This window comes from Rattus rattus, chromosome 7, assembly GCF_011064425.1.
Source record: "Rattus rattus isolate New Zealand chromosome 7, Rrattus_CSIRO_v1, whole genome shotgun sequence".
Lineage (NCBI taxonomy): Eukaryota > Metazoa > Chordata > Mammalia > Rodentia > Muridae > Rattus > Rattus rattus.
In genome coordinates, this window is record NC_046160.1 from 38,239,661 (window position 1) to 38,310,386 (window position 70,726).

At 49.1% G+C, this 70,726-nt stretch overlaps 2 protein-coding genes across 2 annotated transcripts; one reads left to right on the forward strand and one right to left on the reverse strand.

Annotated features, from left to right (window-relative positions):
- Positions 1–23,761: 23,761 nt before the first annotated feature.
- Klf11 (Kruppel like factor 11) lies at positions 23,762–35,497 on the forward strand. Its single transcript, XM_032907523.1, has 4 exons — positions 23,762–23,959; positions 25,465–25,716; positions 26,761–27,691; positions 32,998–35,497. Exons 1-4 carry the CDS (start codon positions 23,918–23,920, stop codon positions 33,276–33,278), a joined length of 1,506 nt encoding a protein of 501 aa, XP_032763414.1. The 5' UTR covers positions 23,762–23,917; the 3' UTR covers positions 33,279–35,497.
- A 4,963-nt stretch (positions 35,498–40,460) lies between these two features.
- Positions 40,461–54,422, reverse strand: Cys1 (cystin 1). Its single transcript, XM_032907524.1, has 3 exons — positions 54,019–54,422; positions 42,993–43,045; positions 40,461–40,912 (listed from the first exon to the last, which is right to left on the reverse strand). The coding sequence occupies exons 1-3, from the start codon at positions 54,295–54,297 to the stop codon at positions 40,807–40,809; spliced, it is 438 nt and encodes a 145-aa protein (XP_032763415.1). The 5' UTR covers positions 54,298–54,422; the 3' UTR covers positions 40,461–40,806.
- Positions 54,423–70,726: the final 16,304 nt, after the last annotated feature.

Here is a 70,726-nt window from a genome sequence, read left to right on the forward strand (position 1 = left end):
TGTCAATTCTTTTCTTTTAAGAAGATCACGGGTAGAAAGCAGTCCATGCATGGCTGGGGGATGACTCTGTTGGTGATGCATTTGCTTCACAAGCAGGAGGGCCTTGACTGGGATCCCCAGCACACAGAGAAAAGATGGCTGCAGGGGTGCACACCTGTGATCCCAGGACTAGAAGGCTGGAGACAGGAGGGTCCCTAGTGCACACTGACCAGACGGTCTAGCTAGATTGCTGAGCTCCAGGTGCAGCGAGAGACCCTATCTTAAAACAACAAGAAGACAGGAGAGATGGCCCAGCGGGTAAAGGCCCTAACTGCACAAGCCTGGATACCCGAGCTCAACCACAGAACTATAAAGAGGAGAGAACAAACTTAAGATATTCCTCAGACCTCCACATGTGCACCATGCACGCGCGCGCGCACACACACACACACACACACACACACACACACACACACACACTGAGAGTCAATAAACTAAAAATAATTTTAAAAATAATAAAATTTTTTAAAATGAATTGGAGAAGAATTAAAGAAGATGCCTAACTTTCAACCTCTAGTCTCCACACGTGTACACATGAATGGACAGACATACAGACTGGAAAGAGATGGAGAGGGAGAGGGAGGAAGGGAGGGAGAGAGAGAGAGAGAGAGAGAGAGAGACAGACAGACACTGACTCTCCACCCCAATTGGAGCCTGCAGAGCATCTGTGTGATAGCCTGGTGGTACCATGGAGATGTCATAACAGGATAATGGCATAGTGGTGGCACAATGATACGGTGGGGACACGCTGGTGACAGGGTAAGAGAACCTGAGTCAGACCCAGTCACCACCTCCTCATCACCCCCCGTGCTTCAGTTGAGGCAGATCTCAAGCAACCCAGGAAGTGCTGTCTCAGGGGCTCCCCACAGGCCTTCCTGACCTCCAGCTCCTGGGCACCTGGGCTTCCTTCAGTGTCACCTGCAGCTGTCCCCCTTGAGATGTCCTCCTGCCATCCAGCCTAAGAAGGAGGGTCCGGGCACCAGCTCGAGGAGCTACCTTAGAAGACTTCTAATCTAAGACTTTGTTCCACCCAAGGAGGAGGCTTCAAAGCTCAAGGGCTCAGAGCAATGCAAAGGGGGTGCATTGTTAGAGGTACCCCATACATCCAAAGACACATGGGGCCAGGCTGCCTGAAATCTGTCCCTTCCTGCTGGCCATGTGGCTGGTGAGTTGCCACCATACTTGTGAGCTACAGTTTCTACAGTTTGACAGTGACACAGAGATCCAACCTCAAGGGTGTGTATGAAGATAGAGTTGGTACCTGTAACCCCAGTACCTGGAAGGTGGACACAGGAAAGAGCAATAAATTAGTTCAGGGTTGACTTTACTAGGTAGTGAGATCAAGGCTATATGAGACCCTATGTCAAAAGTCAACCATTAGGGCTCAGTTGGTAGGGTGATTGTCTAGCATGCATGAGGTCCTGAGTTCCCCAGAACTGCATAAACGGGGCATGATAGCACATGGCCAAAGTGTCAGCACTTGGGAGGTAGAGGCAAAATGAATTAGATGTTCAAAGTCAGTGTGAGTTACATAGCCAGTCTAAGGCCAACCTGGATATATGAGACTCTGGCTCAAAAAACCAAAAACAGCAACAAAATGCTAAACCAATCTAATTTTCAACAACTAAATTATTCTAATATATAAGTCATAGAATAAATAGAACATGAAATTAAATTAGATTTGTGATGAGAAATTTATGCAATTTCAAAGTGCCTGCCCACTAAATACTTACAATTTCATTTACATTATAGAAAAACATCACTTTGCAGTAGAGATGCCTAGCAGAAGTGCTTGATGCCAGGGACCAAAATGAACATTGAGGCAAAAGAAAAACTAACCTAAGACCATCTGTGATACAGCCAGACTGAATTTACCAGTCACCAAAGCAATACACTTTGTTAAAGGCAAAGAACTGACATACAAGGGAGCTGAGCCTGCAGATGAGAGACCCCTGCTGTCACAGCCCCTGCTGTAATTCACATCCGGGGCTGTTGATAGGGTAAGGAAGCAGGGTGGTCTGAGGCTTAGAGAAAGGTGATGAGCAGGGATGTTACCAGTGGTCTGTGCATAGGGATGCTGGCTAGTCTTATGTCAACTTGACACAACCTAGAGTCACTGGGGAGGAGGGGGCCTCAATGGAGAAAATGTCACCATAAGGTCAGATTGCATGCAAGCCTGTGGGGCACTTTCTTAAGTAGTCATTAATGTGGAAGGACCCAGTCCATTGTGGTGACGCCATCCCTCTGCTAGTCGTCCTGGGTCCTATAAGAGAGCAGACTGAGCAAGCCATGAGGAGCAAGCCAGTAAGCCGCTCCTACCTCTAGGTTCCTGCCCTGTGTCGGTTCCTAACCTGACTTCCTTCAGTGATGTGGAAGTGTAAGGCAAGTAAACACTTTACTCCCCAACTTGCTTTTGGTCTTGGTGTTTCTCATAACAATAGTGAGACAACAGTCTAATGTGATGGGGACGGTACGCCAGCAGGAGCATGAGGTGGCTGGTCACACTTCCCCTCAGCCAGGAAAGAGGGGGAGACGAATGCTGGTGCTCAGCCTGCCTTTTATCCAGTCTGGGCCCAGCCCGTGGGACGAGGCATTGGAGTTTAGGTGGCATTCACCTTCACCTAGCTCTGTGTTAGTGGCTCAACACGGCGTCTTTTCTCCACAGTCACATCCCCTATTGTGTGAATAGGTAAGCCAGAATATGAATTTCAGACTCATGTGGGACCCACACTTGCAGAGACCCCATCGTAGACTGATCGATGTCTGGCTCAAACTAACCTCACTCTGAGGATGAGAGACCCAGACTAGGCTATGGAAAGGAAGGCTGGAAGAAAACCATATCGAGGGCTTATCATCCATAGAGACCCCCAAGAGTGTGGTCACCCCCTTCAGAGAACCAATGACCCTCAAACCAGCTGCGAGATACATAAACAAGGATGTCGACCTCCCTCAACCTCCCAGGACACCACCATGTTGGGAATTGGTTCTAATAATTTCTCTTAATTCAGCTCTCAAAACTGCACTTCCAGACCTGAGGGTCCCTGCCCCCAGCTGGCTTCGATAGATAATAAAGAATATTGCTGTACAGCCAATGGCTGGGCAGAAAGATGGGGGTGGGGCTTTAGATTGGGTGGGCGAGACACAGAGAGAGAGAGAGAATGGGGAAGCAGGAAGATGAAACTTAAAAGCCTGCTGGCATGCGAGAATCTGGGAGAGTGGCCCTAGGTCTGGGGTAGCAGAGATGAAATATAGATTTTAAAAGATGTTAACTCGGGGGCTGGAGAGATGGCTCAGTGGTTAAGAGCACTGACTGCTCTTCCAGAGGTCCTGAGTTCAAATCCCAGCAACCACATGGTGGCTCACAACCATCTATAATAAAGTCTTTAAAAAAAAAAAAAAAAAAAAAAAGATGTTAACTCGGGAGAACCAGAGGGGAGTGTTTGCTAGCCGTGGGGGAATTTAGAAGTGCCCAACCAAAGTTGCTTTATGAGGCAGCCTTCCTACTCGTGTGGTCTTTGTGATCCCACCATGGGGTGCCGGGGCCAGGGTCAGACGGGTGTAGAAGGTGACGGTGCAGACCATCAGCCTTATCTTCAGACACTTGCAAAACAGATCTCGAATTCAGGTGTGGCCATATGAACAAGTGAATATGCCGATAGAGGGTTGTATTATTGCCTTTAATGAGTACATGAACCTCCTATTAGATGGTGCGGAAGAAATTCATTCTAAAACAAAGCCAGAAAACAACTGGGCCAGATCATGCTACAAGGAGATAGTACTCTGCTCCAAAATGTTTCCACCGAGCAAGGGTCAAGCATGGGAGAGGCTGAGAAGGCAGCTCGGTGTTTAAAGGTGTCGTCTGCTGGGAGTACATTTACTCATCTTGCTGTACTTGCACATCACTAGGTGACAATAAACGTTGTGAGAGTGTTTTTGTTACAAAAAAAAAGATGTGCCCAACCACTGAGCTAGCCAAAGCATATCAGAATTGCTGGTGTGTGTGTGTGTTTGTGTGTGTGTGTGCGTGTGTGTATTTGTGTCTCTTTCTCGTGTGTGTGTGTTTGTGTGTTTGTCTCTCATGTATGTGTGTTTGTCTCTCTCTCATGTGTGTGTGTGTGTTTGTCTGTTTGTGTGTGTTTGTCTCTCTCGTGTGTGTGTATTTGTGTGTTTTTGTGTGTTTGTTGTCTCTCTGTGTGTGTGTGTGTGTATTTGTGTGTTTGTGTGTGTTTGTCTCTCTCTCGTGTGTGTGTGTTTCTCTCTCTCTCTATGTTTGTTTGTGTGTTTGTCTCTTTCGTGTGTTTGTGTTTGTGTGTGTTTGTCTCTCTCTCTCGTGTGTGTGTGTTTGTCTCTTTGTGTGTGTCTCTCTCTTGTGTGTGTGTGTTTGTGTGTGTGTGTGTTTGTGTGTGTGTGTGTGTTTGTGTGTGTGTGTGTGTGTGTGTGTGTGTGTGTGTGTGTGTGTGTTTGTGTGTGTGTGTGTGTGTGTGTGTGTGTGTGTGTTTGTGTGTGTGTGTCTCTGTGTGTGTGTGTTTGTGTGTTCTGTCTCTCTCTCTGTCTGTTTTTGTCTCGGCTGCTCTGCTGCTCTTTCTCTCGTGTGTGTGTGTGTGTGTGTGTGTGTGTGTGTGTGTGTGTGTGTGTGTGTGTGTCTTTCATTCGAGAATGCAGAGAGCTCTCTGCCAGGAGCCAAAGCAGTATAACTAATTCACCACTACACCACCAGGTGGCCATGCCACTTGAGTTTAAACAAGTGTCCCCATGGGACAGGAACAATGCCTTGGCTATGACCCAAGTCAGCAGTTTCCTTGTAAGGCCACTGTGAGCACCCAGTCAGATGATGGAGAGTTCAGGAAGAATCTTTATTATAGGACACACCCAGAGATGGGCACACACAACTCTGCAGGCCACTCTGAGAGACCTGCTTCTGCAGGCTCTAACACCCTGCAACACGGAGATCTGCTTTCTCCTTCCTCCCACAGTGAGCTCTACACAGATTGGCCCTCATGACCATACCTGTTACTCATGATCATCTACACACACACCCAGGCTGAATTTGAATGGAGTTCTTGTGTATTTACTTAAGTGCTGGGAATTGAGCTCAGGGCTGGTATGGGATAGGTAGGTGGTCTACCCCAGACCTACTCTCTCTTTACTTCTTAGTTTTACACATGAACATAACAAGTTGAGCAAGCTGGCCTCAAACTTGGGATCATCTGCTTCCGCCCTGCTCCCACTAACATGTTCAGCATCTCTGCCCGCTCAGCACGAATTCACTCAGACTTTAGGGACCTTGATTATGGTGTTTGTGGATTATTGGGGTTTTTTTTTAAATCTTTTAATTTTTTAAAATATTATTGTACATGTATGGGTGTTTTGCCTGCATGTCTGTGTACCACGTGTGTGCCTAATGCATGCAGAGGCCAGAAGAGGGCATCAGATTGCCTGGAACTGGACCAGACAGTGGCGAGCCACCGTGTGGGTCCTGGGAATAAAACCTGGGTCCTGGGGAAGAGTAGCCAGTGCCCTTAAGCACTGAGCCCCCTCTCCAGCCCTGGCTTGGTGGCTTTGACACTGAAAAGAATCTCGGGACTAGCTGGTTTATGATAGAGCGGGGTTGGTAATTTCACTGGAAGATATTTTGAGGGTTAAGAGGAAGAGACACTAACAAAGAAAGGCACACGGGTGGGGTTTTATGCTTCCTAGAGAGTAGGGGCAAGTACCACATGGGAATGGGCTCCTTCCAGACAGAGTGGGGAAGGCTAAGACACATCCGAGTGTGGGTACGGAAGAGAGTTAGCTGCCGAAGTACTAGCCATATTACCCTTTTGGTGGCTCTCAGGGTACATGCCAAAGGTTGTTGAGATAGCCTTTCCCCTTCTCTTCCTATCGGAGAGATATGTGAGGTGACTCTGCAGATGGCGTGGATGGAGTTATAATCTGATAACATAAAGCCAGGAGCCACTAGGGTTGCACAAGGGTAGAGGTCCTTTCTCTGAAAACAGCTTCCTGGCAAGATTCCTAGAAAATGTCAGGTTTGCGGCTGGGAAGGGAGACGGGCACGAAGCAGCTGAGTCGTGCAGGAATTCTACTACTGACAAGGACTTCAACCGGATTCCAGAGCGAGGGGCTTCTCTCACCCTGTCAGTGTCTCCAGGCTCCTCCCTACCCTGATGTCCTGCCGTAGGATTGCAAGAGAAGTGTCCTTGCCTGCCTCTTTACTCTGGGGGTTTTGTTGGCTTGTTTCTTTCCTTTCATGGCTCTGATCTGAGACTGCGATTGGCCCCTGTAGGTGAAGGAAAGACCTTGTATTCAGAACAGGACAAGCCTGGGTTAGGGCCTCTCGAAGCCACTTGTTTCCTTGGTGACATCCTCGAAGGTTGTTAGGATGAAGGGGACGATACAGTGGCACTCTATAAATGCCACACGCAGGCTCTTGTGAGCAGCCGAACAGAACTGAGATGAATGTGGTGTCCCAGTTCTCCTTGGAGACCTCACTGTTTGGAAGGGTGTGTGTGTGTGTGTGTGTGTGTGTGTGTGTGTGTGTGTACATGACAACACATGTCAACCTTCTTAGCATAAGTGGAATCCTGTGACATTAGATACTAAAATCTTGTTTCAAACATCCCTGTGTTTTAATAAAATATTTGTGACAAAGCCGTCCATTCACCATGTCACCGATTGATTGGCGAGGTCTAAGTCAGCACAGTCAGTCACCAGGGAAATGCAATTCATGTCCCAGTGAGAAGCATCCTCTCCAAGCCCATCAGGACAGTCAAAAGGAAGCAGAACGGTGAGAGGCAGAGCCACAGAGACGCCATTGCTACTGAGAAGCAAAATGGTAGAACCACTCTGAAGAACCAGTTTGCTGAACAAAACCCAAAACTACCCAGGAGAGCGTATAGATTGTGAGACTGCGTCCCTGAGAACTTCTGTGGTGGTGAAAGGGCTCTTCTTCCTACCCACAGTGGTCACAGGTGTGTCCCTCAGGTTGTTCATAGACCTCTTTCTCTGTCTGCTCCTTCCTACTCCCCCAAGGCTCCTCACATGCAAGCACACCTCTTTGCCCTCTTTACCTCCTATAATACTCAAGTCAGACCTGGCCAGAAAATGGAGTTCTGACCCTAGGGGTTAGTGTGTGGAGTGATCTCCTGTCTGCCTCAGGCACCTCTCCCCATGGTTCCTCTGTCCAACCCTGTGCAGGTCACTGCAGACTGTCTCCACCCTGGACAGTGCCCTCTGGGAAGACAGCCAGAGCTGTCTGTCTACAGAACCCTAGGCCCAGCTCAGGTCTTCCAGAGGGTTACTGAAGTGAATGGCCGGGGATCTTGGCCACTTTCTGCAGAATCAGGGTCATTCAACTCTTCCACACTCTCTAAATGGGACAGTACACAAATGGGAAAATCTTGGGATAAATGTTCACCAAAGCCATGCCTAGTCAGGACCACTAGGCCATCTGGAATCCCCTCAGAACTTTCTAGAAGTAGAGAGGCTGCTCGAAGCCACCTGAGCTGTTCTAGCCCCTTTTCTGCCACTCTAGAGAAGGAGCCTGAGGTAGGAGCCTGACTCTGCAGGCCACCTCTTCCAACACACTGTTGCTGAGGTAACCACCCTGGGTGTGTCCCTCCTCAGGGGAAGTGGTGGCCAGGCCCACCCAGCAGGCCTGGAGGGGTTTTCTCAGGAAGAAGCAAGGCCCTCAGAGAGATGTCCTATGTAACCAAGAGTCCCTCCTGTCTCCACCCAGGGGAAAGCACCAGCCAAGACACTCTGGTCCCTCCCTTCCTTCCCAAGACTTTGTAACCAGAGCCAGGAAGCCAGGCAGCTGGGAACTTGAATGGCCTCCAACCTGTGCTCTGACATAGCTAAGAGGGAAAGTGGGATCAAATCCAAACGGAGCTCTAGGGCCTCACTGGAGGACAGTATGCTGACACTGGAAGGTATCCTGACACCTAGCTGAGGTGGCCCACCCAACGGCCCACCCGGAGTGTGAACTGAGTGGAACCATTTCCTGTAGCAGGGTTCCTCAATGACTCTCTCCCACGACTGTCAAGGTCTCCACAGGTCCCCATGTGCCCAGATGATTGACACATCCACCCATGTGTGTGAGACATCCAGCTGGTCCATCCCATCAGAGCCTAAAACACCAAACTGCTCCCTCTAGCTCCTCACAAGCAACTTTCAGCACAAAGGTACAGCTAAGCAAAAAAATTAAAATAATAAAATAGTCCATGGATACTTTGGCAGCCTGTAAGGGCAGTGTTAATGGGGATATCATCTCAATTCTGAAAATAGCTTAGCCAGAGAAGTTTCTGGGCAAACAGGATTCACAATGTCTATAAGAGTGGGAGTCTGTAAAACCGGGGAGGCAATGAGTTTTACACGTTTGAATATATTATATGTATGATTAAGAAAATTCTGAAGAAAACCACATAAATAGATGTGTGTATATGTGTGTCTATGTTTGTGCATGCCTGTGTTTTCACAGGTAAAAACACCTGGCACCTGCAGTCTGTCCCAGTTGAACACAAGGACCTGGTGTCTGTGTCACTTGTGAGGTAAGGCCCTGCTCCCTATGCTGTGACTTCAGGAGCAGAGACTGTGGGAGTGGGGGGCTGTGAGTGCAGGGTACCCAGGGGAACTCAGGGACTCATGTCTTCCTCAGAACAGCCAGTCAGCTGCTGGAGTTCTTTTTGCCATGCAAGAAGGCTCACCCTGCAGTGCAATCGGCCTCTCCAAATCACAGCTCTCAGCCTGTCTCAGTTAGGGTTCACTGCTGTGACCAGACACCATGACCAAGGCAAGTCATATAAGGATGACATTCAGTTGGGGCTGGCCTACAGGTTCAGAGGTTCAGTCCATTATCAAGGTGGGAACATGGCAGCATCCAAGCAGGCATGATGCAGGAGGAACTGAGAGTTCTACATCTTCATCTGAAGGCTGCTAGGGGAAGACTGGCCTCCAGGAAGCTAAGTTGAGGCTTTTAAAGCCCACACCCACAGTGGCACACCTACTCCAACAGGGCCACACCTTCTAATCGTGCCACTCCCTGGGCCGAGCATATACAAACCATCACACAGCTCCATCCATGGTGGCTTTTGGCAGCACCTTGGGCTGACTGGGACTCTTGGGACAGAAAATTGAGGCTCCATTCAAGAAGTGAGAGAGTCAGCAGTTGGGATAGAGAGAGAAGAAATTTTAATGTAGTTTTGTATATTTCTGTTTTCTATTAAGAGGACAGACTATTTTTATTCTTTGTAATCATTTAAATTATTTTATACAGTGACTCAATTACATTCTCACTTGTGTCAACTATGAAAATACTTGAAGTATTTGAGGGGTTGGGGGCAGGTGGGATGGGTGGCGGGTGTTGAAACAGAGTCTCCCACTGTAGTCTTGCTGGTCTGGGACTCTATGTAGACCAGTCAGCACGTAGGCAAGTCTTGAGCATGCAGTGACCCTCCTGCCTCTGCCTCTTGAGTGCTGATCATAAGGAAATGTGGCAATATCTTTTTACCCAGGCTATCCTGGAATTTATGACAGTTCTCCTGCATTCCCCCTGCCCCAAGTGCTGGAATTGCAGATGCTAATTAAAGAGATCTACATGGGGAACTCAAGTTCCTATCCTCAAACCCGTTGACAGTACACAATGGGGTAGGCAAGGAGGGGCAGGAGGCAGAGGCCAGGACTTCCCAACCCTTTCTTTACTGGCAATGATAGGGCTCAGGCAAGTACCTTACCTCTCCTCTTCTACCCCTCTCCAACAGATGATTCTACTCTAAAGAAGGTCAGCTGGCTAGAGACACCTCTGGCCACATGGCTTCCCCATTCACCCAACTCTGAGGCTCACTGCATTGCAAGAGTAGGCCTGGCCTGGAGGAACCGAAGACCCACAGTTAAGTTTATTTCTACCTGGAAGCTTCAGGGACAGGAACAGTTTACCCTACTCCTGGCCCCACTGCCAACTGGCCCTACTCCCTTCAGCCCTGCCCATCCTCTTCATGCCCAATCCTGTTGCCCTTATCCTAGGGCTCCTCCCTGGTGCCTTTTTAGGAACATTAGAGGCATACTCTTCTAGTCTGCTGCTCCCACAGGATAACCCCGAAGGCCTGGGGTGCTGACAGCAGTGAAGACACAAGCTAATGGTCCAGTCTTGTGTGACACCAAAGCCCTTCCCATAACCACACGAGTTCATGAAGAACTCAATGTTTGGTGTTAAGTGTCTGCTCTCAGCCCATTGCTCTGATGCTATCCAAGAAGACCTGGGTCCTGTGCAGGCCCCAGGATCCCAGGACCTACAGGGCTATCTGGACCACTCATCCTCTCTGCCTTCCTTCAAACCTTCGGAGATAACGATCTCCTCAGTGTGAGGTTCAGCATCACAGTTCAGCTGTGCCAAACATATCACTCAAACCCTGTAGGTGCAGGGCACAGAGCAGACAGCTGGGATCAGAGGTTCCCCTTAGAATCAGAGCCAGCCTGACCCCAGTGCTCTCTCCTAATATGGAGCATCATGTGCAGCAGTTTGGGGGTATTTCCTGCTGAGGCCTCCAGTCTCACCAGGGTTAACTCCTGAGTGGACTCCATGCTTCCTCCCAATGCCAGAGCACACCGAGGGCCAAGCTGAGACAGTGTTCACCCTGAAGAAGAGGAATGCGGAGGAGACTCCTCTCCTGGGCCCTGGGCCAGCCTTTGAGCAGCCAACTCAGAAAGCTCACGTGCAGTGTGCACCCCCTATTCTGCTAAGCTGGTCTAAGTACTGGACTGGACAGCACACTGGCTGTTGGGACTTCTGAGGCACAGCTAGTGGCAGAATGGAGAGCCAACTTGCAGAGTAGAGAGCCTTCCCAAGCCTGCTGGACCGTGTTGCTGGTAAAATAGTTGGCTCTTTGTCATCCACAGGACATTGGCTCCAGGGCCATCAGTAAACCCAAGCCCATGGCTGCTCAAGTTTCTCACTTTAGAATGGTATAGTGTTGACATAGAACCATGCCCAGACTTCCACGTGCTTCAGATTGTCTCTAGATGGGTTATATTCCTAGTGGGTCACGAATTCCGTGCTGGCTATTTTATGTCAACTTGACAAAAGCTAGAGAGCCATCTGAAAGGAGGAAACCTCAATTGAGAAAATGCCTCCAGCTGGAGGGCATATTCTTAATTACTGATCGATGGAGGAAGGCCCAGCCTACTATGAATAGGGCCATCCCCTGGGCCGGTGGTCCTGGGTTCCATAAGAAAGCAGGCTGAGCAAGCTAGGAGGAGTAAGGCAGTAAGCAGCACCCCTCCATGGCCTCTGCTTCAGCTCCTGCCTCCAGGTCACTGCCCTGTTTGGGTCTCTATCCTGACTTCCTTCAGAGAGGGACTGTGATGTGAAAGTATAAACCAATAAACCCTTTCCTCCCCAACTTGCTGTTGGTGATGGAGTTTCATCATAGCAATAGCAACCCTACCTAGGACAAATTCTGTGTAATTGCTAACCTATTGTTTAGGGAATAAATGACAAGAGAAAAACAATCTCTCTGTATGTTCCTTAAAGACATACTTATTTTTTACTAAGTGTTCTAGATGCTAATAGATCTATTTAGCATCTAGAACCCACAGATATGGAGGTATGCCTGTAATATACCTTATTTCTCTGAAAGTAAAGCAAGCAGGCAGTTTCCCTAACTGGGAATCCACACTTCCTGTGATGGTTTGTATGTGCTTGGCCCAGGAGGGGCACCATTAGGAGGTGTGGCCTTATTGGAGTGGGTGTGGCTTTGTTGGAGTAGGCGTGTCACTGTGGGGGTGGGCTCTGAGATCCTCCTCCTAGCTTCTTGGAAGCCAGTCTTCCACTAGTGGCCTTCAGATGAAGATGTAGAACTCTCAGCTCCTCCTGTGCCATGCCTGCCTGGATGCTGCCATGTTCCCACCTTGATGATAATGGACTGAACCTCAGAACGTGTATGCCAGCCCCAATTAAATATTGTCCTTATAAGAATTGCCTTGGGGGTTGGGGGGCTAGAGAGATGGCTCAGCAGTTAAGAGTGTTGAGTGCTCTTCCCAAGGTCCTGAACACAATTCCCAGCAACCACATGGTGGCTCACAATCATCTGTAAAGGGATCTGATGCCTTCTTCTGGTGTGTCTGAGGACAGCTACAGTACACTCATATACATGAAATAAATAAATCTTTTTTAAAAAAATGTTGCCTTGACCATGGTGTCTCTTCACAGCAACGGAAGTAAGACAATTTTCCAGAATCTTTCCCAAGCAAGGCCCTGGCTGCCTGTGTAGCCTACAGTATCCCTTTAAGCACCCAAACCATGCCACACCCATGAGTTCTTCAGCTCTCCGAGCCTACTCCTGGGACCAACTTGCCATGGAGGCTCTGTTCTTGAACATTCACATGCACATTCACACATGCACATATTTACATATCACACACACACACACACACACACACACACACACACACACACACACACACACACACAGAGCTACCTGGAGAATTTGTTCTGACTCATCTCTTACAAAGCATTACTGTTTTTGATATGGTTAGTACAGGGCCTTGGCCACTCTACACTAAACTACAAATTATTTTAAAGACCAGCAAAAGCAACGACAAGGCCTTTTGACTTAGCAGCAATCGTAGATTCGGTGCAAGGCTGCAAGCGTAGGGCAGTCCCTCCCTCTTCCACGCAGCCCTGCCTCAGTGTTGACGTCTGTGAAGCCAGGCACACTCACCACAGTGCAACCAAGCCAGCCACAGGTGTCACCAGTTCTCCACTTTTGCTCTTTCCATTTCCAGAGCCAGTGCAGCACCCCGGTGTGTCTCCTAGCAGGCCACCTCCCATCTGAGAGACTTCTTCAGTCCCCTTAGGGTTTCATAGCCATTGCCCTTTGGGATGAAGCCTTCTGTACCACCCCTCCTCTCGATATTGTGAGGTAGTTCCTGTAGAGTAAGATTCTGCACATCACTTTGCCATGTTGATACAGGTTGTCACTCAGTGTAGCCCCATCACTTGAGAGAAATGACATCTGCTAGGTTTCTGCCTCCCTGTCCATGGGTCTGAAATGTACTTCCAAGATAGAGGACAGAAGGTCCTCTCCTGACGAGGCCATCACTGTGACACCTAGTGGCCTTCTTTCCCATTTCTCCATTTATGTGCACTTTCCTAATCTCCCCTTCACACCCTCACTGAATCTCCTCCCCGCAGGGGCTAAACTAACTCACTGTAGACAACTGGCTCTGCTACTCTGAGGAAATCAAAACCAAAATTTTACATCATATCCCTGATATAGAATGACAGATTTGCTCCACATCACCTGCTAGGAATCAAACCTAGGGTCTTATACACATAATAGCAACCTTTCAAACACGGAGTTGCACCCCCAGCCCTTACAATAACTTTCACATAAGCTGTGTGCACCAACTGTCAACTCAAACCAACTGTCCAGGGCTGGAGAGATGGCTCAGTGGTTAAGATCCCTGACTGCTCCTCCAGAGGTCCCGAGTTCAATTCCCAGCAACCACATGGTGGCTCATAATCATCTATAATGGGATCTGATGCTCTCTTCTGGTGTGTCTGAAGACAGCTACAGTGTGCTCCCATAAAATGGGATATATATATATATATATATATATATGGATTATAATATATATTAAACATCCAATTATATACATGGATGTTTTGACTACATGTATGTCTGTGTACCACATGTATGCACTGCCCAGAAGACAGTGTCATACTCCTTAGGACTAGAGTTACAGATGGTTGTGAGCCATCCTGTGGGTGCTGGGAACCAAACCTGGGTCCCCTGGAGGAGCAGTCAGTGCTCCTAACAGTTGAGCCATCTCCCTAATCCCAACCTCCTTTGCTGTGTGTATTTTCCACCCAAGGGTGATGATGTGTCCACAACACAGAACCCAGGGTCAGAGTAGGCTGTTGACTCTGTGTGCCATTTCCCTCCACATGTCAGGACCACAGCAGTTCTCTTCCTTGTCACGAGGACGATGCTCCTTCCCAGCAGCCTGCCAGTACATGACAGACACCTCGGCCAAATCCTTATGTAAGCTTGATTTCACTTAATCCCATGACATTCCAGTACGCAGATTCATCTCCATTTAGTAGGTGAACAAACAACCACAGGGAGGGCAAGCGAGGTCCTGGGGGAACGGAGCCATCTCTGTCTTCTCCTGCTGCTGGCCCAGTGGCTTCCAATGGGAACTAGCTGGATGAGGAGTGGATGTACGCACGGAAGCTTAACCGTCTGGCGCCATGGGAAGCAGCAGGTGGTGACTGTCGCATACATGTATGTGAGTGCCACATACATAGACATAAGTCTCTTCATAAATTTAGAGGTGACAGGGCTTGTATAGGATGGAGAAAGACAGGTGGGACGTGGTCATCAGAATAAACTAACCTCCTCATGGTGGGGAGGGACAGAATGAGCTACAACCTGTACTGTGGTAAGGAGTTTCATGGAGAAGGGGGAGAGGCTTCTAGTCACGGGGTGCAATTGTCACTGTGGTTGACTAGGAGTCACCTGGTTCCAAGGAAGCAGAGCCTACCTGCCCACAGTGAGCTCTGAATTGGGGGTACTCTGCCTTGGACTGAGAATTGACTGTAAGGGATTAAAATCATTCTATGCTGAGCCAGGAGGATGGCCAGCCTGTAGCCATCACTTCTGAAGGCTGTGTGGTACACAGGGACCACAGTGCTTCGGCAGAGACCTAGCACTTTCCAGGATGTGGGACTAGGGGCAGACATCCTAACAGATTTTCACTCAGGTCCCCACAGGAACACACAAAGGCAGCCTGTGTGATGCTTCTGTGCTGCCAATGCCTGGAGCTCCCTTCCCAGCCCGCCCTGCTGCCCTGTCTGGGCCGGTGCCAGCACTGCACTGGGTCATTAGGAAAGCCTGTTTGGCAGCACACCTAATTGCAGCCTGTTGCCTGGGCAGACAGGCCAGGCAGCCACGAGACACTTGGATGGTGGCCCTTCTGGGTCAGGAGGTGACTTATGCAGCTGCCCAAGGCTACACAGCTTTTCCAGTCTTTTATTTGTTTGGTAGACAACAGCCTTGGGGAATTATGTCTAAGAGGTGGCAGGGTGGTATGGGTGGAGAGGGATCTAGTTGTTGGGCTTGCCGTCACTAGGCAACAGGGACCAGCTCTTTCTGACTGCTAGGTCTCCCTTTCTCTCTCTGCAAACCAGCAGTCCCCGTGATGACTCCTGGCCCAGGGTCTCAACAGCTTTGGAAATGGTGAGATGCAGGGTCTCAGGCTCCGTTCCAGACCTAATAAGGTTCAGAGTGGGCCTACAGCCTAGGACCTACCATGTCTTCTCTGCACAGGGTCATCGGTCTCCTCCTAGGCTCGCACGGATGCATTGAACTGACACTGTGTGAGGACGTCTCTTGCTAAGAGATGGAGAATGCCACCGACAGGGAGGCCCTACCTGTCCCTTGACACCCAGATCAAATAGAGAATCCTCCGAGAAGCTTCCCTGGGGACTGACTGATCAGGTCCCCTCTGCTGCCCTTGATGGAGGCTGTGTCTTGTTTGTGGGTTAGTCTCTCTTGCCTAATGGTGAGTGTGAGTTTTAATTCTCATCGTTCCCAGATCCCTCTCCTTCCCTGCCATATGCATGGCTCCTCAGAGAAGTCTCCAGGAGTCTATGATACTCAGGCTCTATTCTTGGTTTTTTGTTGACAAAAGATGCAAGTTGAGATCATGTGGAGCCTCTGTCCAAGTACCTGTCACGCAGATACAACCTGCTTCTCTTTCCCTCTCCTTCTCCCTCCCCATCCCTGTGTCTCTCCCCCCAACCCCCAGAACAAAGACAAATCTCACAGGGGAGGCACCCAGCCTGGAGACACACAGAAAGAAGGCAGAGGTTGTCAGTCAGGATGTAGTCACCTACAGCCTGAACTGCACAGTAGGTCCATGGAGTGAGTCCTCTGGCTGGCAAGAGCTGTAGGACAGGTGTTAGCAGCTGGAAAGGGTGGGAAAGAAAGCTCTGATTGGGTGGGGAGGTGGTTCCCAGGACCACCACTCACCAGCCTTGGATGGTGGTGCCGGTGTTTTATTCTCCTTTGTCCCTCAGTTTCTTCACTCATAGCATGCAGCTGCAACGGAGGGGCAGCAGACCAGCATCCACACAACACTGGCCTACCTCTGCTGTTTGATGCATGTCTGCAGCCTGAACCTCCTTTGCATCATTGCGATTTCTCTCTAGAGACCACTAGACCTCAATTTCCCCATTTACAAATAAGTGAGTTGACCTGCAAAATAAATGTCTTAGCCAACTCTGTGAACCTCTATCTTTCCGTCCCCAGGACCTCCAGGGGAGGAGCCAGGAGTCTGGGGTTGTTAGCAGGAAACAGTCACCCCCTAAGCAGTCACCACTGACAAGGTGTTCAGCCAACCAGAAAGCCAGCCATGTAATATGTTCCCTCTGGGTTCTGGTCTTTCTGCTGCTTCTGGCTGGGTGAGCTCCACCCAAAAACAAATAGACTAGCAGGAAGAATGGGTGGGCCCAGGCCTGTCCCAACAGCCCCTCCCCCTCTCTGGCTCTTCTCAGTCAAGCAGGCAAGGGCAGGGAGAACAATGCTAATAACTTTGTCCCATGTTGAGTTTATGGCTGGATTCTGGCCAAAGGCTGGAATATTCAGGAGTTGTAGAGGCCTGGGCTGACTGGGCTAGGATCTGGAGAGGGGTCACTGGGTGACTCACAGGTGACCCCCTGGGGATCCTCACCTCTCAGCAGCTGCCATCTGCAGCTCCTCCAAGCCTTCAGTCGCCAAGAGACTAGCCCTGGTGCATCACATGTGGAATGGGTCTGTGAACACACGTAAGTCAAAGATTCCCAGATCGGTTTGTCTGACCGCAAGATTTCAGAACAGACTCGGGAGATGTCAGATCATTTTTTCTTCCCAGGTCTGAAGGTCATCTGTGACTTCCATCTTGCCTCAGAAGAAAAGGCACTTTAGTAGGGAAAAAATGGAAATATATACTCTCAGAATAAGTGATATTTCCTAAGATATTTCATGTTTTAGTGCACTCTGTGTCACTGACATAGTACCACAGGTGAGATGGTTTATAATGAGCCTTCGTATTTGCTGTCTTGTGGTCTTAGAGTCTGGGTGGTCTTAGATAGAGGGGTCAGTGTCTGGAAATGGCCTTCTTGCCGTGTCACCCATGGCAGAAGGGCAAAGAGAGAGCAACAAAGAGAACAAGATGGGATCAAGTCTATCATTGTATAAGGAACTCACAGCCTTAACCCACTCCTGGAGGAGCAGAGCTCTTGTTACTGAACCACTTGTAAAGGTCCCACCTCTTGATACCACCAAAGATCAAGCTTCCAACATAGAAACTTTGAGGGACCTGTTTAAACCAAGCGTAATTTGAAAAAAAAAAATGAAAATTCCATAGTGTGGGATGAAAAACTCAGTCTCTGTCCTTGCTTTTGCCTGTTCACAACAAAATCATGAACGCTAACAATTTGACCATAGTTCAAAGCTATTTAGAAACCCAGGGGAAAGGCCAGGTGTAATCGCACACACCTTTAATTCCAGCACTTGGGAGGCAGAAACCAAAAGATTTATGTGAGGAGTTCAAGGTCAGCCTAGTCTACATAGTGAGTTCCAGGACAGCCAGGACTACACAGTGAGACTCTGTCCTAACAAAATAAAACAAAACAAAAAACAAACAAAAACAAACTCAAGCCAAACAAGAAACCCAAGGCTAACCAACTCCAGTTCTCAGACCAGAACTCATCCAAAGAGGAGACCTGCCAAGGCAACCCAGTACTGGTAACACCAGGACCCAGAAGAACTGGTTTGCTATGTCAAACCCATTGTTTCCAGTTTGGCTGTTGGAACATCCTCACTGGGTTCTCAGTGGAGGGGACAGCCAACCTTGCTACCTTTCCCTCTCTGTGGTTGGTTTCCACCCTTTCTCATCTAATCAAATGTGGATCTTAGCAGGACACCTGTCCCTGGCAGGTGGCTGGTCTTAGTAGATAATTCGGATGGTGGAGCTCTGAGGAACACCCTGATCTCTCTGTTCCTAACCCTCCTGTGGCTCCAGCCATCTTCTTTCCTTCAGACACCCTTGGTCCCACAGCACTCTCCACGAAGCACACCCTTCCTCCTGCCCAGGACCAGCTCCCTACTACCAGCCTCTGCCGCATCCCGCCAAGGGCTGGCTGTGTCCTTTGCTTCCCAGACCCCTTCCCTACAGCATGCATCTGCTCAAGGTTCTGCTCTATTCATTCAAACCTCCTTCAACAATCCCCGAACATCAAGGTGGTTTTTCAATAATAGGGAAAAAGTTGGGGGCAGACATCAGAGAAATTCTGTGGGCTTTCTGAATTCTGGTTTTGTTTATTCCTTCCTTTTTTTCTGTTAACTTAGTAAAAGTGTGTAGGTAGAAAGCCATTAAATAGCTGGGTATGGATAACACACAACTATAACCCAGCTCTCTGGAGGCAGAAGCAGGAGGATCCACAAGCTTGAGGCCAGCTTGGGCTCTAAATGTGAAAGGGGGAGGGGAAGGAGGAAGATGAGGGGAGGGGAGCAGAGAGGAGGGGAAGGAAGGAGAGGAGAAACTCAAGAAGGCACAGCCTTACTAAAATTACTAAGAAAATGGAAGCAAGACCCAGGGAGATTGCTCACTTGGCGAAGAGCCTGCTACACACAGGAGACCCTCAGTCCAGATCCGAAGAACCCAAGGAAAGAACAAACAAACAAACAAACAAACAAAACAACAACAACAAAAAAAACCAGGCCTGGCCCTGTACTTGTAATTCCAGCACTGGCAGGGTAGAGATGGAGAATCCTTTCAGTTCAATGGCCAGAAGTTGGTGAGCTCCACCATCAGTAAGACATAGTCTCAAAAAATAGGTGGAGAACTAGGGACAAGAACACCCAACACCAATTTTGCCTCCATGCGTGTGCACACACCTGAACATGACACACACACACAGACACACAGACACACACACACACACACACACACACACACACACACAGACACACACACACACACACACACACTGGGGATCTGGCTTTACAGTGACCAATGGGGGGAAATGGTCATAACATCATAAAGTAGGGGAACTTGACAATATCTTTCTGGATTAAATGCATATTAATTTATGGTTGTGCACACTTGGAATCTCAATACCATCTGTCTCAGAAGAGTCAGGGAATCTTGGCTAAGTTTGAGGCTAGGGCAGGGGGGGTTGCAATGAATTCAAAACCACACAGACTAGAGACAAGGCCCTGTCTCTATAAAAGAAAAGAAAAATGCATGCACACGTATCAGGACTTGTGTAGCAGTTTTATTCATAAGAACACCAGACTGGAAACAATCCTAAGGCCTACACTCTAGCAGGAAGGCCTTTTAGAAGAAAATAAACACAGGGCCTGGGAAGCCAGCTCAGTCAGAACAGTTCTGCTGCCCTGACCTATGTAAAAAGCCTGCAAACACTTGTACTCCCAGCACTAAGGAAAAGGCAGTTCCCAGGGGCTTGCTGGCCAGCCAACCTAGTCTAATTGTCCAGCCCCAGGTCCTAGTGAGAGAACTTGTCTCAAAAGGCAAGGCAGATAGGTGGCTCCTGAGGAACAACACCCAAGGTTGACATCCAGTCTCTAATGCATGCACACTGATGCATGTACACCCACGAACATCTGCAAACAACTCCACATGCATACACATACAAACCCCAACTCTATGTAACAGCATGTCGAGTGGAGAAAGCCAGATCCCAACACACACACACACACACACACACACACACACACACACACAAGTAATCAATGCTCATAAAGAGCATAGTAAGGATTATGCTGGTCGGGGTTGAGGGAGGATGAAATGGTGATCTGAGGAAACTCAGGGGCTTCTGGCTTCTGGCAATAGTGTTTCTTTTTCTGGCTGTTGGTGGCACAGCGAGTTCATCCTGTGAAGACTCACTGAACTGTGCCTACCATTTGTGCTTCCTGTAACTATGCTATGCTTCAGTAAAATCCACGGAGAGGGGCAGTGGGGAGGGGAGAGCAAGAGAAGAGGGAAGACAGAGACCCCCAAAAGCAGTTAATCCCAGCAATTCTCTTGCTGACAACTGATCCTGTAGCTCTCTTTGCACGTGAGCAAACAGTGGACCAGCAGGATATACTGGGAAGTGGCGAGCAATTTAGATGTCCTGATTATTCAACCGTAAGTGTTAAACAATTCATAACACATCCATAATGGAGTGTTATTTAACCATTACCAAGAACAGGGCTGATTTTTATGACTGATGTGCAATAACCTCCAAGACATAATGTGAGGTCAGTGGGCAGGCTCAGAGCATACCATCCTCTATGGACGACGTGCACACAGAGGTAGACTGCAACAGGGGTTGGGCTTTCTGGCCTAAGGCACATTGCTCTCTCTAAAGCTCTTATCTTTAGCTCTGTCCAGTCCTACCTGCTAGACTACACTACACTGTCACTGAGCGTTGGGTGACAGGGGTCTTAGGAATCATCTAGCTTATAAAAAGATCAATATCCTCTTGAATATGAGTAAGGTCGGGAGCTTGGCAGCAATGGATAGCTTAGGTAGATACGGGTAGTTTGGAGCTTGTGCCTTAAGAGTCATGTTCCCAAGTATCCCTGCTGTCCAGGAAACAGTCTGCAGTGAGAGAAGCTCCAGGTCCCAGGAGATCCATTGCCTTCTCTCTGTATGAATGAAGTAGGCAGACAGCAGGACTCGGGCAAGGTCACACTGCCAGAGAAGCAAGCGATTGTGTCTAGAGCCCAAGCACATGGGTTTGTACTGAGCAACTGCCAGGGAGGGGAGCCGTACTGCAGACTCAGAGGAAGCAAACTCAGAGGAAGCAGACTACTGCTGTCTCCAGGCAGAAGTAACATCTGGAAAGCGAGGGTAGGACTTAGGGTCCTGGATGGAAACACGGGGGTGGGAGCAATTGAGAAGCAATGGAGAAAGAGGGGGTTCCTGTGGACTGGAGTCAGGTTCAGAGGAGTCAGGGATTCCTGGGTAAGTTTAAACGTCCAGAGTATGGGTCTGGTACATTGTCCACTTTTGGAAAATCCTTCCGGTGGTGAGAGGCAGATGACAGAGTGACAGCCTGGAGGTAGGAAATTTTGCTGGGAAAAGGTGACAATCATTCAGGTGTGTCTGTGTAGCAGCCTGGGCATGGGGAGGAGTGAGTGATGAGAGCAGTTGGAGCAGTATTTTAGAAGAAACAGTGATGTCATTGGTGAAAGAACAAACACAGGAAAGGGAGGGGCTGAAGGTGAACCATGGGACTAGATCAAGAGGCAGGATGTCCAGGGGCACCCTGCTTAAGTGAGGACATCAAAGTGGGGTAAACACAAGTTCATTCCCAAGAATGTTGGATGAGAGAGAGAGGTACCTGTGAGGTGCTCCTTATAGAAGCCAGCAGGGTTGACAGGGCTGGTTTAATGTTGACTCATTAAGTCAACAGTTGCTATGAGCTGACATGGATAAAACAGCCACACTCCCCATCCCAGAAGAGACAGACAGTACACAGAGAAAAAGAAACACTGCAGACCATGCAAAGTGCTGTGGGGGGGTAAGGTAGAGAGAGACAGCAGTGAGAGAGTGAGGTCAGCCTGAGTCCACAGGTATGCTGGGAGAGGCTTCCAAAGGGAGACTCGTGGATACATCAAGGAAAGAACAATTCCTGAGCCCTGGAGATAGCAGTTAATGGGACAGGTGACCCAAAGGAGCCCTTGACCCTTGTCTTATTTTTGTGATATAACAACACAGCTGAGACCAAGAAGTTTATATACTGTGTGTGTGTGTGTGTGTGTGTGTGTGTGTGTGTGTGTGTGGCCATGTAGAGACTAGATGTCAACCTCTGGTGTCATTTCTTAGAACCCACCCACCCTGGTTTTGTTGGATTTGTTTCAAACAGTGCATCTCACTGGGCTGACCGATCAGTGAAGCCCAATGTTTTCTGCCTGACTCTATCTTCCCAGTGCTGGGATCACCAGTGTGCCCCACCATGCCTAGCTTTTTATGTGGGTTCTGGGGGTTGACCTCAGGTCATCCTGATGCAAGCTCTTTACCAACTTGTACACCTCCACCCTGTGTAAAAAGTTCATTCTGCTCCCAGTTCTGCAAACCAGGAAGACTCATTTTGTTTACCCTCTGATGGGGGGGGGGATGTCTTCCTGCTGGATTATGACACAGTAGAATGTCATGTGGTCAGGTAGAGCAAGCAAACTAGCTGGTCTCTCTTAAGACCTCATAACTTTCCTTAATCCCTATCACCCTCTGAAGGCCCCCTCTCCAAATACTATTAGCATATAACTCGAGATCATTCCCCAACACATGGAACTGTAAAACATATGTGAGAGAGAACAGGAGAGAGCTGAAAAGCAGGAGCTCAGGAGTGGGAGCCACGGAAAAGTCGGAACACGCCTGGAGGCATTGGATGGGGCAGAGGTGATCTAGATAGGGGTGAACACAGGGAGTCAGAAATTCAACGGGGAAATGAAGCAAAAACAATTTGCAATGTTTTTTGCAAATTGCAAAAAAACAATTTAGCACAAAATAGGCCCCGGGTGTACGACTGACTCCGTGTGTGTTAAATGCCCAAGGAGACATGTGAATTCACCTTTAAACACTCCTACTGTTACTTCCAACAACTCTCTTTGGCCTACTTAACCCCACTGTCAAGCCAGTGTGGAACTGTGAGGAATCAGAGCTGCTACAAACCTTAGGCCTTACCAGCTTAAGGAGAGGGCTCCCTGCCTGCTCACCTGTCTGGTAAAAATAGACGGCACAGTGCCCAGCTCCTGTCCACTCATATCAGCTATGATCTTTCCCATACCTCCACCGGTTTCAAGGCTCTGCAGGGAGGCCTCAAAGGGCTAGTAGAGGAGGGTCCCTATTGCTGCCCTGCAGGTTGGAAGGGGTGGGGTGCGGCATAACATCCTGCATGCATGACCCCTGCTCTCCAAGACTTGTGAAGACTGTATGTGAAAAACCACACCTAAAGACCCAAGGAGAAAAATGGGTACGAGGGATTTGGGTCAGCTCTCACGTAGGCCTGAGGACTCCCCAAGTGGGTGGCCTTTGTATGGCCACAGGGGAGGACCTGCAGGCCTCATTAGATACAAGTGAGGTGGCTGACTACACCGCTGTAGTCCTTTTGCAGCAGACAGCAGATTAGAGTAGTAAGAGCTTTTGATCTGGCGCCATGCAGGAAAGAGCGGATGTCGTCCCTAAACCCAAGCAGCTTTCAAATCTCTTCCTGGGCAGAGGTGCGGTCCTAAGAACCTGCGGCAGCTTAAAAGAAATTAAGAGACAGCGTGAAGCCGTCCCTGTGGGTCCCGCCTACCAGATCCGTCCACTGCGTGGGGCCAGCGCGCGACCTCTGCGAGCAGCCCCTGCGGCAGAAGAGGACCTTACTGCAGTCGACAGCCGCCGCGCCGCCGCCGGGACCTTTCCCCTACTTTCCAGGGCTCACGCCCCGCCTCTAGCCCGACCAAAACACGTGCCGCCTCCCGCCCCGCCGGATCACGCCGCAGCCAGGCTCCGATCACGCGCCCCCCCGCGGCGCCCATTGGCCCGCTTCTTGCCGGGCGGGCGCCGATTGGCTGGCGGCAGAGGTCACGCCTCCAGCAGGGAGCGGTGTATTTTGGTTTGCCCGCGCGCCCCGCCCAGGGCCGCTCCCTCCGCGGCGCCCCGCCCCTCCCGCGCCTCCCGGGCCGCGCGGAGGCAGAGCCGCGCGGCAAGGAGGGCGGAGGTGCGCGCCGGGAACAGACGCTCGGGACACCGCCGCCCGCCGCCCACCGCCCACGTGCAGCCTCCGCCGCACGCAGAGCTCCTGCCTCGCAGCATTGCTGCCTGCAGGCCGTACGGCACCATGCACTCGCCGGGCTCCACCGGCCCGGGCGACGCGCGCGCGGTAAGTGACGGGGCTGAGCGCGAGGAGAGACGGGGGACGCGGGAAGGATGGCGACTCTTCTCTGCGGTGGAGGCTGCGGCTGTGCTCTGGTCCGGGCAGGGACCGGTAGGCTCGGCCGGGTCAGGGTGGGGAGGGGGGTGTGTTAGCGCGGCAGCCAGCCTTCAGCTTTGTCTCTTGTCCGCTGCGGCCCCGCCCGGCGCGGCTATTTCCAGCCATGACGTCACCCGAATGCAGCGGAGGACCGCTGTTGGATGTGGGCGCGGCTGGCGGGAACTTGGGGGCGGGGCGGGGGCGGAGTCAAAGCCGGGTGCAGCATGAGGGGGCGGGGCGAGAGCTACTAGTAGTGGAGGGCGGGACCAGAGCAAGGGCGTGGGCGAGAGTGCTTGGAGGAGATATGGGAAGCTAGATGGGACCAAGGCGAAGGGCAGGGTGAATGTACCTGGTAGTAGTATAAGAGGGAGTAAGGGCGGAGCCAAAGCTAGAGAGCTTGTTGAGAGCCTCTGGTGGAACTGTGGGCGGGGTCAACGTAAGAGTGCTTAGTGAGGTCGGATGGGAGTTTACCTAGGGGCGGGGCAGAGGCTAAATGAAGGGGAGGGACTGTGGTGAGAGCATCTGGTGGGCATGTAGGGGGAGGGCTGTGGGTGGACCCAAACTAAAGGTGTCTCAGGAGGGTGTGGCAAGAGTACCTGGAGGAGGTTATGATGGAATGAACAGGAGCAAGTGTGTCTTGAGAGTGTGGTTCGAGGAGGTCTATCAGCCAAGCTTAGTGGGCTTGTAAGGGTAGGGCTGGACAGGGGTTGGGGGTCCAAGGGAGAGGGGGTGTGGTAATAGGACTTTGCTGGAGTGGAAGGCCTGGGCTTAGGGACTGAGTGGAATTATGGCAGGGACCTCTGTCAGAAGGTGTAGGCTGAGGAGCAACAGAACCTGGCAGAAATGTAGGGGGGCAGAAAAGTGGTGCGGCACACAGTGGACTCAAGGTTCAGCCACTGGGAAATTAAGCTTGGGGAAATGCTTCCTTTCTTAGGGACACCGCTCTGGTCCTTTAGAGCTAGAAGATCTCACCACCACCACCACCCCTGCCTGGTTGCTTGGTTTCATTTGCTGCTTTGTATGTGTTTATCTTTCCCACAGCACCTTCCTACTAGCCATTTTGGTGTGTACCTCCAGAGTTAGTCTTCATCATCTAGCCAAGAGAAGCCTGAAGTCAGTAACCTGTTTTGTTTATTTTATAGTTGTGGGATTGAATCCAGGGTCATGCATGAGGTAGTCAGGCATTAAATTATTGAGCAATAGCTAGGCTTTAAAACCTTTTTTAAGAATCAGGATTGTGTGTGTGTGTGTGTGTGTGAACTGCTTCTCAACAAGACCAGCCTTCAGAGCTTGAAAGCAAAGTTGTGTTGAGAGTCCCCTTCAGGTGTCTCCTTAAGGGTGCTGCACATGCCTGTCAGGGTTGCCATCCCTTTATTCTCCTGAGCTAAGAAGCCACTGTGCTCTGCCACCTTCAGGCTGACATCATGGACATTTGTGAGTCAATCCTGGAGAGGAAGCGGCACGACAGCGAAAGGTCCACATGCAGCGTCCTGGAGCAGACAGATATCGAAGCTGTGGAAGCTCTCGTTTGCATGAGTTCTTGGGGTCAAAGGTCCCAGGTGAGACCCCTCACGCCCGTCTCTGATTCTGGTGACGTCACCACGGCCGTGCTTATGGACACAGCTGCACCTGATCTACCAAAGGACTTCCATTCTTTTTCAACTCTGGTAAGAGGAGGTCGAGGGGAGGAGATCATTTTTTGAGAACTGCCTAGAATAGCTTAGGTTAAATATGCTGAAGAACCCGTAAGGAGATCAACAGGTGACGCCGGCCAGGAAGCTGCCTGTGCTCCTTTTGTGTGGATGCCAAAGTGTGCAAACTCCTCTCTTACAAATGTTTTCAGTGGGTCGTAACGTGCTGACAGATGCTCATGGACAAAGCCTGTAGGCAGTGACAGAAAGGTGTATTATGCCAGCTTTCCCAGGAGTCTTAAGGGAGGGTCTTGAGTTGCCTCAGACTGGGATGAGGATTTGTGGGAAACAAGAAAGCACGTACTCTGACATCTCACAGCCTTTAGCCTAGTGGAGACGTGTCACCTCTGCCTTCCCGTGACAGCCAGCCAGTGCAATTTGGAGTTGATACATCAGTATTTTATCTTTAGGTTTTAACTTGCAGCACCATTGCAGGTGCTTCGTGGGTTGGAGAAGTCAGATCATAGATTGTAGGCAGTAGTAAAACTGAGAGCTGGCCGCCTGGGCCGGGAACTTGCCTGGAGAAGCTTATGGAAGGTGGAATTGGAGGAGTGGGTGGGAGTGAGGACTGGAGGGATTACGGGCTGGCTCATAGTAGTAGCCCCTCAGGTTTTCAGGCTTGGGCTTTTGTGAGGTGGCTGAGGAACTGCCCGGAGCCATCACAGAGAGGCGTGGTTCAGGAGAACCGGGTTTTCTTGGTTTAAGAATTGAAACGTCATGAAGAACTTTATAGATCTGTTTTCGTTTTTTGCAGTTCTAGTTGAATTGCTTATTTCAGAAGCTGTGCATGACCTAGGGTAGATACCACCCTTCTTCCAACAAGACATGAGCATGGTTGGAAGGGGCCGTTCGTGTGGGGAGAAGTAGGAACAGCAGAGTCCCCGGAGATCCTCTGGGTCAGTCAGGGCAGTCCCCTCACAGGCAGTGGGATCAGTACAGTCAGATAATTTCCTTGTGGCTCTTTTGACCAAAACAACCTTTGACGTGGCGCTTTTCTTTCTCTCCGTTTTTATTTTAAAGTGTATAACTCCTCCTCAGAGCCCAGAGCTCATGGAGCCAACAGGGACCCCTGTTCCTTCCCAAGTAATCAATTCCCAAGGATGCATGGCCACTGCCCTCCCCCCATCCCCTACTGGGAGCCCCAGAACACTGAGCAAGGGGGAACCACCGGAGCCATCCTCAGAGTCCTCCTGCAGGGCCGTGATGACGAGCGTGATCCGTCACACCGGGGAGAGCCCAGCTCCGACATGTTTTCCAACTGGTCCAACTCAAGAGCAGCCAGCGTCCGACAGCAGAGGAGGACAAGACCAGTTGCTGGACCACCTCGAAGCCTTGCAGGACACACGTTTGGCAGATGGCTTACTTGTCACTAACTTGGTTTCCTGTCAGCCTTGCTTGCACAAGTCTGGTGGCCTGTTCCCCACCGACAAAGGCCAACAGACAGGATGGCCCGCTGCTGTTCAGACCTGCTTACCAAAGAATCCTGAAAGTGACTTGTCAAGGAAAACCACCCCTTTTATTTCTGTCCCTGTCTCTAGCCCCCCTGTCCTTTGCCAGATGATCCCTGTGGCTGGACAAAATGGCATGCTCTCAGCTTTTTTGAGGCCTCCTACCCAGTTGCCTGCAGGGACTATCAAGCCCATCCTACCCCAAGCTGCTTCAATGTCTCAGCCTGTGTTCATGGGCCCGCCTGTGCCTCAGGGAACTGTGATGCTGGTCTTGCCACAGAGCACCTTCCCCCAGCCTGCTGCCTGTCCATCCAGTGTCATGGCCATTGGAAATACCAAACTCTTGCCCCTTGCCCCTGCCCCAGTGTTCGTCGCCTCCAGCCAGAACTGTGCGCCTCAGGTAGACTTTTCCAGAAGGAGGAACTATGTTTGCAATTTCCCAGGCTGCCGGAAGACCTACTTCAAAAGTTCCCACCTTAAAGCTCATCTTCGCACCCACACAGGTAAGTGGTAGGGTGTGAAAGTTAAGTCGGGTTCTTCTTCCCAGCCCCATGCTCCCAGAAGTAAGACTCAGACTCAGAATATATTTACAGATAACTTGACCACATGGCTAAGCCCCACTCTGTCATAACTTAGATAACCCACTTATTTTAACCTACATTCTGCCACATGACCGGCTGGCTACCTGTGCTCAGGTGCCGTGTCTGCTTCAGCTAATGAGAATGTGCAATTCAGTTCTCAGTGAAGCCAGCTCATTTCAAGTGCATGCGGCTAGTGGCTTCCCTAACGGCCAGAGAATATAGTAGATCTTCCCAGGTGAATCTCCAGCCTGGCTGTGTCCCAGAATTCTCTCTTCCTAGATGTCTGACCTCTTACTTCCTGCCTAAGCCATAGGCCATCAGATTTATGATTGACAGGCGCCGCACCCGTACAGACATAAGATAATCTCTCTACATCGGGGTGCCTGGTGTGATGGGTGCACACCTCAAGGGAAGAAGGCTCCCTGGGCCTCCTCTAAGAGAGGCAGGTGCCTGCTGGAGGAGACAGTGGGGGCTTGTGATGGCTTTAGGGTACTCCTCACCTTTCTACAGTAGGCGTCAGTAAAAACATCGGTGTGACTTGGAGGTCCGTTCAAACCACCAAAGTTCATACTGTAGAGTGTTTTAAGAGTATAAGGTTTTTGTTTTTGTTGTTTGGTTTTGCTTTGGAGACTGTATAGTTTTAGGTTAAGAAGTCTCACAAGGAGCTGGAGAGATGGCTCAGGAGTTAAGAGCACTGGCTGATCTTCCAGAGGTCCTGAGTTCAATTCCCAGCCACCACATGGTGGCTCATAACCCTTTGTAATGGGCATCCGATGCCCTCTTCTAGTGTGTCTGAAGACAGCGACAGTGTACTCATATACATAAAATAAATAAATCTTAAAAATAAAGAAAGTCACACAAGAAATTATAGTAACCTCTTGAGTTTATTTTTTGAACATGTCTTGGCCATTAGGGTAGCCACTAGGCATAGGCACTTGAAAAGGGGTGGTCTGACTAAGAACTAAATTGCACTTCTCAAACAGCTTCATGAGCGATGATGGCCTGCACTGAGGCCACCTGGCTGGAATACTCAGTAGAGTAGAGCATGTATTTCTTAGGTGCTCTGTCAGTCTGTGTGCTTGGCATTTTTTAATGGTCCTGTGGTTACATAGTCTAGTCTTCTTGTTAAAGCTGACCTTAGAGATTCACGTATTTACATGTAAGCACATGTGTAGATGAGGCGTCTGCAGAAAAGCAGGCTTCCTAAACTCAGCCATGAAACATCACCCCCTGATCCCATTAGAATGTCTGGATCGAGGATTGCGATACGGAAAAGGCCTGGAGAGAGTTCTGCTGTATCTTTTTTATTTCAAAATAGGTTGATAGAGGTTGACTTCTAATTAGCAGTGTACTCTGGCCATGGCAGACTCCACGGTGTCTGCCTGGTCTGCAGACATTGCAGAAAGAATCGATCCTTCGTATGCGGGAGCCATGGCTGGCTTTAGGATGTGGACCTTACAACTGACCTGGTCTTGTCTCCTTGTCGGAGCAAACACAGCCTCCTTTGTTCTCATCTATCTGCCCATTTCCACACATCACTCTCAGCCCTCTCCAGTCCCTGCCTATTGATCCTTTCAGGGCCTGCCCCACATCGGTTGAGTGTTTGTTGATATCTATCCTCTTTGACCATGTGGGTTATCTTTTTTTTTTAAGATTTATTTATTATATATAAGTATACTGTAGCTGTCTTCAGACATACCAGAAGAGGGCATCAGATCTTACTACAGATGGTTGTGAGCCACCATGTGGTTGCTGGGAATTGAACTCAGGACCTCTGGAAGAGCAGTCAGTGCTCTTAACCGCTGAGCCATTTCTCAAGCTCCTTCTTTCTACTTTGTTTTTACAATTTTAGGATTTATTATTTTATTATTTATATCATTACTACTACTACTACTACTACTACTACTACAACAACAACAGTTTTGGTTTGTTAAGACAGCATTTTTTCTGTGTAATCCTGGCCATCCTGGAACTTGCTCTATACACCAGGCTAGCCTTGAGTTAAAAAATCTACCTGCCTCTGCCTCCTGAGTGCTGGGGTTAAAGAGGTGCGTCACCACACTCATTTATGTTTCTGTGTGTATATGTATGTGCATATCGGCTCATCGGCCTGTGGATTTGACCCCTGGAGCTGGAGTTATGGGTGATTGTAAGCTGCCACTGTGAGTCCTGGGGTCGGCTATGGGTGTGTTTGAAGAGCAGCTTGTTTTATTTTTACTTATCTAAACTGGATACAAAGTCCTGGTGTCGCACTTGTAATGATGTCAGCACCTTCAGCAAGGTTGTGCTGGTAGCTGTGTTGGATGAAGGGGTAACCTGAGGGGTAACCTGTAATGTTCACATGGGCTCTTTGGCATGGTCTATCCAGATGACCTTTACATCAAAGCACAGATTGCAGATTTGGAGAGGTGATGGGGTTTCAGTGTTTACTCAGTTTCCCTAGCTAACCGACAGACCCGCAATACCTGAATAAAGCCAGTTCCTTCCATGCTTTTCAGAGAAATAAGTTCATTTTAAACAAGTGTGGGGCTCTAAGGAGACCGCTGCTTTTGCCATTCACCAGCCCTTCATGGAGTCTTCCTAAGCACAGAAACTTCAGGCGGGCTTACTTCAGATTGAGTTTCGAGTACTTCTTTCAATCAGAACAACATTTAAATGAAGAAGGCCAGGTGAATGGGTACACCGTTTTTGGCTGAATACAAGGAATTTTGTAAATTGTGTGCCGAGGGGCTGGCATTCTCTGTGCAGCTCCTGGGCACTGTGTTTGCTGCTGACCTTAGGGGAGCAGGGATAGGAAAGGCAGCTGTTTGCATCTGCTTTTGGATGTTTTGACAGCATCTAAGACACTGATAAAGAATAGTACACCAAGCTCCAGGCTCTGGAGCCTCGAGTCTAAAAGCCTGTGTCGATCAGTTATCTGTTAGATCTTCCCAGTGTGGCAGACAACATCGTCTAGTGCAACAGGGTTAGTATGCCTGACAGCTTGCTTTTATAACAAGGCCACTCCTGGGACTTTGTTAACCTAAATTCCAATGTTCAGGACCCAGTCAGTGACCAATGATCCTACTACCTCTTAAGCATCAAAGACTTATGACTTCAGAATTACATTTCCAGGGTGTGAAGTCTGGGGTCCGGAGTCAAACCACATTAGCCACCTTTGCTCGCCATGGAAGATTCTGAAATCCACAGAATACGAAGCCTCGCTGCTGGATTTTCTGTTAATTCAACTCTGAGATCTATCAGAATTGGTGTCTCTTCAGACCCGTTATACTTGCCTTAGGCAGTCATGGAGACAGATCGCTTAGCAGTGCATAGCCGTCTAGCAAACCATCCCTCATGCATGCAGTCTGTGATCGCCATAGCCAGGTATGGAGGCTTCAGAATACAGAGAAGGGCCTGGTCCTGTGCTGGCTGGAACAGCAGTGTGTTGAAGAGGTATACTGTCTATCTGCCTGAAGGCTTCCTTACCTCTGTAACTCCAGGAAGATATTTTGACTCTGAGGCACTTGCTCTAGAGCGTCAATAGGCACTTAAAGCTTCTGATGAGAAAGTGTCTGTTAGAAATAGAACACAAGGGCTGGAGAGATGGCTCATTGGTTAAGAGCTCTGACTGCTCTTCCAGAGGTCCTGCGTTCAAATCCCAGCAACCACATGGTGGCTCACAACCATCTGTAAAGAGATCTGATGCCCTCTTCTGGTGTGTCTGAAGACAGCTACAGTGTACTCATATACATTAAATAAATAATATTTAAAAAAGAAAGAAATAGAACACAAACCTTGCCATTTTATAACCTATGTGGTGATAACCTTATAACTTTATAACCTTAGTGTTGATTGTCAGCTTGACAGGATCTAGAATCACCTAGTAGACAAGAGTGAGCCTTGAGGGAGAAGGTTTAGTTAGGGTAACGTGAGAAGACCCACGGTAACTGGGATTCTGGATTGGTTAGGGGAGAAAAGCTGAGCACCAGATTTCATTTCTCTCTGCTTCTGGACTATGGACAGAGTATGACCAGCTGCCTCGAGCTCCTCCCACCACTCCCCTGCCGTGGTGGACCTGTGCCCTCAAACCGAGCCACAGCGAACACCTCCTTAATTAGCTTTTGTCAGCACCATGGGAACGGACGCAGCAACCTGCTTGTCAGTGTAGAAATGTAGACATAAACCAGTGATTCTAAGAAAGCTCAAAACCCCTTGGAAGGATTTTTTTTTTTTTTTTTGTGGGTGTGTGCAGTTTGTCCTGAGCGAGAAGGAATTATTCCTTTAAAGAGTTTTTCTCTCACATCTGTGGATGGTGGTCAGTTGGTGGAGTGCCTCCAGAGTAGTTAATCCCTAGCGTGTAAAATTAAGGAAACTGGTGCACACTTGTGATCCCAGCACTTACGAGATAGAGTAAGGAGAATCAACTTCATGGCCTCCCTGCTACATGGGGTGTTGGGGGGCATCCAGGCCTTCATGAAACCCTGTCTCAAAAAAAAAAAAAAAAAGCATTTTCCAGAGAGAGGAAGATCTCAAGTTCTTAGCCAGCCTGGGCTATACTAAGCAAAACTCTTCTCAAAGAGAAAAATATCCAGGATGTTGGTATACGCCTTTAATCCCAGCACTTGGGAGGCAGAGACAGATCTCTGTGAGGTTAAGGTCTGGTCTACATAGGGAGTTCTAGGCCAGTCAGGGCTGTGCGACCCAGTCTCAAAAAACCCTGTCTCAAATACAGTCCTCCCCAAATACAATAGTAGATTTGTCTCTATTTTAAGATGCTTCTTAAAAGCCGGGATGGTAGCACATGCCTATAACTCTAGCACTTAAGTAAATTCCAAGTCCCAAACCAGCCTAGCTACATAATGGGTCTCCATTAGAAAATAACATGAAGGGTTGGGGATTTAGCTCAGTGGTTAGAGCGCTTGCCTAGGAAGCGTAAGGCCCTGGGTTGGTCCCCAGCTCCAAAAAAAAAAAAAAAAAAAAAAAAAAAAAGAAAATAACATGAAGCAACATACATGTGCACATGTTCAATTTTTGGGAGATTAGTTTGACATCTGTGGGCTTCAGCATGTCACATCACGAGGTAGAAAGAAATGCACTGTAGAGGGCTTGCTGAGTTCTGAGCTGCCTGGTGCTAGGACAGCAGTGTTACTCTTCTGCTGTGTGACGAACAGAGCTGTGGGCAGCGCTCGTGGGCTTCTCAGTGAAGTGCCAAGCGTGCACATTCACTTTGACATGTTCTTCCACAGGGGAGAAGCCTTTTACCTGCAGCTGGGACGGCTGTGACAAAAAGTTTGCAAGGTCGGACGAACTGTCTCGTCACCGCAGAACTCACACTGGAGAGAAGAAGTTTGTGTGTCCTGTGTGTGACCGGCGCTTCATGAGGAGTGACCACCTGACCAAGCACGCTCGTCGCCACATGACAACAAAGAAGATCCCAGGCTGGCAGGCAGAGGTGGGCAAGCTGAACAGAATCACCTTGGCAGAGAGCCCCGGGAGCATCCTTGAACCCTTGCCGGCCTCTGGCTGAGGCCTCCTGTGGCATCCATCACCTGTGGGCTTCTTCGAAAACCTCTTCAGGAATGGAACCTGTGTGTTCCTCTCCAAAAATAACCATGGTCTCTGGGCTGTTGAAGTGGGGAGCTGGTTCTGATGGAAGTGTATTAATTTTACTTTTCTGGTTGGGACCCTGTTCGATATCTTTTGTAGTTTCAGAACTGTCTGTCTGTCTCTGTGTGTCTCTGTCTCTGTCTGTCTCTCTCTCTTTTGTAAGGAAATGGAAGAAAATTTGATCTAAATCACCAGCATTCAAACAAATATTCCTGCAATAAAGTTTACAAAGTCTGGATTTTTTTTTTATACCTTTCTATTCATGTTTTGTAGAAATGTGACAGGGTACTAATTTTTATACTTTTTATAAAAATATTTATATTGTGCTCAAATCACCAATTTGTGGGTAGACAATTTTACAGCCTTCTTTTCCATGTTTTATAACGTTTTGTAATAACCCTGCTTAAGAGTGAGCCTGGTAGTTAGAAAGAAACAAATACCAAGTTTGTTACCAGCCTTTTATAGTGATTGTTTTAGATCAGAACTGGTTGAATAAAGAACTCTTAAAGGGGAAAATAAACTTTGTAGTTAGCGTCTTTGTATCATTTTCAGGGGAAATTTTAGCAGCCGCTCCTGTAGCCCACAGAACTAAGATTGTGGTTGGGTAGAAGGAATCATGTGAGCGATGTCCCTGAGGAGGGTGTGCCCGGGTCTGCCTGGGCTGCTGGCCAGCTGAGCAGGGGCAAATGTGGAATGTTGACTTCTGGGCCATCTGTCTGCTAACAGCAAATGGTCCCATGTCCTGCCTGTACTTAAGCACCAAAACCAAGAATGTGGATGCAGAAACTTTGTAGATTGCCCAGTGGCTTCTGTTGTGGATTTGTACTGCATGGCGGATTGACCACACAGAGAAAGGGAAATGTCTATATGGGTTGGTTAAACTTTCCACCGGAGAGCACCTTCCACAAAGCAAGGCCTTTGTACACAGTCGGCTCTGGGGTTCAGATGCCTTTCTTATGGACAAAACACCAAGAAATGTGTCACTAAATGGCAGTCAATACCACCCAACTACCTTCCCAGTCATTGTGTGTGAAGGAAATGATTTTGCTCAAACAAGAAGACTTGGGGTGGAGATTTTGTAGTTTGCCTGAACAGATCTGGGGCACTGCTTTTACGCCTTGTGAGCGCGCGTCCTGCAAAAAATGGTTTTAGTTAAATTTTAGGAAGCTCGGGCAATACAGTTAAGTGTGAGAACAAAGTATATTGTGCTGTTTGGGCAGCCTGAGAATATATTTGTGTGGTACGTGTTAAGTTTTGTATTTGCCTTTTAATGATTGACATTCAACTTTATTAAATGATGGCAAGGTAGAAATATTAAACAGATAAAATGAGGTTTCTGTGTTCAGGTCTTTTGAGCCTTATATAACCATTACGTGGTCATACATTGTATGTTACTTGATCCATGTTAAGCTGCCTTTGGTAGCCAAGTTTTGTACGTACTCGTGTTTAGGAACTGTCCAGGCAGTGCTGTTACTGTCTTTCAACACAGTGGAGTGCAGGAGAACTGACTGTATATAGCTCACATGTGTCCCAGCACCCTGGTCCTGTCCACCTGTCTTAAGTCAGCATCCACACTGGTGATTGTGTAAGTGATAAATGGCATCCAATTTGGAATGTCTTTTTTTCATTGTGACATGCAGAAGTGATGTTCCTTGTCCTGGTGTTTCTGTGAGTAACGGCAGGCCTTGGGGTGTTCGGTTGCTCATCACAGAATTTCTCAGACCAGTATTGTTTCTAAATGACGGATGTGTTGAAATACCATTAGCTTTCCATTTCCTAATTAGATTTAGGAACCCCTCTTCTGAAAGAGCCCCCAACATTTGTCTACTGAAAAGAAAACAGTTCCTATATAGGACTGAATAGGACTCCTGAGCCCCAGAGCCCCGGGAATGGCTGCTCCCTTGAGGGTCCTCTCCAACTCCCCGCGGCGTGATGGTGATCCCAGTGCACTTTATTGCTTGAGAAGTTCTTGATTTGATTTTTTTTTTCACTTTGTTGAGCCTTTCAGTAGTTTTAGTGATAAAAATTTAAATGTTAACTACTTTTGTTTTATGTAACAGACCTTGACTTATTTAAATGAATATGTGTAATGTAACTTTTCTTTGAATCATATAAAACTTTCTTGGTTCACAGACAAAACCTGAGTGCTGTGTTGTATAACTGTGTATGTGTGGGTCTGGAAGACTCATCGTGTATTGGCCTAACTTGAACTCTTATTTTGGGCGGTCTACTCGGTTTCAGGGAAAGCAAAACAGTGGCAGAGAAATCAACCCATAAGAATCTTTACAGCCAAGCTGTGGCAGTTGGGACATTAAAATAACAGTAGTAATAGCTCTTCCACTTTTGTCTGACAGTAGCAGAGACTGGCTTCCATCGTCACTGGAACCAGCCATCCACAGCAAGGGTCAGGACACGATTTCCTGTGTGTCCTCCCTCCCTCCCCACCTCTTGGCATCTGGCTGGACTATGCTATGCAGAGCACACATCGATCAGGCCCCACAGTCATCTTGGGAGGCAGGAGACATGGGCACCATTCCTCCCAAGAGACTATGTGCTGGGGAGCAGGGCAAGGTCTCCCCTGTTGCTCCTGGGCTCTTGTAGACAGAGACAGACCTGGAGTCATCTGGGTGTGAATCCAGACAGCCACCCATCCTACTGAGCAGCTGAGACTTACCATTCCATCTCTGCCTCCTGGACACAATATACCTCACCTCTCCTGGCTGCACTCTGCCTGGCGTGGACTATGCCCCTCTTGTCTGTCATAAATGTTCTACACAAGAGGAGTTGCTCTTGGAGTAGTCTGCACTGCAGGTAGTGCTCAGACTACATGAGCTGTTTATATGCCTCATCCTGAGGCGCCAGCAGCTTTGAGGTGCAAGCCGTGGGCCAACTACTTCTGAGGGTTCAAGTACTTCTCTGTCTTTCCCAGGGCCCCGTGCTCTAAAGAAGGCAACCTTTCCTTGCCAGCACTGGAGAGGGTTTCTGTGTGTAGCCCTGGTTGTCCTGGACTCTGCACATTGACCCAGATGCTCTAGCAGATGGGGGAGAAGGTCATGCGCCCCTCTTTCCCTATTGGTGGTCTCCTTCCCCAAGAATTAGCATAACCTCTAGGGGGAATTCTTGGTTAGCTCCCAGCTGGATTCTGACTTCTGCAGGCAGCCACTGCTTCCCTCAAGACCATGTGATGCTACTGTTGAGAGTTGAAATTGATCTTGAGAAGTCAAACCTGTCCCCCAGTACCACAAGCAACCACACACACTATTGCTTCAGTGTTTGAATGTGCAGCTTGGTGGCCCACCCTTTTAGTCTCCTGTGGGGGGCTTATCCTGAGGCACCAGCAGTTTTGGGGTACAAGCTATGGGTCAACTACTTCTGGGGGTTCAAGTGCTCCTCTGTCTTTCCCAGGGCCCCATGCCCTAAAGAGGGCAACTCCTCCTTGCCAGCACTGGGAAGGGTTTCTCTGTGTAGTTCTAGTTGTCCTGGAACTCACTCTGTAGACCAGGCTAGCTTCAAACTCAAAGATCCGCCTGCCTCTGCCTCCTGAGTGCTGGGTTTTAAGGGGTGTTCCACCATCATCCAGCAAATGAAGGGTTTCTTTCCACCAGGAAACAGTTCCCTTCTGCCTTTTAAGGTCTAAGTTTACCCCAAGGTCCAAGCTAGCACCCCAAAAATGGTCTAATTATAGAGCCTCCCTCCTAGAGGAGGTAACTAATCTTCAGGGTCTAATATGTGATTATGGGTCAGCAGTGGGGCTCAGTGGGTAAAGGCATCTGCCACCAAGCCTGGGGACTGGAGTTTGCTTAGTGGAAAGGGAAACTCCTGCAAGTTGTCCCCTGACATCCACATGTGCCCTTCAGCCTCAACACCCATGTACTACACATACACATGCTTGTGTGCACACGCACACGTTATAATAAAACACTTTAAAATAAAATGTGATGGGGTTGGGGATTTGGCTCAGTGGTAGAGCGCTTGCCTAGCAAGCTCAAGGCCCTGGGTTCAGTCCCCAGCTCCGAAAAAAAGAAAAAAGAAAAAAAAATGTGATTTATGCACTTAATGCACAGAATCACCCAAGGGCACCTTCCTCCTACCTGTGTCAATGACTTGCTAAGCACAGTCTTCCCTAGTCTGGAAGATTAGATTTAGGAACCCCTTCTGTGAAAGAGCCCCACCACTTGTCTACTGAAAGACTAAAGTTGGAAAACAGTTCCTATCTGAAGAGGACTCCTGAGCCCCACAGCCTCAGGGGCAGAGAGAGAATGTGGCTTGGCTGCATATATGCCATGTATGTGGGAGTCAGAGGACAACGGAGGAATTGGTTCTTTCCTTCCACCACTGGGCCCTTGGGGGACGAAACCCTTAAGTTGTCAGGCTTGGGAGCTGAGCCATCTCCTTGACCCTTAAAAAAAAAAAAAACCCGCCCCCAGCCCCGAAAAAAAAAAAGAACCAAAAAAAAAAAAAAAAAACTACATTTTATTTCTGCACAACTCTTTTTTTTTTTTTTTTTTTCTTTTTTTTCAGAGCTGGGGACCAAACTCAGGGCCTTGAGCTTGCTAGGCAAGCGCTCTACCACTGAGCTAAATCCCCAACCCCTCTGCCCAACTCTTGACAGGAAGCAAAATACCCGTGACACTCACTATCTCGCCTGGCTCCTGCTCACAGACACCTGATCTCCAGAGGGCAACCCAATGATGAGGAAGCTCTGTCAGGGGGACAGTGCTCGTGAATCCCAGAATCTCCCAGGGCTGGGACTCCCAGGCAGGGTTCTGGGCATCATTCCAGGAAATGAAGCGGCTCTGGGAAATTTGGAACATCAAAAAAGGGGGGGGGGTGTTAAAACTTTGTACCAGGCAGTTTGTCTAGTCCTTGCTGATGGAGAAGGCCCCTGCCAAGCTGATCAAAGACACCATGGACACAAGAGCAGTGATCTGGGAACTTCTCAAGGCTCTGCCCCTCTGTCAAGAAAGCCTACCCATGATTTCTAACCAGAAGGACTCAGGTTTTTCTCAAACACAGCTTTCACGCATCTTGAGGAAAATCTGCTGCAGGGCCAGTGGTCATCTGTGGTTACTTAGACCCTCATGGGAACCGGGGTCAGTTCGCTTTATGTGGGCAGACCCCACCCTCTGCTTAGTGCTGAGCATGTGGCTGGGAAAGCAACGTGGGTAGCCAACCATGAAGAGCTGTGCAATGTGTGACATATGCGGGACCTGGGTATGCAGGAAGGGCTCCTGTAGGCTGCAGTGATACCCAGCCCCACCTCTTGCAGCCTCTCTGGAACCTGAGTTTCCCGGGACCACACTTTTTTTCAGTTGGTACACACTTTGGCTACCCACTGTTCAGTAGATCCTTTTCTGGAATTCAGGGTTTTGCTTGGTTTGGGTCTCTCTCTCTCTCTCTCTCTCTCTCTCTCTCTCTCTCTCTCTCTCTCTCTCTCTCTAGATCTGGGAAGGGCAGTGACTTCTTGGGTTTGAGAAGGTGCACATCTTCATGTTGATGAATGTTAACTACTATGGGACGTGCTTTTTTCTGACTTAGCACCTTGATCTCATTAAGGGTTTCCCCAGGAAATACGGAGACACTGTCTTTCTCCTCTCTTCTTAACCCCCATCTTTCTCTTAATCCAATGAACATCCCTATTGGAACAAACACATCCTGCTGTGGATATTTACAACATCAAGTTCAAAGCCTGATGCATCCTTCGGTTAAAAAAAAAAAATTAACATTTTAACCTCTTTTAAAATAAGCATTTTTAATATTCGTGTTATTAAAATAGAAACAGCTTTCATTTTCATAGCAAAAGCAGTCATTTGGGCTCTAGTAAGATACAGGTGCTAGCTCTGGGAGGTTTTGACCCAACCCTCAGCTGACTAGCAGACACTCCAAGGCTCTGGGCTCCCACCGTAGCACAAGTCTCCCCACTGAGCACTCAAAGGCACTCTTGTCAAGTCACGAGTTCATGGAATCATTTGCAGGGGACGGCAAAGGACTGTGGGTGTGGGGACGGTCTCAGTGACCATTCTTCCTTGGTTCCTGAGATACTGTAATGTAGGTTGTGCTCTGAGGATTCATGGGCTGGCAGCTGTTCTCAGGAGAGGGAAGATGCTGGCGAAGGCCACCGCCTTGGTCCGGAGATGCAACCTAAGCCGAGACCTGTTTGGACCTTAGCAAAAGTTGCTCTTGTTTCCTGATTCTCTGCCCCGTTTCCTGACAGACTCACAACATAGTCCAGGCTGGATTTGAATTCACTATGCAGCCTTTAAGGCCTCAATAGCCCTCCAGCCTGATGATATCAGGGATGCAGACTTGTGCCTCCACTCACTAATCTACGAACCCTGTCTACCAGCTGGGTGCGTCCACACCTGAGCAAGACCACACAAGGCCCTACAGGACCACACAGGACCTTCCCACGGGCTCTCTCTATTCCCATCTGTCAATGTTTGAGGTCCCTTTGGCATCATTATTGGGACTACCTTCCACTCAAGCAGGAAGAAGGAGAAGAGGCCCTTTGTGTTAGCCAGACTGCCAGCCAGAAGGGAAACTGGAGAAGAGTTGCCATGAACCTCTGCACGCACGCCTCTCTCAGCTCCAACGCAGCCCTGCTCTCAGCAGGACGCATAAAGCACGATGGCCCTCGGAAGATGGCAGGGCCCTGGTGGGAAGATAGAGCTGCCCGACTGATAGGGCCTGAAAGACCTCAAAGAACCTCCAGGATTCTCCCCAAGAGAGAAACCGAGAGGCCCAGAGGGAAGGGATACCGAGCTAATGGAATAATGGGATGCCAGAGCATCTGTGGTTCCCAGCCCCCTCTCCTCCTCCTCCATCCAAGCAGGGGAGGCTGTAACACCGTAGCTCGGAGGAGCCTCCCGCACACGGGAGGGAGAAGCCAAGGGTCTCAGGCCCTAAGTCCTTGCACCTGCAGCTTGTCACTACCTCTATGCTGTCAGAAATGCAATCCCTGGACCCGCCTAGACCTACACGCTCAGCACCTGCCCCCCATCCGTATACTTGGGCCCTTCGTGTGCCCGTGGAAACTGACGTCCATGGAGGTAACTGCACGGGACGAATCTTAGTGTAGAGACTGAGAACATACCTTGGTGGAAACTTCTAGAAGAAGCCTGTGGCACAGATGCCAAGACAGATTGACCCTTTCCCACCTGGGCAGAGCAGACAAACAGTTCAGATTCAGGGGAACCATACGGCCAGGCTACCCCTCAAAGTAAGAGGAGGTATGCACACGCCTGTGGCCTGGCACCTACTTGCCCCTCACTCTTGGTCGGCCAGGCCATCGGCAGGACTCCAGCCGTGAACCTTAAAAGATCAGTTTGGAAAGATAGCTGTATTCCCCTCTGGCTAGGTCGCGCGTAGGTAAGCTGGTGCCTTTGGCTCTAGCCCAGCTCACAGACCTACAAGGTCTGGGCAGTGGTGTCCAGGGCCGCTCATCCGGCTCAGCGGCAGTATTCCCGCTCGATGCTCGCCATGAGCTCCTCTTCTGAGTAATCATAGGAGATGGACGACTGCCCCTCAGGTCTCTTGGGGCTGCTGCCTGGGGCTCTGTGGGTGAGGAATATAGACATAGTTGGATATTGCCTTCAAACTCCCATCTCCTCTAGCAGCCACAGTGGTCTCTAAGTGGTCCATCCTCACGTCCGAACCAAAACCCTCTGCTCTGGAAACACCTGAATCTCTTTCCTACTGGACACATAGGCATGACCTTCTTCACTCATATCTACCATCACCCTCCCACTTTATCCACCAAGACCTGCAATGAGGCTGACGCTGGGCAAGTCCGAGGCCCAGGCCCATCTGAGGTTCCTAGCTGACCCTCCGAGAACAGCGTCCAGGGCTCTATATACTTCTCCCAAAACACAGAGTGAGAGACCTGGGTAAGCGGCTTGACCTTCAGAGATCCGACTGCTGCCGAAGCATTTGCCTTTCCTACCGTGCCTGCGGGGCAAAGGGGAACATCCAATGCTTTGGAGGAGGGCAGATCTCAGCTGGCTTTGGTGCACTGTAGCTGGAGACCCTAGAAGAGTCATGTCTCTTGCTGTCTCCATCAATAAGCAGGAAGGACTGCATCCCAAGACAGACCAGAGGAGGGCTAAGGTGCTGCTTGTGTCTGAGAGATGGGGACTTAGGAGGGTCTGAGCAGTTTGTAACCTTGCAAGCCTGGAATAGCGGTAATGGTTACCCTTCCTGACTGATCCTCTGGAGTCCCCACTGACTTCTGGCAGAGAGAAAGGAACATAAGGGTCCACCATGCCCTCAGAACAAGCCAGAGAGCTGTGCAGGAAGTTGGCTTTCCTGCCATTCTGGAGACCCTCAACAGGAACAAGCCCTTCTAGGCTCACCGCTGCCAGCCGCTGGCACTAGTCTGAAACAGTGAAAGCTGAAGCAGTTGGCGTCCAAGGTTGTGGTGAAGGGGCTAAGACTCCTCACACTATCCCTCTCCCACTGTGTATGCTGATAGCCCTGCAGGTGGACAGATATCCAGAGAGGAAGGGGCGGGAGACACGGAGCAGCAGAGGAGTCTGACGTCTGATGGAGCAGCGCTGGGTCCCATGTACTCGAAGGACTAGAAGCACTGACATTCTTCTGTGTGTGTGTGTGTGTGTGTGTGTGTGTGTGTGTGTGTGTGTGTGTGTGTGCGCGCGCGCGCATATGTATACAAGGGCTTGTGCCATGGCACACAATAGAGGTTGAAGGACAGCGTGCAAATGTTGGTTTCTCCCTCTCTGCCATGGAGTCTGGAGACTAGACTTAGGTTGTCAGACTTGGTGGCAAGTGCCCTTTACCTATGGAGCCGTCTTGCTGCCTCTCGCATTTTATTTCTGTACTGGGCAGTGAATCCATAGCGTTGCACATGGCAGGCAAGCTCCCAGGAGACTGTGTTCCCAGCCCCTGAGGAGTTTTAAAGGCAAAGAGTCCAGGACTCTGGGACACTACTTGCAGGGTTTGGGGTGGGTTTGGTTGTTTTTATTGTTTATTTGTTTGTTTACTTATTTGTTTTAGACAGTGTTTCACTGTGTCGCCTTGGGTAGCCTGGAACTTGTTGTATAGACCAGGCTGGCCTGGAACTCTTGCCTCTGCTTCTGCCTCTGTGTCCTAAGTGCTGGGATTAGAGGCTGAGCCGCCAGCCTGGCAGCTCTACGTGTGAAGCTTGCAGGAGTGTTGAGTGATTTTTCTTGACGGTTTTGGAGGGAGCAGTGAAGTCCTTACGGCAAAGGGCAGTCTTTAGAGATAAAAACTGAACACAACAGGACACCCATGTATATCTGAACAAACCTGAACGGTCCAGAATGGCCACAGAGAAGCCAGACCATGAGGAAGGGAGGGACGGAGGGACGGAGAGACAGAAGGACAGAGGGACGGAGGGAATGGAGGGTCGGAGGGACAGAGGGATGGAGGGAACGAGCAAGCAAGCCAGGAAACCAGGAAGCCAGGTCAGGTCAGGAGGAAGCTCAGAGCTGCGTGAAGACTAGGCTTGGAAGTCACCCTTCACACCCCTTGAGCGCACAGCTCTACGTGTTGAGAGCCTCACTGGCCTGTAGGACAGGGGACTGGACAGCTTTAGGTGGATGGAAAGGAAGCACTTCAGGCTCGTGGAGGCCATGGACCTCCTCCTCATACTTACTCCGAGGCACAGCTGTCTTCAGGGCTGCCCGTAACCTTCTTTTCTGGGGACACCTTGAGCAGAAAGACAGGGAAAAGCATCAAAAACGTGTCACCAGTCTACTGGATTAACACTCTGGCTTTGTGGAAGAGACAACAGATGTTTAAACCGGAGTCTGTAAACATCAGAATGGCGAAGCTTCCCTCGGACTCTGGAGCCCCAGTTACCTATTTTGCAGTCAAGAAAACTGAGGCTGTGGGAGAGACTTATAAAACTCATAAATGAATGAGTGAATGAATGAATGAATAAATAAATGAATAAATAAATAAATAAATAAATAAATAAATAAATAAATGAAACAGCAGCACTCAGATCCCTTTCCATCCCAACTTCTACCATGTAAGGGTTCATTCTGTCTCACCTCCGGATATCAGTGTCCCATCGGGCCTAGCATGAGACCGTCCTATCTCCATCTCTAGGAACCAGATCACCCAGCCTCAATAGCCTTGTACCCTCCCTTCAGCAAGACTGCACTACGTCCACGCTTAACCTGGGCACACACTGTAATCCCAGCATGTGGGATGCCGAGGAAGGAGGAATGCTGAATATTTAAGACCAGCCTAGGCTTAGGAGTGAGAACTTGTCTCAAAACACATATGTGGAGCTTGAGTGATGGCTCGGCGGTTAAGAGCACAGACTGCTCTTCTAGAAGTCCTGAGTTCAATTCCCAGCCACATGGTGGCTCACATCTGTAATGGGATCTGATACCCTCTTCTGGTGTATATGAAAACAGCTACAGTGTACTCATATGCATAAAATAAATAAATCCTTAAATATGTATATATGTTTACTTAAATAACTAAAACAACTACATTTTTAAAGATTTATTTATTTATTATATATGAGTACACTGTAGCTGTCTTCAGAAGAGAGCATCAGATCTTACTACAGATGGTTGTGAGCCACCATGTGGTTGCTGGGATTTGAACTCAGGACTTCTGGATGAGCAGTCAGTCCTCTTAACCTCTGAGTCATCTCGCCAGCAGCCCCCCCCCTTTTCTTAAAGTACAATTTTTAAAAAATAACTGTGAGCAATATGTTCATTGCTTATAGGTTAACCTAGCCTGAAGCACTTTGTTACAGTGGCTTGAAGGATCAGCGATGCAAAGATAAGGTTTTAAAACAAAACAAGGCAACCTAAAAAAAATCCTCTAGAACAAAGGGCTCAGGTGAAGACAGGTCACCTAGAGTCAAGAAGGAGGTGGGTGAGATAGAAGCAGGCTGCTCTGTGCAGTGGCAGCCTGGAGGCCATAGTCAGAACACTCCAGGGATGCAGGAGAGAGGTTTTGAATTTGTAATTCTAATTCTAGAATCCATCAGAATAAACAAACAAGCAAACAAATTCAAACATTCAGTTTATCAACCATTACCCTTTCTGGTGAAAATGTGTGTATGTGTGTGTGTGTGCATGCACGCACATGTAGGGAAGGTGTGCATATGTGATCCATGTGCACATGTATGTATAGGACAGGTCTACTTCTATCACTGTCTACTTTCCTGTTGTTTGGTTTTGGTTTTTAGCCGGAGTCTCTCACTAAACCCAGAGCTCAAATACTGGCTAACTGGCTGAGCAGTGAGCTCCAGGGACACCCCACCCCCCTCTCAATCCCCAGAACACTTAGAGTTCTAGGTGCAAGCCAACACATCCAGATTTTACAAGGGGATCTGAACTCAGGCCCTCGTACCTGCATGCAGGCACTCTGCTCACTGACTCTTCTCCTCAGACCCAGGGGAGAGTTTTAAGGCTGTTTCGTTTGTTTCGTTTTTAAATCTAGAGAGCGGTTGGTGCAGACATTGCTCAGTAGTCGTGATGGCTAATCTTCGTTGTCAACCTGACAACGAAGTGAAGGACAATCCAGAGATAAAGGGCGCGCCTATGAGATTGTTTTCCCTGGTTGGAAGTGTGTGAATCCACTTCTGGTCCAGTCCTTTGAGGTAGGAGGACATGCTGCCTTTGAACCAGAACATGAGGCAAGAAGACAAGCCTTCTTGTTGTTGTCTGGGGTTTTTTGTTGTTTGTTTGTTTTCCCGACAGGTTTCTTTGTATAGGCATGGCTGTCCTAAAACTAGTTCTGTAGACCAGGAAAGACATACATCTAATCTAGGACATACCTTTTCTGCTGGAAGCCTATGTAAGGACATGGAAAAACAAACAAACAAACAAACTAAGAAAACGGAAGCTTTCTTTCTTTGCCTTCTTGCTCTCCCCTGCTAGCAAGTCCACTCCTTCACTGGCACTACAGCCTACTTCTTTGGAATTCCGGTGTCTACTGAAGACCAGCTGAGACATCCAGCCTTAGACTGAGCAACTTTTCATTTGTAACCCCCACAGTTGGATTACTTGTACCATAGACTGACTGTAAGTGACTCTAATAGACCATATACATAAATTCTATAAGTTCCGCTTCTCTAGAGAAGGCTGACTAATATGAGTTAAGACTAAGAGTGTTCACTGCTCCTACAGAGTACCCGGGTTACCACACTCATGTGTCAGCTTAGAGCTACCTGGAACTCCAGCCCTAAGGGATTCAGTGCTGCCTTCTGGCTTCCACGGGCACCTCCATGCCTGTGTTGCATATAAACACACACAAACACCTACACATACAAATAAGTAAATAATGTTTTTAAAGTCTAGCTGAGGATAATGGCATATACCGGTAATCCTAGCACTCAGGAAGCCGAGGCAGGGGGATAAGGAGTTCAAAGCCATTCTCAGCTGCAAAAGGAATTTGGGGCCAGCCTGGGCTACATAAGATCCTGTTTCAAATACCAAAGAAAACAAAACACCCAGAAAACAAACCACTTTACCCGTGGTAAAAAATACACATTCCCTGCATTTTTTTTTCTAGTTCAATTACTTCCAAGCGTGCACTCCCATGTCAATAAAGCACGTCCACACTGTTACACACCACGGCTCTTTATCCTGCTGAACTGAAAGTTCACTAAACACTAACTCCTCACAGCCTCTCACAGCCCTTGGTAACCACCATAGCTGGTGTTTCCCATCTTTGAATTTGCCTGGTCTGAGTACCCACAAGTAGACACTCCAAAGAATCTGCCCTCTGTCCTTCGGTACATGGAGCGACGTCTGACAGAACTTCTAAGGAGAGAAACCCATCCTGTCGCATGGATGGTACCCATGCGGCTTCTCCATCCACCTGCAGATAGACATGGAGCTGCTTCCAGCCATGTTCGGGCTGTGGTGGTAATGCTGCTATGAACAAGCTGTGCCCAATCTCTTTGGACAACATTTTCCATCCTTCCAGGTGTACGTGAAGTTTCCTTCTCACGGTCACACCAATCTGTCTCCCTACAGCTTTCCGTGAGGTTTAGCTACCCATCCTGCTGCAGCTGGCTTGATTGTTTTGATGAAGGCCTCTTACTCGGACACCCATCTCCTCAGTTCGGCTTCCGTTGGAGCCAGCTCTGCTGTCCCCTGCTTGGCTGCTTCTCCTGTCGTTAGGACAGAAGGTTTGTCATGGTTTCTGACCAGGCAGGTGACAAGGTGGAATCCAGCACCAACATCAACCCCTGGACCTGCTGCTGCTCAGAGGAACAGCACTTGGTGGTAACAGGAATCCCTACCTTCCCTGGAGACAGCCAAGGTGACAAAACCCTGTTGCCCTGGGAACTGCGCTCAGAGAAGTGGGATCAGAAGAGCCACGTCCTGGCTCTTTCCCAGTGGCTCCAACTTGTCCCATCCGTCCACTTCTCACCTCTGTTTCTCTTTGGGGCCCGTATTTTGACACATGGCACTTTCTCCAGCCAATTTGTTTTAGCCTTGACCGTGACCGCCACAGGTGGGAAATACATCAGCTCCCTCCTGGAACACCCAGCCTTGCCCAAGCCAAGGAAGAACTTGAAGGAAAGACGGTGACAGAGACATGAAGCCTCCTGCTCCAGCCCACTGGATGCCTGCTACCAGCTGCTCACACTTAAGGTGTGTGTGTGCTTGTGAGTGTGTGCCCTGGGGTAGGAGAAGGCATAGCTCCCCTCGCCATCCAAGGAAGACTTTAGACAAACAAAGCCCAGCTATGCCAAGAAACAGAGAACCCACCCCAGGAGGTGAGAAGCTGGCAGCACTTCAGGTATCCTGGACTCTTACAAGTAAGTGTGTACACTTGTGTATATATTTGTAAGTGTGCACTTGTGTATATATTTGTAAGTGTGCACTTGTGTACACACACACACACACACATGCATCTGTATGTAACGTTTCAAAGTTTTTTGGGTTTTTTTGTTTTTTTTTTTTTTAGAAATATACTGCCTACTTTACTTACCAGGATATATCCTGCATCTTCTATGGAATGTTCTCCCCTTAATTGATCAGCTTTGTATGTACTGTGTATACATGTGCACAGGTGTGGTATATGTACAATGGACATAGGACACTGTGGGTGGTTAAAGCACAGTTTCATACAATCTTCGTAAACCTGTAGATATGCATCCACACCCATGAGCATAAGCAAGCTCACGTCCACGGCCCCTACACACACACACACACACCACACACACACACACACACACACACACACACCCCCCCACACACACACACACACCACACACACACACACACACACACCACACACACACACACACACACACACACACACACACACACAAAGTTCTCATCCCTGCTCCTAGTAATTCCCTTCTTCCCTGCCCCTCCCCCAGGAAGCTCCTAATCTACTCTGCCACTTCAGACAGGTCTCCAGAGGAATAGAAGCCTCAGTATGGACTCCTTACCACCTGGCTTCTTTCTCTTAGCACAGTGACGGTGACGTCCACCCATACTGTCTGACGCACTCCTGTTTATTCCCGTGTGTTTGTATGTTGTCTTCTCTACGAATTATCTTTGTCTGAATCCCAGCTTGGTTGGTTTGGTTGATTTTTAATTTTTAAATTAAAAACAATTTAATTTTTTTAAATTGTGCAAACTTGAACACATTACAGTCAGAAAAGTATTAAAAGACCTCCAGTACCTAACCTACCAGGGGGCACTTTTCAGGATTTTGCCAGTCAGAGTCTGCTCTTCACCACCAGAGGGCACTGGTCTCCCAGCATAGTGGTCAGTGTTGGTGGCCTCCTGGGAAGTGTTCCTCATGGATTCACAGAAAGCCCAGTCCTCCATAACCACCACCAGACCCCAATAACAAGCCAAGTGAGGAACGTGATCTTCCATTCCCGGACCCCACGGAGGAGCAAGGTCTTCCCACCCCTAGGTACTGTACTTCTAGCTTAAAAATCTTACTCCTGGTATCCTGCTGATGCTACAATCTCCCAGGATCCTGTCCCTAAGATCTGAGAGGAGTGTCTGCCTTTCTCTTTTATTTCCATTTTAAAATTGTTTCTATTCAGAACTTACTTTTTTGTGACAGAGACTCATTATGTATCCCTGGCTGGCCTGGAACTCCTTATGTAGACTAGGCTGGCCTCAAACTCATGGAAATCTGCCTGCCTCTGCCTCCTAAGTGCTGGGATTACAGGCCAGCACCATCACAGCTGGTTTAGAAAGAAAATGGGAGTGGTTTCTCACTTCTGGGCTTCTGGCAGAACCCGCCATTCTTTTATCAAAGGCTGGGCTCCCACAATACCCTTTGCCATCTGTTACTACAAGGAGACTTCCTTTGCCTGGGGCTTCTTCTCTCCTTGACTTCTTGGTGCTGTCTTTCCTGTTCCTTCCTCAGAGCCCCCTTGTTGCAGCATGGACTCCCTTCCGTGGCCTTCCCAGCACTGTGTGAGTTCTTGGAGTCGGCCATGTGCTTCACTCTTCTTGATGTGCCATGGAGACCCCACTTCAAGCTATTTAGAGGTGTGGTCTTTGCTCTGCCTTGACTGCAGGCACACTGGTGCTGTCTGGAAGCTCTTTGTTTTGTTGTTGCTGGGAGTCCAGCATCCTTTACTCCCCTGGCAAGTCTGCTTTGCAGCTGTGAGCCCAGCATCCTTAAGTCCCTCTGGTGAGTCTGCTCCGCAGCTGTGAGTTCCTTTCTTTTGCTTCCTCCCTGCAGATTCCACAGCAGTGCAAGCCATGATCACCCTAAAGTCTCCTTTGCCTGGTGGTAACAGACCCACCCCAGTCCCTCTTGGTTACAGCAAATCTGAAACTTTGCAAAAGTGGTGAACAAGATGTCATTCAGCCCCAAGAGAAGGTACCACTGTTCCACATAGTCTTGTGACGAATCCTCCCCTACACACACACACACACACACACACACACACACACACACACACACACACACACACACACCACACACCACCATCACCATGGCACTGTAACAAACATCTGAAAAGATAAGAGAACACTTCAGTTCCCTGCACCCACCCTCCATGAATGAATCAATATTCTCAGCTCCTTTTACCCAGGAAGAGGCCAACTGACTGACAGGGGCTCTGCTGTGTCCTTCAAGCTTACTAAATGGCTCTTAAAACCACCAATTCCAGCCCCTAGGTTGACTCAGTTTTCCCCTCCGCTGCAGAATTGGAGGTCTCAAGCACCCCGACTAATACCACTGATGTACAAGTTCTAGTAACTCTGGGAAAGGATTTCTGTCCTGAGCACTTCCTGCGGCCATGAGATTAAAAATTAATCCAAAGCAGTAGCAGGAGAGGGGATTGGGTCCATGACTTAAAGGCCGAGGATTTGATAGACTGTCTCACATCCCTTAAACTATGGAAGGGAACCATACAAGGGAAATCTGCGTATGAGATGGTTCAAGTAGGACACTTCAAAATAGAATTACACACACATACGAATTCACATAAATAATAAAAGAGTTTAAAAGATTATCCCTACCTTTTTTTCTTATAACTCTCAATTTGGCAAAATTAAAACAACAAACAAATCCAACCTCAAAAATTGTCTAAATAGGAGCTGGAGAGATGGTTTACTGGTTAAGAGCACTGGCTGCTCTTCCAGAGGTCCTGAGTTCAAATCCCAGCAACCACACAGTAGCTCACAACCATCTGTAATGGAATCTGATGCCCTCTTCTGGTGTGTCTGAAGACAGCTACAGTGTACTTACATATAATAAGTAAATCTTAAACAAAAAAATCTTTAAAGAAATTGTCTAAATAGCTAGACATGATGGTACACATCTGTAATCCAGCACTTTTCTGATCTTGTACTCTGTAAATAAGTACAGTTATTATGTCATTAAAAAATAAAATATTTTTAAAATATGGATGAACATGGGAAGAATTAATACAAGACTAATATTAAGTACACATTAATTTAGTTTATTAAAATATAAACTAAAACTGTATCTTTTATTTTTACTACTTTCTAATTTACTATTTATTTGTATCTGTATTGGTATGTGTCTGTGTGGGTTTGAGCAAGTTCAGTGCCCTCAGAAACCAGAAGGTAGCATCAGATCCCCTGGAACAATGGTTCTTAACCTGAGGGTCATGACCCCATTAGGGACCGAATGACCCTTTCACAGGGGGTCATCAATTTGTATATCAGAAAGTCTGCATGTCAAGTATTTACATTGCAGTTCGTAACAGTCGCAAAATTACAGTTATGAAGTAGCAATGAAAATAATTTTATGGTTGGGGGTCCACACAACATGAGGCATTAGGAAGGTTGAGAACCACTGCCCTGGAGGAGTCACAGGGAGCTGTGAGCAGCCTTGCATGGGTGGTGGGAACTGAACTCAGGTCCTCTGCAAGAGCTGGAAAAACTCAGAACCAGTGAGGCATCCTCTGGCTCTCTAGAACTGTCACACAGTATAAGATTGAGGAGAACCGGCAGGCTGACCACCTCAGCTACCACTCAGGCCCAGATCCAGGGCTTTGAGCTGGCCCACCCCAACATCTACCCCATCTGTGAGCTGCTGGAGCATGTGAAGGGGCCGGTCCTACAGACCCAAAGCTGCAGGATCTCCATGACACTGGGCAGCAACAGGATATCTGAGAGGAGTCCTGGTGAGGATCCAGGATTGATAATGTAGCAGAAGCAGAGGCCTTGAACCAGACCAGTGACTCATCGCAAAGAAGTGTGGACAAAAGGGTACACTGTGGGATGTACTGTGACCCAGTACAGCTTCCACGACAAGGTGTTTGGGTTTGGGGGAGGGATTGGGGGTAGGTTGCAGGGGCAGAGGGAAGAGAGGTAGAGACAGGGAGATGAGTGGGATTGGGGTACATGATATGACATTCACAAAGAATCAATAAGAAGCTGGCATTTTTTTTTTAATCCAGTATAACACTATGTTCAGGATGACAATTCAGGGGTATGAATAATTGGCCTCTAAAGCACTCCAGTCAACAGTGGTTCCAATTTTGTTCCTTGTTTTCTCAAAGTCAGGACCTGGAACATGCTGGGCAAGTCCTTTACTACTGAGCTAGCCCCTTAGTCCCACGTTCAATGAAGTGTTTAAATGAAGGACCTTAAAAGGATTGTCGGGCTGGAGAGATGGCTCAGTGGTTAAGAGCACTGGCTGCTCTTCCAGAGGTCCTGAGTTCAATTCCCAGCAACTACATGGTGGCTCACAACCATCTGTAATGGGATGTGATACCCTCTTCTGGTGTGTGTGAAGACAGCGCTCTCTCTCTCTCTCTCTCTCTCTCTCTCTCTCTCTATCTATCTATATAGATATAGATATAGATGTAGATAGATATATGTATCTTTAAAATATTATCATTAAATCATGATGTTCTTATTAACAAGAAAAAAGGGGGGAGCACCTTCTCCTAAGGGTTAGAGGGTTATGAATATAAGGAAAAGATTTCATTTTTCCTTCCTAATAAAAGAATAGGAATAGTGTGCTCATGCCTTTTTGCTCGGGGACACATTCTCTCGAACATTCTGAAGGAAGGCCATTTTCTATGGTTGATGTTAAATTTGCAGGTCTTTCCTATCTCGGTGGTAAGTTACTAATACAGAGTTCTGTAAGATGCCCAGCCCCTTGGGGAATCAGCTACAGGCACAGGCAAGCTACTTAGCACAGAAGCTTGGACTCCAGGCTCCAGCATGGGCAGTAGCTTTTAAAAGCAGGGGCCTCTCTTCATGACTTTGTCTCCCTGGACCTGAGCACTCTCTTAGGACTCTGGGACTCATTCATCAGTTTGAGAAACATTCACAGTACGGGGGACACACCTGAGACAACCCCCAACCCCAAAAAAGAGTAGCCACTGCTCTGCCTTTCACACTTTTCTTTCCGTTTCTCTAGAGACAGGATTTTTTTCTGTGTAGCCCTGGCTGTCCTGGAATTCACTCTGTAGACCAGGTTGGCCTCAAACTCACAGAGATCCACCTGCCTCTGCTTCCTGAGTGTTGGCTGGAATTAAAGGCATGCACCACCTATTCCCTGATCACACTTTATTTCTTTTTTTTTTTTTTTTTTCTTTTTTTCGGAGCTGGGGACCGAACCCAGGGCCTTGTGCTTGCTAGGCAAGCGCCCTACCACTGAGCTAAATCCCTAACCCCCACACTTTATTTCTTGAACCTACCTCCTCACGCCTCTCTCTCTGCTACTCCTTAGGTCAAGGGCTTGGTCAGTTGGACATCCAGAGTAAACCCACCCCGAGCTTTCTTCTGTCTGATTTACCCTTCTCCCGCTGTTGAGTAATTTCCTCAACAACACAATAATCTCACCCTCTTCAACTTTCAAATGCCCACTTCATTCTCAATAAAGTCTATAGCCCTGACATAGCAAGGCATAGCTGAAGACCTTTCACCCACAGCCCAGCTAACCTAACTGTACCCACCATCATGGGCACACAGAGCCTCCTCTTCGCCTCTGCTCCTGCCCTCTGACTATTTCAGACTCAAGTCAATCGCTCCTGCAGACTCTCAGGCTGAGACTTCTCACTTCCCCCTCGTTCCCAGACCTGGACTCTGGTCACCTGTCTTTGTCCCTGACACCTAATGCAAGCCCCACTTTCTAGGGGCTGTAACTGTGACTGGAACTTCTGTCTCTGTTATATTCTTCCAGGCTGGCACTTCGAAAGATGGAGGGAAACTCTTATTTCCAAACCTTTGGAAGTTTCCCAAGCACTTGAAAATGACGCTGAAAAATTGTTTCCTTGTTATGTCAAAATCTCCCCCAGATCCCTCAACTGTTTATCCAGTGTTGCTGTTACATAACTGTAGGCTGATGTAGTCTTAGAGGAATCCCGTTATATAATTCAGTCCTCACCACAGCTCACTTGTCCTGTTATAAACCTCGACTGGGCAATGGGAAGAAGACATGGGACAGAGAGAAGTGTGTACCCAAGGCTTCCCACCATCCCAGTGGCCTTTCCGTGGTGATGCTCGCCTGGAAGCTGGGCCCAAGAAGACATTCCCTCCACCCTGCCGGCCTGCAGCAACCTCTGCCTCCAGATACTGTCTTTGGCCTCTTCTTCCAGCCAAGAGCAGCTAAGACCCGTTCTAATTTTTAGCTCTGTAGCAGCAAAGACGTGCCAACCCACCAAAGACATGTTTTTTCTAGAACAGCGGGGGTGTTATTACAAGTGTTCAGCATGAGAGGATAAGGGAGCTAAAAGAGTCAAAGCATCTTAAAAATAGCTTGTAATATGGGAATTGCCTGGCCAGCCAAGGATCCGGATGTGTCTGCCGCGGCAGGGCGTTTTCCAACCACTGTTTGGCAGGTGGTCCGCCCACTTATCGCCTCCGCCCACCGTATTCCCTGAAGGCCAAAGCTGAGGCCCTTGCTGGTCAATTCCCACCTGGGCTGTAAGGATGCTGCAGCTAGACGACATGCAGCACCACTGGTAAAGTAAGGCAAACCCCGAGCCAGAAGAAAGTTCTAGGTGTTTCTGCCAACTGTTGTTTGTACTTGCTCTTTTAAGATTGTCTCTGTAAGTCACCCCGAAATAGAGACAGTAGTGAGCACCCCCATGCAGGAGTGGGGATAAGGAAGGGGCACAAAGCCCTATAAGGGACTAAGGGTGGGAGGGACCTGGGTGAGCTGGGGACAGAGGCGCCGAGGCCTGGATGGGTGCAGAAGGATGAGTGGAGGGACCAGCCCCCCATACTCACCGCGGGTGGGAGCCGGGCGGGGCCTCGTGGGGTCTGCTCCTGGGGTCCCCAGGCTTCCGACTCGGCCAGCAACTGGTCCAGCAGGCGCAGGGTCTCCTCCCGGCCGCCGGGGGGCGTCGCGGGGCGGGGATCAGGGCCGCACTCCTCCTGCACCGCGGCTGTCTTGGCCTGGTCAGCCGCGCCGCCCTCCAAGGCTGTCTCTCCCGGGCTCGTCTGGCGCCTGTCAGGACTGCGCCGCCGCCTCAGGATTCGGCCGCTCCGGCTACTGCCGCTGCCCATGGCGCGTACCCAGCCTGGAGCGCGCAGCCGGGAAGTCGGGCCGGACTGGGGCGGGAGCGCGGCGAGCAGGATGGGGCGAGGGAGCAGCAAGGGGGATTCTGGAGGACTGAGCGGAGGAGAGTGCGATGGAGGGATGGGGGGAGTCACGGGGGATGGGGACTATGGAAGATGGGGGAGCGGGAGGAGTCACGGGGGACGCGGGGATGGGAGAGACGGAGAGGCAAGGGTGATCTGGGAGGCTGGAGGAGGTAAAAGGCTGCTAGGGGAGCGGGGGACGCTCCTCAGGGAGAGAAGTGGAGGATGAGGGAAAGACGTGGAGGAGATGAAGGACGGGGTGGGGCGGGGGGGAGCGCCGGGGAACAGGGAGAACATGGAGAAGGTGATCCTGGGGGGAGGAGGGTAAGAGATATGAGGAGAGGGTGGGAGTGACTCGCCGGGTGGGAAGTTTGAGGTAGGGTGTGTACAGGAGGGAGGTGTAACAGGGTTAGTGTTGTAAGGGAAGGAGCCTTAAAGGATGCAGGGTGGGTAGACCGGTGGAAGGGAAATCAGGGTAGGAGATCATCTTGGGGAAGTTTGGGCGAGCCTCATGGAGCATGGGTGGGAGTCATGCTTGGGGAAAGGGGAGCAAGACACCGGCTGAAGGACGGAGGAATGCTTGCAGCAGAGCTGGATGCCAGGGGAAGGGGGAAGATCAGGAGTTGGAGAGTAGCGCTGACAGAAAGGAGGTCGTTGGGGCTTCAGGTACAGGTCTGAGAGAGCAGAGGCAAAGTGAGCCGGGGGGGTGGGGGGGTGGGGGAGACAGAAAAGGAGAATCAGAGTTGTGTGTGTGAGAGAGAGAATGTCCAGGGGAGGGGAGAGCTTCAGGGTGGCCAGCCTGAGTGAGGGTTGAGAGGCGTGTACCAGGGCCCTAGGCGGGGCACACTGAAGGGGCGTGTCCCTGGACGAAGAAGCTAGGGATGGAGAGAAGACTCTGGAGTGAGCGTGTGAACCTAGGAGGGAAGGCTGCGCAGAAGTAGTTAGACTGTGGAAGACCGGACCCCGTGGGTGGGGGCGGGAGCAGGGTGAATTTAGAGTTTGAAAGACTACCTTCCTCTTCACCCCTGTCTGACCTCTGGGATTCCCCTGGGATTCCTCTGGCCGGTTCACCGCAGGCTCTGGCTTCCTTTTCTCCAGGTAGAGATCTGGTTACTAAAGCTGTCTCCACTAAGGTTCCTACAGGCCTAGGGCGACCCTGGTTTGGCTAGATTTGTGCTTTATGGTTTCTGGAGGCTTACCATTGGCTGATTCTTTGCCTGCTTCCCTTCTAGTACTTTCCAAGGCAGGGTGATTTAAATGCCCTGATTTTAGCTTTCTCTGGTTTTGACTTGCCAATAACCCCATCCTTACTTGCCAACCCACTGTGAAAGTGGAATTTTGGGCTAAATTCTCCCAACAGTGGCATGAAATTGTACTATTTTCATCATCGCAGGAATAGACGTTAAAAACGGATGCCCACGGAAGTGGGATACACACGAGAACACATCTGTGTTGGTGTGTTTGTATTACCAACAGAACTAGAGAAGAACACTTGTTTACACTTCCCCTTCCTTTTTTTTTTTTTTTTTTTTTTTTTTTTCGGAGCTGGGGACCGATCCCAGGGCCTTGTGCTTCCTAGGCAAGCACTCTACCACTGAGCTAAATCCCCAGCCCCACTTCCCCTTCCTTTTTAAAATGAGATTTCTTGGCCATCCAGATGTAGGGGATGGGGCCAAATACATGATTTGATGACATTCGGGTGTTCCAAGTGCACAAATGTGTCTAGGTTAGAGATTACTGACATGAGTTTCCTCTTTATGAAAACAAATCTCATCTTGAAACTCTTCAAGCCACGGGGGAGAAAAAAGTCAGAGGGAACGAATTTTTCTTGAGCAAAGTTCAACTCAGTTTAATCATTTAAAAGAAAACATATTTTACTCCTGCCCAAGTAGAGTCTAGTCATGTGACTCCGAGTTTAAATATAGCCAGAGCTCCTGTGTTCTCCAGAGCAGCCAAGTTTTTCCTCACTACTCTTGACTTCAACGGTTTCCCCCAGACTTGTCTCCGTAGCTATGCCTGCACAGGAGTCGTGCCAAAGCCTGTGTTCTTTCTGAGATCACATATAATGTCAGCCACATTTGGAGTCCTGGCTTCTGTGAGAGTCTGCGAGGCCTGCACTGAGTGAGGCATCGCACTGCATGCCTGTTCTCCCAGCACTCATGAGGTGGAGGCAGACAATTAGGAGACCAGGGTCTTCTCCGGGTATACTTAGCAAGTGTGAGAGGATATCTGGACTGCAGGAGACCATCTGGAAACAAAACCCACACTGATACTGAGCTAGCAGGCGGCCTCCAAGACCATTTCCCAGAGCGAGTTAGTCCCAAGAATTTAAGACTAAATTTCCAGGCAGGAATCTCACAGCCACACAGGCTTGTGTGTTTTGTTTGGTTTGAGACAGCGTCTCACTTTGTATCTCTGGCTCGCCTAGAACTTATTATGTAAACTAGACTAACCTCAAACTCACAGAGATCCTCCTGCCTCTGCCTTTTAAGTGCTTGGATTAAGGGCTTGGGCCACCGCTGTCCCCATACCCAGTCACCTTTCTTTTCTTTTTTTTAAAGATGTATTTAATGCATATGAGTACACTGTAGCTGTCCTCAGACACACCGGAAGAGGTCATCAAACCTCATTGCAGATGGTTGTGAACCACCATGTGGTTGCTGGGAATTGAACTCAGGACCTCTGGAAGAGCAGTCAGTGCTCTTAACTGCTGAGCCATCTCTCCAGTCTACTGCAGACGTCTTTCTATAGAGATCATGGACGGTTGCTGGTGATGGCGGATGGAATGTGAGGTCCAGCTTGAGTGCTTTTGCATTAACTCTGAAAACAAGAACCTGTACTGGTTAGTTTATTTTCGAGTTGACATAAACTGGTTTGTCCAAGAAGAAACCTCAATTATAAAACACCTCCATCAAATTTGCCTGTAGGCAAGTCTGTGGGGGCTTTTTATTAATTAATAATCGTGTGGGACTTGGAGGTATAAGTGTGGTGATTTGAGTAGGTATGGCCCCACAGACTCCTGTGTTTGAATGTTTGGCCCGTAGAGTGGCACTATTAAGAGGTGTGGCCTTGTTGGAGTAGGTGTGGCCCTGGAGGAAGTGCGTCACTGTAGGGGAGGGCTTTGAGGTATCATATGCTCAGGCTCTGTCTGGTGTGGTGCATAGTCTCCTGCTGCCTTTGGATCAGGATGTAGAACTCTCCGCTCCCCCAGCACCATGTCTGTCTGCACGCTGCCATGCTTCCTGCCATGACAATAATGGACTAAACCCTCTGAACCTGTAAGCCAGCCCCTAGTAACTATTTTCCTTTATAAGAGTTGCCATGGGGCTGGAGAGATGGCTCAGTGGTTAAGAGCACTGACTGCTCTTCCAGAGGTCCTGAGTTCAAATCCCAACAACCTGGTGGCTCACAACCATCTGTAATGGAATCCGAGGCCCTCTTCTGCTGTGTCTGAAGACAACGACAGTGTACAGTGCACTTACATAAAACAAATAAATGTCTTTTTTTTTTTTAATAAAAGAGTTGCCATGGTCATGGTGTCTCTTCACAGCAATAAAATCTAAAGTAAGAAACTAAGAAAATAAACTGAGCGAGTCACGGGGAATACGCCAGTGAGCAGAGAGCTCCTCCGTGGTCTCTGCTTCAGCTCCTGCTTCCCAGCTCCTGCCCTGACATTTTTCAGTGATGGACTCCGACCTAGGATGTGTAAGCGAAATAAACCCTTCTCTCTCCCAACTTTTATTGGTCATGGATTTAATCTTAGCAAGAGAAGCCTGACTGGGACAGAACACATTTCCAGTCAGAATATCCTTTCTATAAACTGACTCACTGCACGTGATGGTGTGCCTTGTAGTCCCAGCACTTGGGAGGTTGAGACAAAAGAACCACCAGGTTTGGGGTGCAATTCACTTGTAGCTTCTTGCTTTGCATGCTCAAGGCTTGCATTTGGTTGCAGAGTTCACACACACGCGCACACACACACACACACACACACACACACACACACACACACACACACGGCAAAACAAAAATCCAATAACTTAAGTAGGGAGTTAACCATTGACAATATATTCTGGAGGGACCAGTGGGTAGCTGAATAGTCTGTCTGGCACCTGAAGAAGAAGCCGGTCCCATTCCTGTCATAACCTAGGGACCGGTCTATTGCAGTGGACAGACAAAGCTGCCCACCTTTCAAAGTCCTGCTCAGGTTCCCTTCCCTCAAGGACCTCAGCTATACGCTGCCTGCCCAGCGTATAGTTCCATCCCCAGCACCATAAATAGACAGCATCGGTATTAGCGGAAAGTGAGGCAGTGCAGTGTGTTTTTGAGACAGGATCTCAGAGTCCAGACTGGCCTTGAATTCACTGTGTATCCTAAGATGGCCCTGGCCTTCATCTGCCTCCCAAGTGCTGAGACTACGGGCATGTACCACCGCACTAACTGCATTCATGTGGTGTTGGGGATCAAACCTGGGGCTTCAAGCATAGGCAGGCCCTCTCCCAAACTGAGCCATATCCCCAGTTCTCGCCCTTGTATGTGTGTCTTCTTTTAATGCCTACTGAATTATGTGAGCGGCTTAGACCCTCAGGACTTCTGGTTCAAGCCACAGGGTCTGGCAGGGGTATCTGGTACAGCAACTGCTTAGCTTGTTACTTGAGACCCTATTGAAACGAAGACAAAGGAGTAGTGAGGGACAGGGAGGGACCATCTCAAATGACCCATCTCACCACATTCTCAAAGGAGGAAGGCTGATATCTGAGAGCAGCCAGATGACAGGAACAGAGGAGCGGAAGCCTTCCGTATATGTAGGAGCTGGAGACATGGGGCCAGAGGACCAATCCGAGGGTCTCCATGTATGGCATGGATGTCACCTCCAAGCCTCCTGTTCATGCTTATGTAGTTTCGTTATGTTGCCAGAAGTGCGAGATTCTCTTTCTGGAATGCTCCTGGGAGCACAGCATCCCTTAGGGTTGTACGGTGCAGAGCAGGATAGGGTAGAATGGGCTTGGGTGGGATGGGACGGGAGAGACCGGAATTGCTAATGGGCAATATTTGACTGGAGAAACAGGCAAGAAGCTAGGCTCCTGGGCTCAGGAACCCAGGCTTGACCATGAGCTAGGATGTGGCCCCTTGTGTAGGAGGGCTATCCCTTCTCCTGGGTGTCTGGACTCAGCAATGAAGAGGCTCTCGGGATAGGACAAGTGCTAGGTGCATAGGGTCACCTCCACAGTTGTCACCCCCCTGTGTGTCCCCTTCTCCTTGCAGACCTGTTGCTTACCTCCCATCACCCACCACACAGTGGGGGATGTGGATGCTTCATAGGCTCTGGTCACCACTAGAGTGATCAACTGTGGAAACAGTCTAGGACAGACAGGAGGTTAGTGAGGGGAAGGAGCAGGCCTCGGTCAATATGGCCATTAGTAATATGTAATGTTTATCCCGGAAGTGAGTTTTGTGATGCCACTGGCTAGAAGGCATGGGACAATAAAGAGAGTGTCCCGTGTTATGCTCAAACACCGCACTATGGAGAGCAGCTCCAGTGTGGAAACTGACTTGTCGGGAGGCTCACTTCTGCACACGGCCAGCCATACAGCCACAGAGAGCTGCAGCGACACGAGATTCCTGCTTCTTGTTAGAGATCGGATAGCTGCCTGCTCTGTTAATCAGCTCAGAGGAATAGAGGTCTCCAGTTTAAGTATTAAAAGAGTCTTGGTGCTTTGACTTGTAACTCATTAACTATTAAGTCATGTTGAAGTCCCAGCCTCCTCCGAGGTTACTCATTAATACCTATGAACTCCATACAAGCACCAGGCTGACAGGACCTCTTATCTCTGGAAATGCCCCTTTCCTCCACCAGTATGATGGTGGGTGTTGTCAACCTGACAGAACCATCTGGAAGATGGGTGTCCATGGGCCTTACTTTAAATGATGCAGTAAGATGCATTTATGTTTTTACGTGTTGGGGATTGGTTCTAATGCTCTGAGTTAATCCAGCTCCCAAAATTAGGAATCTGCCTGTCTAAATACTGAAGGTCCTTGTCCCTAATTGGTTTTTGATTGATCAATAAAGAGCCAACAGCCAATGGCTGGGCAGGTAGACTGAGGCTGGACCTTTAGATTTTACGGGCTAGGGACTGGGAGAGAGAAAGGAGGAGAATCGCCTTGGTCCGGAGGGAGATGGATCAGATTTAGAGCTGTGGGAAAATCATCCGAAATGTAGGTGAGAAGGAATGTGGCCCCTGGACGGGCTGCCCAGAAATGTCTTGGGCAGCAAACACTAGGGAGCCGCCTAGAAGGAGCCAGGGCAACAGAGATAGAATGTAAAGTTTGAGGCTGGTACTGGCTGGTTTTATGATACAAGCTGGAGTTATCACAGAGAAAGTAGCCTCAGTTGAGGAAATGCCTCCATGAGACCCAGCTGTAAGGCATTTTCTCAATTAGTGATCAGAGGGGAAGGCCCAGCCCATTGTGGGTGGTGCCATCCCTGGGCTGGTGGTCTTGGGTTCTATAAAAGAGCAGGCTAAGCAAGCCAGGGGAAGCAAGCCAGTAAGTAACATCCCTCCATGGCCTCTGCATCAGCTCCTGCTTCCTACCCTCCTTGAGTTCCAGTCCTGACTTGCTTTGGTGATAAACAGTTGTGTGGAAGTGTAAGCTGAATAAACCCTTTCCTCCCCAACTTGTTTCTTGGTCGTGATGTTTTGTGCAGGAATAGAAACCCTGACTAAGACAGAGCTTTAAACCAGGATTACAGGAGGGAAATGTGTTCTAGCCACAGGAAGGATTAGAACTGCCCAGCCTTTGAGCTAGTCAAGGCATTCAAATTTAACTGGTGTGTGTGTGTGTGTGTGTGTGTGTGTGTGTGTGTGTGTGTGTGTGTGTGTTTGAATCCAGATATCTCTGGGCAGAAGCAACAAAGCAGTTTAGCTAACCTCACCGCTACAGTTAGGGTAAGGGAATCAGTGAGAAGGCTGGCTGAGCCCCAGGGTAGAATTCCTCACCTCTGCTTATCAATTGTGGATGCAATGGGGCCTGCTTCTGCCATCATGCGTCTCCACCATGACGGGCTATCACCTTGAGCTGTGAGCTGAAATACAACCTTTCTTCCATCAGTTGTCTTGGTAGGTTCTATCACAGCAATAGGAAAGATACTAATAACCGGCAAGCAAGGATGTTCCATCTCGCTGACACTTCCCAAGAGGATGCTGGCCTGCCCTCCAGTACAGATGCTGGCTTATTAAAGATATATTATCTCCCCCCAGTTTATGGAGACTCACAAGAAGGGAGGTTTTGTTGTCACAAGCTCCTCTTTACCCCCACACAATCTCCCCGGGGCACTTGACACATGAGTAAGCTTCACAAACAGACTTAGCCTAAAACATTCTTAGGAAGGAAAATTTGAGACATTAAGACAATATTTTGGTGAAAATTAGTAATAGTGACAGTAACAAAATTTCCCTGAGCGATAAGGGAAGCAGTATTTCTCCCTACATTTCCTTAGAAGTGACTGTTTCTTGCTGACTGTCTCAGTTTAGCAGGGCGTGCTCTGCTGCATGCTGGCCCATGTAGCCTCCTGTCTTTCCAGCTATAGAGGAAATCAAAATAACACCCTCTCTCCACTCAGGGCCCCACACAGCTAAAGAAGAGTGAGTGGTAGGAACCAAAGGAGAACAGCTATGGGGGCCGAAGAAATAGAGGTGAACCTGCCCCAAACAGTCCCAGGCGTCCCTTTTGCTCAGAGCTGCCCTCTGGATCTGTAACTTTGTTCCTTTTCTCAGTCCAGCAAGGCTAGTTTGGATTTTTTGTGTGAGGCAAGATTTTACTTCCTAGCCCAGGTTGGCCTTGAACCTGAAATCTTTGTGCCTTAGCTGAGATTATAGACCTGCACCCTAATGCCTACTCTAAGGTTTTTTTTTTTAATGTATAATTTGATATATCTATATTAATGTTATAAATACAATGGCTAAGTAAAAAAATAAAAGTTAAAAAATAACCTTTATCTTATATTTATAAAATATATAACGGTTATATATAGAAACCCTTTATTTTTAAAATTATTATTACTGTGTGTATATGCCTATGAATGCAGGAGGTATTCACGTAGAGGTCAGAAGACTACTTTATGGTTAAGAGCACTGACTGCTCTTCCAGAGGTCCCGAGTTCAAATCCCAGCAACCACATGGTGGCTCACAACCATGTGTAATGAGATCTGACGCCCTCTTCTGGTGTGTCTGAGGACAGCCACAGTGTACTTATATATAATAAATAAATAAATCTTAAAAAAAATACTACTTTATGAAGTCAATTCACTCCCCCTCCCTTCATGTGGGTTCCAGGGACTGAACTCTTGTGTGGCAGACACTTGTATCTTCTGAGCCCTCTGGCTGACTCCGGCATCACCTTTTAAAGGACATATCTTCATCGTAAACACTCATGGATTTTATGGATTTGTGTTCACTCAAATTCAAAGTGAGACCTACAGTCCATGACGTGGGGAGATGGGGATTTGGGGTTGGGGTGTTATCAGGTACGGTAGGGGAGTCAGAGGGCAGGAGGGAAGACACCCAGGGTGTGCTTTCTCTTGCTCATCAGTCTGTGCTGTGAGGAAGCAGCAGGACGTCTCTGTGCTGATCAGATCTCACAGTCCAGATGTGCAGGCAGCTCAGCCCTCAGAACTGTGGCAGATCCGAGTGATTGCTGGGTAAGCTACCCAGTCTGTGGATGCAGCCCAAACTGAGTGTGTGCTTCGGAGGACGGGAACATTTAAACCTGAAAATGGACTGCGGCTCAAGTGTCAGCTCTTTGCAGCCAGTGTCCTGGCTGGTTTTCTGTGTCAACTTGACACAAACTGGAGTTATTACCAAGGAGCCTCCTTGAGGAAACGCCTCCCTGAGACCCAGCTGTAAGGCATTTCCCAATTAGTGATCAAGGGAGGGAGGGCCCATTGTGGGTGGTGCCATCCCTGGGCTGGTGGTCCTGGGTTCTATAAGAGAGCAAGCTGAGCAAGCCAGGGGAAGCAAGCCAGTAAGTAACATCCCTCCATGGCCTCTGCATCAGCTCCTGCTTCCTGACCTGCTTGAGTTCCAGTCCTGACTTGCTTTGGTGATAAACAGTTGTATGGAAGTGTAAGCTGAATAAACCCTTTCCTCCCCAACTTGCTTCTTGGTCATGATGTTTTGTGCAAGAATAGAAACCCTGACTAAGGCACCCGGCAAGCCAAAATTTGGGCCTGCTGTTTTGTAAATAAAGTTTTATTGGAACACTGCCATGTGTCATTTGTTTTCATGTTGTCGGAACCTGTTTTAGTTGACAGTCCAGTGGGCTTGGGTTGTTTGTTTGATCGATTGATTGATTGAGTGTAGGAGTATTGTGTTTGTTTGTTTTTTGACAAACAACAGAGTAGCCCAGACTGGCTCTGAACTCACTATGTAGCTGAGGGTGGCCTTGAACTCATGATCCTTCTGGCTCTGACTTCCAAGTGGTGATTTTACAGGTGCGTATGCACTAGGATTACAGGTGTTCACCACCATGCTCAGCTTTTTCCTGGGGCGCTAAGGATCCGAACTCAGGTTCTCATGCTTCCGTACTGAGCCCATCCACACGTTGTTCTTTACCTTCCTTGGGCATGGAGGATGGGGGGAAAGCCAGAGATGCATTGGAAGTTGTCTTAAGTTCACTTAAGAATGCTTATGTAAATACATCTTGATAACTTAAGCTGAAAATAAGCTTACACCAGCATGAAACCGGTAGGCAAGAAACACAATCTATTTGAACAAACACGGTCTCCCCTGTCTTCCGTCTCACTCAGCTCTCCAAACCTTTGTGAAGCATGTGGGATGGATTGGAGGGATACACCCATGAGTGGCCTATAACGCTTACCCACAGGCTGTGCAGGGGCTGGCTGCTGGCTGGCATGGCTCAGCAGGTAAAGGTTCCTGCTGCCAAGCCCGATGACCTGAGTCCACTTCCTGGAATCCACATGGTTGACTGACTCCAGAAGGTACAGTATGCACTTTTCAAGTCCTGGTACAGCTTACTGCTTAGCCAGCTAATCCCGGAGCTCTGGGTAACGTGTGCACTGTGAGGAGTCCTGACAGAGGCGCCTTGCCTAAAGTCACATGCCACATGCTTTTTTTTTTGGTTCTTTTTTTCGGAGCTGGGGACCGAACCCAGGGCCTTGTGCTTCCTAGGCAAGCGCTCTACCACTGAGCTAAATCCCCAGCCCCACATGCCACATGCTTTAGATCTGTCCTTCTTTGAGGGCTTTGGTGCTCTGGTTACCCTGTAATGTAACGGCCACTCTGAGGTTCCTGTGTGTCGGTTCAGAGCCGTGTTGGAATGTTAGGTGGTTTTACTGGGAGGTCTGTGCTTTGTTGATGCCCTTTCTTAGCCTAAGATCAGGATCCTGGCTCTGGCTGTGCCCCACATCCCGGCTAAGCCACCACCATTGGCTGACCGGCACACTGCTCCGTGGAGAGTCAGTAGGCCTGTTCCTTGAAGCAGCGTCTTCTACCCCCTGAAGGGATCACAGTCTACTTCCGGTTGTTTTCATCTGCTCTCCATCTCAGGGACAGCGACAGGGATGGTTCACTCGAACTTGGGTGGCATCCGAGCCATCGAGCCATCGTTCAGCAAATGGAAGCCTGAATAGTAGCTGCCTTGACAGCAACCCCTGGTTGCCATGGCAACGGGCAATCGGGTCTCTCCCAGACCCTGCAGTCAAAAGCAGCACCACCAGGCGAGCTTAAGCTACAAGGTGGGGGCTGCAGCGGTTGACAGGGGTCTCGCTCTTGTCTCTGTGTGTTCCAGGATGCTGGGTGAGGCAAGGGGGACTTGGGAGTGAGTACTGCCTTCCATCTGACTTGCCTGCCCGGCCTCTAGCTCACACCATGGCATGTGTGGTCCAGTGATGACTTGGGAAGGGGCATCCATTTAACACATGGCAATGGCACCGGCCTCTCAGGGATGCGTTAGTCTGGAGTTCTGTGAGCATTTGTTCTCCTGTGTCTGGCATGCTGAGCACTGGGGTCAGAGATTAATTGGGCGGAGACCCTGCCCTCCCTGGAACAGGTGTCGCCTGGCTGAGGAAGGGAGTGGGTAAGGTGGTGCGGCTGATGGCAGGGAGGTGGCACAGTTCTTCTATGCTTCCCTGGGGGTTAATTCTCCATTCTGAAAGCATCCTTGCTCTGGACCCTGAAACTTTACAAGGGGAGGCCATTCTCTTGCCTATGTTATGTGTATGAATGTTTTCCCCAAATACATGGCTATGCAATACTTGCCTGGTTGGAATCTACAGAGGGCCAAAGAAGGGATCGATCTTCTGAAACTGGAATTACAGTTGTAATCTGTCACATGGGCTCTGGAAAATGAACCTGAGATGAATAGCCATATTCTTAACCATGAAGCCATCTCTCCATCCCTGTAGCTAGTTTTGAACACACCAGTAGGACTTGGTATCAAAGCTGGTCACAGTGCTAGAGCCACTTGGAGTATGCCGTCTGCAGGCCGTCCTTGGAGGGGAGTTAGCAGAGTTTCCGCCAAAGGTGTAGCCAGTGGAGGGAGCAGGTGAAGAAAGGATGGCTTGAGGACAGGTGCAGTGATTGGTGGCTTCAGGATAGGGGTCCTTTAACCTGGGCCCCAGCCAGTTTCAAGGCAGGAAGTGTCACCATAGTCTGCTCAGATGGGCGTGGGTTTTGCTACTCAGCAAAGCTGCCTGTGATGCTGGGCGATGTCTTCTTTGTACCTTGGGAATGTGGCTCAGTGGGCAGAGGGCTTGCCTGGCAGGCACAGAGCTCTGAGTTCAATTGCCAGCACTGCATAAATGAGGCATAGTGGTACACACCTGTGGTCCCAGTACTTGGGAGACAGAGATTGCTTTTCTCTTATTCCCTTATCCATTCTTTCCTCACACCCTCATCTGTGAGAGAAAGTCCAAGTAGTGCTACCTTTGAAGTTGACTATGAGCTGGGTTTGGTGGTGCAGTCCAGAGGCAAGCCTACATAGTAAGACATGGCCCTGCCACCTCAAAACAAAGCTTCCTTTAAAATACAGATGTGCAAGAGTGTTCTGGTGTCTTCTGTATAATGAATGCCAAGTCTATAGCTGCAACTGGACCCCCCCCAGTGTTTTTCAGATCCCATTTCTCCGTCCTTTAGACCACAGAGAGGGGACTGATCATCCACCTCTCACAGGCAATGCTGTCCCTTTGATCCTGCAGGCCAACAGCTCCCTCTGGTGGTCTCTAGTGGAAGTCTTAACTGTCAGGGACTTCTGTCTCCTGGAAGCTGGATGGGGATGGAGGAAGCGAGATCAGCAGTGGTTCTACTGGACTCTGTACTGCACACCGTTCAGATCCCATATTTGCCTGAGTGGAGGAGAGGGAGCGTGGGAGAGCATCAGTGAGCTTTGTTTGCGTGATGAAATGTCTGGCAAAAACAAAAGAAGGCAGGCTTACCCTGACTCCAGGCTTTGGGGGTTTTCGGTCTGTGGTGAGCCAGTTCCATCCCTTCTGGACCTGTGGTGGAGGCAGAACACCATGGTAGACAGGGCGTAGTACAGGGGGGCAAAGGTGCTCACTCCTGGAGGCAGGGAGCAGAGGAAGGGTCCAGGAGACAAGAAGTACCCTTCAAATGCATGCCCCACTTCCTGCGGTTACACCCCAGCTCCTAACAGGCCATTCAGTATCAGAGGGCTGCTCAATCCCTTGATGAGTTAGTACCCTCATGAACCGGGGACCTCTCACTAGCACCCCCAACTGGAGCCAAAGCTTCATTGCATGAGCCTTTTAGGGTTACACTGGATACACAAATAGGAACAAATAGTGTGACCCCTAGGTCTCACTGCAGCCTTCACTGGCCTGTTCCTTTAAAGTCACCTCATGAAGTGTCCCTTGGTCAAGGCACTGTGCTGAAGGGTAAGGGTCCGCTAAGTGAAATACACCCATTCTTCCCTCTAGTCTGAGGAGCACCCATCATGTGCTACTATGCGTCTGCTTCTAGACGACATCCGTGCAGAAACGCGTCTCGACAGAGGCTGCACATCGTGTATGCTCTGGAAGTCAGCAACCGTCCTAACTGCTGACCATGGAGAGAAGAATCAGTGAGGGTCCCAGAGTGGGAGATGGGCTTTAGTTGATCAAAGGATACATTACGCACTTCCTTCTGTCTTGATGCCCCATGGTACTGGGAAAGAGAATCGAGGGCAGGGTGCTGGGCTGTGGGTCAGTTGGTAAAGTTCGTGCATAAAGTCTGGGTTCGATCCCTGGTCCTGCACCAGACCAGATGTGGTAGTACACACCCGTAATCCCAGCACTTGGGGGGTGGGGGCAGGAAGTTCAGAAGTTCAAAGTCATCTCCGTCTCTAGAGCAGGTTTTGCTGCAAGTCAGGGAGACATGAGATCCTGTTTCAAAAGAGGACGGGGACCAGATTCTCAAAGACTTGATAAAAATCATTTTAGGGGAGAGGGGAAGGGAGGGGAGGGGGGGAGGTGAGCCTGCATGGTTCCCCCTCTCTACCGGAAAGGCAAGAATGGGGTAGGGCGCTGTAGGGAGGAGGGGCAGATTTATTTGCTTTCCTGTCCACAACTCCTTCTACAGATGGGATGTGAGATCCTGAGAATGGAGTCCAGGTGGTGGCTTGGGAGCCTCCGGAGGCACAGCCATCAGGATGGCTGCTGTCCTTGGTGCTTCTGGACAGTGGCTTAGCCAAGAGGAAGCCACCCCAAAGGCTGATCTCCTTCGGCCTTGCAGAGGCAGATTTTAGACGTGATCTCCTAGTGAGTTTTGAGCTGGTCTCCTGATATGTGGCATTCTGCAGGTGGTGCCTTCCCTCCCTTGCACAGCTCTGACAAGACAGCCAGGATGGCAGGGTGTCCAGCCAGGCCACTGGTGGTGCAGTGCCAGGAAATGTTAGTGACCCCCTCCAAACAAACAAACAAAAAAACAGACAGAGCTGATCTGATGCAATCACAGTAGGGCCTTTTTATTCGAGTTAGCTCACCCCTCAACCCCCAGTGCACCTCTGTCATGCAGGACAGTTTTGGTGGGGATCTCCAAATATCTCCTGGGGCAGGCTTTATGGAAAGCTACAAGCTGGGGGTGGGGGAGGAATTGGAGAGCTGCCATGGCCTTTAACATAATTGGCTGGCGCTGGGAGTCATATCATAAACTTAATGTGTGCTTCCCTCTGCATAGATGGTGGTCGTTAGGCAGGGGGCAGATTTGTAACCTGGGGGTGCAGGTTTGTTGGGGAATAACCTGGAGATGCTGGTCTTGTTGGGGGTCAGCCTAGAGACTGGAGCTAGGCCTGGGTTTTGCTGGGGGGAGTAACTTGGAAACTAATGCTAGTTAGTTAGTTTGCCTGTTAGTTTGCCTGAGTTTAAACTTAGGTCAGGTTCTCTAAAATGGAGTAGATTTGGCCTCTTGGCGGGAGGTGGATCCACTTATTTATTTTTTCCTTTGACAAAAAGCTTAAAACAAGCTACTTGGCGTGGGTACAGATGGAGAGATGGTCAAGGGGCTGAAGGGATACACATGGTTCTAAGTCCTTCTGCTTCCTCAGGCTGAGTGTAGCCCAAGGCCTGGAACCCGGAGCGTGCGTCTGCTCTTTGCTTGGAGGCTCACGGTCGATATGAGGCACCATCACAATGACATTTGGTCCTTTGACCAGAGGGTCCTTTCCCTCTGAGGGAAGAGACAGCAGCACTGGTGAATCTGAGTGCCCAGTGGAGGTAGAGAAGATGGAGGCAGTGCGCCTGCTCAGATCACATGATTAACTGTCTCAGTCGCCAGCGCCTAGCATCCAGGCTGGGGCCCAAAGACGCAGAGGCCAGTAGGACCTAGAGACCTCCTGGTGTAAGGCGAATGGCAGGTCCGTAGCTGGGGGTTTGATGCCATCAGATGGGTGTTTAGGGAATATTCTGGAGGGCAAAGGGTGCTGGTGCCAGTGGCTGTCGGGGTTCTTGGTTACCAGAACCTGCACTGGGTAGGTGAATACGGCCATCCTAGTTAGGGTTACTATTGCTAGGATGAAGCACTGTGACCAAAAGCAAGTTGGGGAGGAAAACATTGGTTTGCCTTACACTTCCTCATCCATAGTCCATCATCGAGGGAAGTCAGGACAGGAACTCAAGCAGGGCAGGGACCTGGCGGCAGAGGCTGATGCAGAAGCCACAGATGGGTGCTGCTTACTGGGTTGCTGCCCGTGGCTTGCTCAGCCTGGTGTTTTTTTTTTTTTTTTTTTTTTTTTTTTTTAACAGAACCCAGGACCACCAGCCCAGCTATGTCACCACGCAGTGGGCGGGGCCGTCCCCCGTCAATCAGTCACTAAGAAGATGCTCTGTGGGTTTGCCTGCGGGGGCCCAGTCTCATGCAGGCATTTTCTCACTTGGGGCTCCCTCCCCTTGGACGACGCTAGCTTGTGTGATGTTGACAGGAAACCAGCCGGCACACTGTGGAGAGCAGCCTGGTCTTGATGGGGAAACCAAAGAGGCTGACTCAGAGAGTCGGCGGGGACAAAGAGAACCTGCACCACGCAGCAGAGAATTCCAATGGTGGCAGGGCCGTGCCTTGGGGGCTGGGAGAAGGCTCAGCAGTTAAGAGCATACCCTGGGTCCAGAGGACCTGAGTTCTCTTGCCAGCAACCACACCAGGTGTCTAACTCTAGGTCCAGGCCAGAGCTCTGCAGCACCGCAACCATGTGCACACACACTTACACATAATTAAAATCAATAAAAAAAGAATCCTTTTTTTTTTTTTTTTAAAGTCATGCCTCAGAGCCATCAGTGCAGGATCTGAACACTTTAGGACTTTTGGTCAACTTGATATGAGCTGGAGTCATCTAAGAGGAAACTTTGGTTGAGAAAGCGCCTCCATCAGATGGGCCTGTAGGCAGGGCTGTAGGGCATTTTTTGATTGGTTGAGGTAGGACTAAACCCACTGTGCAGAAGTCACCCGTGTGCAGATGGTCCACGCTTGTCTAATACAGCAGGCTGAGAGAGCCAACAGAGAGCAAGCCAGTCAGCAAGCAGCACTCCTTAAGGTCTCTGCCTCAGTTCCTGCCTTGACTTCCCTGGATGAAGGACTGTGACCTGGGATGCGGAAGCCAGATCAACCCTTTCCTTGATAAAGCTCCTTGGTCATGGCATTTTATTTTATTTTATTATTATTATTATTATTTTTTATCACAGCAATGGGAACCCTTACTAGTAAGGACAACTTATCACAGCCATGACTGCCTGGGGTTTTTCCAGAGCTGCACCACCAGAAGGTGGCACTCTCCCTTCAGAGACAACAGCCAGGTAAAGATGTCCATTTGGCTGGCCCATCATCACAGTCTAATTGCTGGAAGAGAAAGGGT

What these genes read in the sequence shown, in the direction of transcription:
- Cys1 (XM_032907524.1), bottom strand. Translation starts at nt 54,297, where the DNA reads ATGGGCAGCGGCAGTAGCCGGAGCGGCCGAATCCTGAGGCGGCGGCGC. An exon ending in CCGCCCGGCTCCCACCCGCG is followed by an intron (nt 43,046 to 54,018) that starts GTGAGTATGGGG and finishes TTTCTGCTCAAG; the next exon opens with GTGTCCCCAGAAAAGAAGGT. An exon ending in GAAGACAGCTGTGCCTCGGA is followed by an intron (nt 40,913 to 42,992) that starts GTAAGTATGAGG and finishes CCTCACCCACAG; the next exon opens with AGCCCCAGGCAGCAGCCCCA.
- Klf11 (XM_032907523.1), top strand. Translation starts at nt 23,918, where the DNA reads ATGCACTCGCCGGGCTCCACCGGCCCGGGCGACGCGCGCGCG. An exon ending in GCCCGGGCGACGCGCGCGCG is followed by an intron (nt 23,960 to 25,464) that starts GTAAGTGACGGG and finishes TGCCACCTTCAG; the next exon opens with GCTGACATCATGGACATTTG. An exon ending in TCATCTTCGCACCCACACAG is followed by an intron (nt 27,692 to 32,997) that starts GTAAGTGGTAGG and finishes GTTCTTCCACAG; the next exon opens with GGGAGAAGCCTTTTACCTGC.